Below are 72089 nucleotides of genomic sequence, written 5' to 3'. Positions count from 1 at the left end.
GCTGAGAGACGCGCTGCTATCTCAAGCCGAGAGACCCAGCACCGGCGCTTCTGGGCAGCCCTCGCAGGCAGCCTGGAATATCGAGAGCAGAGAAAGAGATACCATTCCTCATTCATCCTAACTTCCAGGTACAGAACTGAATAACCCCTCACAGAGAATTCTTTAGTTATTCACTTGGCAAAAACAAACTTAACTTAAACTGTAACTTTCTATTCCCGCCCACGCATTAGACTTAGGTCAGGTACACGGGGTAGGCGTATTTAGAAACACCAGTTGAGTACGTTTAGTCAAATGTATATGTGTATGTAAATATATTTTAAATCATTTTAAAACATCATATGGCTCAGAAACCATATCAATGTTTTTACAGTATTATTTTATACTATTGCTTTTAATGTATGCACTTTACTTAACTATAAGTATTGCAATAATATCGATCCATTTCTCATGTATGAGAAAAGAGACTGATCAATAAATAACACCTTTTTATTGAACACGCCCGTCTCTTCCTTTTCTCTACATTCTGATGAGACTAAGAATGCACGTACTGACTGAGTAAAATAATTGCCTTGTGCTCACACGACTCTTGAGATTGACTCTTGATTAGGGGAGAGCAAAGTTGTCATGTTCTATGGTTGTCAGAAACTAAATCCCTTCTTGTCTAATCAGGGAAGTTAATCCTTCCTTGAACATTCGAGAAAGTTTCTAGCGAACTCTGAGCTTAGCTGGCAAACCCAAAAAATGGTGTCTAGTATCGACAGTAGTAGACCTAGTTAACGTCTGGCCTAGGCCTTTACTGCTGTAGGTACTATTCCAATGCGCAGAGCCTATTGGGAAGATAGGAGCTACACTACAAGAGTGTGAGTGTCAGTGTGACTGAGAGTGTCAGTGAGAGTGTCAGTGGAAGTGTCAGTGAGAGTGTCAGTGAGAGTGTCAGCATCAGTGAGAGTGTCAGCATCAGTGAGTGTCAGTGAGTGTCAGTGAGAGTGTCAGTTAGAGTGTCAGTGAGAGTGTCTGTGAGAGTGTCAGTTTCAGTGTGCGTGTCGGTGAGTGTCAGTGAGAGTGTCAGTGAGAGTTTCAGTGAGAGTGACAGTGAGTGTGTGAGTGAGAGTGTGAGTGAGAGTGTGAGTGTGTCAGTGAGTGTGTCAGTGTCAGTGAGAGTGTCAGTGAGTGTCAGTGAGTGTCAGTGAGTGTCAGCGAGAGTGTCAGTGAGAGTTTCAGTGAGAGTGTCAGTGTCAGTGAGAGTGTCAGTGAGTATCCTTGAGTGTCAGTGAGAGTGTCAGTGAGAGTGTCAGTGAGTGTCAGTGAGTGTCAGTGAGAGTGTCAGTGTCAGTGAGAGTGTCAGTGAGAGTGTCGATGAGATTGTCAGTGAGAGTGTCAGTGTCAGTGAGAGTGTCAGTGAGAGTGTCAGTGTCAGTGAGAGTGTCAGTGAAAGTGTCAGTGAGAGTGTCAGTGAGAGTGTCGGTGAGTGTCAGTGAGTATCAGTGAGAGTGTCAGTGAAAGTGTCAGTGAGTGTCAGTGAGTGTCAGTGAGAGTGTCAGTGAGAGTGCCAGTGAGAGTGTCAGTGAGTGTCAGTGAGAGTGTCAGTGAGAGTGTCAGTAAGTGTTAGTGAGAGTGTCAGTGTCTGTGAGAGTGTCAGTGAGAGTGTCAGTGAGAGTGACAGTGAGTGTCAGTGAGAGTGTCAATGAGTGTCAGTGAGAGTTTCAGTGAGAGTGTCAGTGTCAATGAGAGTGTCATTGAGAGTGTCAGTTTCAGTGTGAGTGTAAGTGAGAGTGTCAGTGAGAGTGTCAGTGTCAGTGAGAGTGTCAGTGAGAGTGTCAGTGAGTGTGAGTGAGAGTGTGAGTGAGTGTCAGTGTCAGTAAGAGTGCAGTGAGAGTGTCAGTGAGAGTGTCAGTGAGAGTGTCAGTGAGTGTCAGTGAGTATCAGTGAGAGTGTCAGTGAGAGTGTCAGTGAGTGTCAGTGTCAGTGAGTGTCAGTGAGAGTGTCAGTGAGAGTATCAGTGAGTGTCAGTGAGAGTGTCAGTGAGAGTGTCAGTGAGAGTGTCAGTGTCTGTGAGAGTGTCAGTGAGAGTGTCAGTGAGAGTGTCAGTGAGAGTGTCCGTTTCAGTGTGAGTGTCAGTGAGAGTGTCAGTGAGAGTGTCAGTGTCAGTGAAAGTCTCAGTGAGTGTGAGTGACGGTGTGAGTGAGAGTGTCAGTGAGTGTGTCAGTGAGTGTGTCAGTGAGAGTGCCAGTGTCAGTGAGAGTGTCATTGAAAGAGTCATTGAAAGTGTCAGTGAGTGTCAGTGAGAGTGTCAGTGAGTGTCAGTGAGAGTGTCAGTGAGAGTGCCAGTGAGAGTGTCAGTGAGTTTCAGTGAGTGTCAGTGAGTGTCAGTGAGAGTGTCAGTGAGAGTGTCAGTGAGAGTTTCAGTGAGAGTTTCAGTGAGAGTGTCAGTGTCAGTGAGAGTGTCAGTGAGTGTGAGTGAGATTGTCAGTGTCAGTGACAGTGAGAGTGTCAGTGAGGGTGTCCGTGAGAGTTTCAGTGTCAGTGAGAGTATCAGTGAGAGTGTCAGTGAGTGTCCTTGAGTGTCAGTGAGTGTCAGTGAGAGTGTCAGTGAGAGTCAGTGAGAGTGTCAGTGAGAGTGTCAGTGTCAGCGAGAGTGTCAGTGAGAGTGTCAATGAGTGTCATTGAGAGTGTCAGTGTCAGTGAGTGTCAATGAGATTGTCAGTGAGAGTGTCAGTGTCAGTGAAAGTGGCAGTGAGAGTGTCAGTGAGAGTGTCAGTGTCAGTCAGAGTGTCAGTGATAGTGTCAGTGAGAGTGTCCGTGAGTGTCAGTGAGAGTGTCAGTTTCACTGAGAGTGTCAGTGAGAGTGTCATTGTGTGTGAGTGAGAGTGTGGGTGATAGTGTCAGTGAGAGTGTCAGTGAGTGTCAGTGTCAGTGAGAGTGTGAGTGAGAGTGAGAGTGTCAGTGAGAGTGTCAGTGGAAGTGTCAGTGAGAGTGTCAGCATCAGTGAGAGTGTCAGCATCAGTGAGTGTCAGTGAGTGTCAGTGAGAGTGTCAGTTAGAGTGTCAGTGAGAGTGTCTGTGAGAGTGTCAGTTTCAGTGTGCATGTCAGTGAGTGTCGGTGAGAGTGTCAGTGAGAGTTTCAGTGAGAGTGTCAGTGAGTGTGTGAGTGAGAGTGAGTGAGAGTGTGAGTGTGTCCGTGAGTGTGTCAGTGTCAGTGAGAGTGTCAGTGAGTGTCAGTGAGTGTCAGCGAGAGTGTCAGTGAGAGTTTCAGTGAGAGTGTCAGTGTCAGTGAGAGTGTCAGTGTCAGTGTTGATGAGTGTCAGTAAGAGTGTCAGTGAGAGTGTCAGTGAGAGTGTCAGTGAGAGTGTCGATGAGATTGTCAGTGAGAGTGTCAGCATCAGTGAGAGTGTCATTGAGTGTGAGTGAGAGTGTGAGTGTGGGTGATAGTGTCAGTGAGAGTGTCAGTGAGTGTCAGTGTCAGTGAGAGTGTAAGTGGGAGTGTGAGTGTCAGTGTGAGTGAGAGTGTCAGTGAGAGTGTCAGTGAGAGTGTCAGTGGAAGTGTCAGTGAGAGTGTTAGTGAGAGTGTCAGTGAGAGTGTCAGCATCAGTGAGAGTGTCAGCATCAGTGAGTGTCAGTGAGAGTGTCAGTTAGAGTGTCAGTGAGAGTGTCTGTGAGAGTGTCAGTTTCAGTGTGCGTGTCAGTGAGTGTCAGTGAGAGTGTCAGTGAGAGTTTCAGTGAGAGTGTCAGTGAGTGTGTGAGTGAGAGTGTGAGTGAGAGTGTGAGTGTGTCAGTGAGTGTGTCAGTGTCAGTGAGAGTGTCAGTGAGAGTGTCAGTGAGTGTCAGTGAGTGTCAGTGAGTGTCAGCAAGAGTGTCAGTGAGAGTGTCAGTAAGAGTTTCAGTGAGAGTTTCAGTGGCAGTGAGAGTGTCATTTTCAGTGTGAGTTTCAGTGTGAGTGTCAGTGAGAGTGTCAGTGAGAGTGTCAGTGAGTGTCAGTGAGAGTTTCAGTGAGAGTGTCAGTGTCAGTGAGAGTGTCAGTGAGTGTGAGAGAGAGTGTGAGTGAGATTGTCAGTGTCAGTGACAGTGAGAGTGTCAGTGAGGGTGTCCGTGAGAGTTTCAGTGTCAGTGAGAGTATCAGTGAGAGTGTCAGTGAGTGTCCTTGAGTGGCAGTGAGTGTAAGTGAGAGTGTCAGTGAGTGTCAGTGAGAGTGTCAGTGACAGTGTCAGTGAGAGTGTCAGTGAGAGTGTCAGTGTCAGCAAGAGTGTCAGTGAGAGTGTCAGTGAGTGTCATTGAGAGTGTCAGTGTCAGTGAGAGTGTCGATGAGATTGTCAGTGAGAGTGTCAGTGTCAGTGAAAGTGGCAGTGAGAGTGTCAGTGAGAGTGTCAGTGAGAGTGTCAGTGTCAGTCAGAGTGTCAGTGATAGTGTCAGTGAGAGTGTCAGCATCAGTGAGAGTGTCAGTGAGTGTCAGTGAGAGTGTCAGTTTCACTGAGAGTGTCAGTGAGAGTGTCATTGAGTGTGAGTGAGAGTGTCAGTTTGGGTGATAGTGTCAGTGAGTGTCAGTGTCAGTGAGAGTGTAAGTGGGAGTGTGAGTGTCAGTGTGAGTGAGAGTGTCAGTGAGAGTGTCAGTGAGAGTGTCAGTGAGAGTGTCAGTGGAAGTGTCAGTGAGAGTGTCAGCATCAGTGTCAGTGAGAGTGTCTGTGAGAGTGTCAGTTTCAGTGTGCGTGTCAGTGAGTGTCAGTGAGAGTGTCAGTGAGAGTTTCAGTGAGAGTGTCAGTGAGTGTGTGAGTGAGAGTGTGAGTGAGAGTGTGAGTGTGTAAGTGAGTGTGTCAGTGTCAGTGAGAGTGTCAGTGAGAGTGTCAGTGAGTGTCAGTGAGTGTCAGCGAGAGTGTCAGTGAGAGTTTCAGTGAGAGTGTCAGTGTCAGTGAGAGTGTCAGTGAGTGTGAGAGAGAGTGTGAGTGAGATTGTCAGTGTCAGTGACAGTGAGAGTGTCAGTGAGGGTGTCCGTGAGAGTTTCAGTGTCAGTGAGAGTATCAGTGAGAGTGCCAGTGAGTGTCCTTGAGTGTCAGTGAGTGTCAGTGAGAGTGTCAGTGAGAGTCAGTGAGAGTGTCAGTGAGAGTCAGTGAGAGTGTCAGTGAGTGTCCTTGAGTGTCAGTGAGAGTGTCAGTGAGAGTGTCAGTGAGAGTGTCAGTGAGAGTGTCAGTGAGAGTGTCAGTGTCAGCGAGAGTGTCAGTGAGAGTGTCAGTGAGTGTCATTGAGAGTGTCAGTGTCAGTGAGAGTGTTGATGAGATTGTCAGTGAGAGTGTCAGTGTCAGTGAAAGTGGCAGTGAGAGTGTCAGTGAGAGTGTCAGTGAGAGTGTCAGTGTCAGTCAGAGTGTCAGTGATAGTGTCAGTGAGAGCGTCAGCATCAGTGAGAGTGTCAGTGAGTGTCAGTGAGAGTGTCAGTTTCACTGAGAGTGTCAGTGAGAGTGTCATTGAGTGTGAGTGAGAGTGTGAGTGTGGGTGATAGTGTCAGTGAGAGTGTCAGTGAGTGTCAGTGTCAGTGAGAGTGTGAGTGAGAGTGTCAGTGTGAGTGAGAGTGTCAGTGAGAGTGTCAGTGGAAGTGTCAGTGAGAGTGTCAGTGAGAGTGTCAGTGAGAGTGTCAGCATCAGTGAGAGTGTCAGCATCAGTGAGTGTCAGTGAGAGTGTCAGTTAGAGTGTCAGTGAGAGTGTCTGTGAGAGTGTCAGTTTCAGTGTGCGTGTCAGTGAGTGTCAGTGAGAGTGTCAGGGAGAGTTTCAGTGAGAGTGTCAGTGAGTGTGTGAGTGAGAGTGTGAGTGAGAGTGTGAGTGTGTCAGTGAATGTGTCAGTGAGAGTTTCAGTGAGAGTGTCAGTGTCAGTGAGAGTGTCAGTGTCAGTGTTGATGAGAGTGACAGTAAGAGTGTCAGTGAGAGTGTCAGTGTCAGTGAGAGTGTCAGTGAGAGTGTCAATGAGATTGTCAGTGAGAGTGTCAGTGTCAGTGAGAGTGTCAGTGAGAGTGTCAGTGTCAGTGAGAGTGTGAGTGAGAGTGTGAGTGTCAGTGTGAGTGAGAGTGTAAGTGAGAGTGTCAGTGAGAGTGTCAGTGAGAGTGTCAGTGTGAGTGTCAGTGAGAGTGTCAGTGAGAGTGTCAGTGAGTGTCAGTGAGATTGTCAATGAGTATCAGTGAGAGTGTCAGCGAGAGTGTCAGTGTCAGTGAGAGTTTCAGTGAGAGTGTCAGTGAGAGTGTCAGTGGAAGTGTCAGTGATGAGAGTGTCAGTGAGAGTGTCAGTGAGAGTGTCAGCATCAGTGAGAGTGTCAGCATCAGTGAGTGTCAGTGAGTGTCAGTGAGAGTGTCAGTTAGAGTGTCAGTGAGAGTGTCTGTGAGAGTGTCTGTGAGAGTGTCAGTTTCAGTGTGCGTGTCAGTGAGTGTCAGTGAGAGTGTCAGTGAGAGTTTCAGTGAGAGTGTCAGTGAGTGTGTGAGTGAGAGTGTGAGTGAGAGTGTGAGTGTGTCAGTGAGTGTGTCAGTGTCAGTGAGAGTGTCAACGAGAGTGTGAGTGAGAGTGTGAGTGTCAGTGTGAGTGAGAGTGTAAGTGAGAGTGTCAGTGAGAGTGTCAGTGAGAGTGTCAGTGTGAGTGTCAGTGAGAGTGTCAGTGAGTGTCAGTGAGATTGTCAATGAGTGCCAGTGAGAGTGTCAGCGAGAGTGTCAGTGTCAGTGAGAGTTTCAGTGAGAGTGTCAGTGAGAGTGTCAGTGGAAGTGTCAGTGATGAGAGTGTCAGTGAGAGTGTCAGTGAGAGTGTCAGCATCAGTGAGAGTGTCAGCATCAGTGAGTGTCAGTGAGTGTCAGTGAGAGTGTCAGTTAGAGTGTCAGTGAGAGTGTCTGTGAGAGTGTCTGTGAGAGTGTCAGTTTCAGTGTGCGTGTCAGTGAGTGTCAGTGAGAGTGTCAGTGAGAGTTTCAGTGAGAGTGTCAGTGAGTGTGTGAGTGAGAGTGTGAGTGAGAGTGTGAGTGTGTCAGTGAGTGTGTCAGTGTCAGTGAGAGTGTCAACGAGAGTGTCAGTGAGTGTCAGTGAGTGTCAGTGAGAGTTTCAGTGAGAGTGTCAGTGTCAGTGAGAGTGTCAGTGTCAGTTTTGATGAGAGTGTCAGTGAGAGTGTCAGTGAGAGTGTCAGTGTCAGTGAGAGTGTCAGTGAGAGTGTCGATGAGATTGTCAGTGAGAGTGTCAGTGTCAGTGAGAGTGTCAGTGAGAGTGTCAGTGTCAGTGAGAGTGTGAGTGAGAGTGTGAGTGTCAGTGTGAGTGAGAGTGTAAGTGAGAGTGTCATTGAGAGTGTCAGTGAGAGTGTCAGTGTTAGTGTCAGTGAGAGTGTCAGTGAGAGTGTCAGTGAGTGTCAGTGAGATTGTCATTGAGTGTCAGTGAGAGTGTCAGCGAGAGTGTCAGTGTCAGTGAGAGTTTCAGTGAGAGTGTCAGTGTCAGTGAGAGTGTCAGTGAGAGTGTCAGTGAGTTTCAGTGAGAGTGTCAGTGAGTGTCAGTGAGAGTGTCAGTGAGAGTGTGAGTGAGAGTGTAAGTGTCAGTGAGAGTGTCAGTGAGGGTGTCCGTGAGAGTTTCAGTGTCAGTGAGAGTATCAGTGAGAGTGTCAGTGAGTGTGTCAGTGAGTGTCAGTGAGACTCAGTGAGAGTGTCAGTGAGTGTCCTTGAGTGTCAGTGAGAGTCAGTGAGAGTGTCAGTGAGTGTCCTTGAGTGTCAGTGAGTGTCAGTGAGAGTGTCAGTGAGAGTGTCAGTGTGTGTCATTGAGAGTGTCAGTGTCAGTGAGTGTCGATGAGATTGTCAGTGTCAGTGAAAGTGTCAATGAGAGTGTCAGTGAAAGTGTCAGTGAGAGTGTCAGTGAGAGTGTCAGTGATAGTGTCAGTGAGAGTGTCAGTTTCACTGAGAGTGTCAGTGAGTGTCAGTGAGAGTGTCTGTGACTAGAACACCTGTGACGTGCCAGGCTCTCCCCTGTGATGTCACGAGATCAACACTAGCACCAGCAGGGGAATCCTGTGGATGGAACACCTGTGACGTACCAGGCCCTCCACTGTGACGTCAAGAGATAGAGGCTAGCACCAGCAGGGGAATCCTGTGGATGGAACACCTGTGACGTGCCAGGCCCTGCACTGTGATGTCACGAGGTCCAGGCTAAAAGCAGAGGGGAATCCTGTGATTGGAACACCTATGACGTGCCAGGCCCTCCCCTGTGATGTCACGAGATCCACACTAGCACCAGCAGGGGAATCCTGTGGATGGAACACCTGTGACGTGCCAGGCCCTCCAATGTGACGTCACGAGGTCGAGGCTAGCACCAGCAGGGGAATCCTGTGGATGGAACACCTGTGACGTTCCCGGCCCTCCCTCCCCTGTGATGTCATGAGGTCCAGGCTAAGTGCAGAGGGGGGGGGCCTCCGCCGGAGCAGAGACAAGGAGAGGCCCCTGAGGGGGGAGAAGGTCGGCCAGGATTAGATCGTCTTTGAGGTTCATCGCAGGATCCTTTTGTGACTAACTAGATCTTTGCTTTTTTTTTTAGGTAATTGAATTAAAACCGTGTCTCGGCTGCTCCCCCCCCTCCCCCCCTCCCCTTACACTGCAACACTTGTCATCGCCCATAAGCCTGTGATGCATGATGACGGGTTGAATGTCTATTGTGACGTGTCCGTGGTATACAAGGCTGGTAACCAGGCAGCCGCGCCATTGCACTCATGAGCACCGGACGGAGAGGACCACTGCTGGCGGCCGGAGCCGAGGCCCCCGAGAGGCCGAGGGGGCCGGGGCCTCACAGGCTCCAAAAAAACTGGACGGGGCTGGGTGAAAGGGAGGTGAGTACAGAAACCAAATGAAAACCGAACTTGAAACCAAACTGAAACCGAACTTGAAACCAAACTTTAAACTGGCTTGATACTGGCTTGATACTGGCTTGATACTGGCTTGATACTGGCTTGATACTGACTTGATACTGACTTGATACTGGCTTGATACTGACTTGATACTGGCTTGATACTGACTTGATACTGGCTTGATACTGACTTGATACTGGCTTGAAACTTCCCTTCCCTCTTCTTTTCTCTTTCCCGTTTTTCCTTCTCTGCCTTACATTCCTATCTGTCATCTATCCCCTTCTCCCCCTTTCTTTTAAGTTCCCTTTTTCTCCATCACTCTTTAATCCTCTCCCATTCTGTCACTCCCCTCTCCTCCCCTTGCCATTCAATCCATTCCGGTCCCATCCTGCACTCTCCTATCTCCTTTTCCATTTCCACTCCTCCCCTTCCCTTCTCTTCCCCTCCATTCCCTCCCATTCACAGCCTCTTTCCCTTCCAATCTGTAACCATCACCTCTGTTCCTTTTCTGCTCCCCTTCCACTTACCCATCCTTTTTTCCTTATTCTTCCTTCCTTCACCTCCCTTCCTCTTCACCATTCCCTCCCCTTTCCCCTCACCCATCCCTTCCCCTCATTACCCTTCCCCTCACCCCCCTCTCTCTCATTTGCCCTCTCCCCTCCATTCTTCCTTTCTTCCCCTGCCTTTCGCCTCCTTTCTCTTCTCCGCCTTCTTCCTCTCATTCCTGTCCTCTCCTTTCCATTCCATTCCCCAACCCATCCCTTCTTTCCCTTTACCCCACCCTCCAACTACCCCTCTCCGTCCACGTTCCCCCTTTATTTCCATTACTTTCTTCTTTACCTCTTTAATCCTCTACCCTTCTGTCACTCCCCCTTCCCTTCCATCCCATTCACTGCCTTACCTCCCCTCCCATCCCATTCTGTTACCCCACACACAACCCCACACACAAACCCCCACACACAACCCCACATACAACCCCCCACACACAACCCCTTCCACACACACAACCCCACCACACACACAACCTTACACACACAACCCCATACACAAAACCCCACATACACACAACCCCCCACACACAACCCACCACACACAACCACAACCCCTACACACACAACCACAACCCCCCACACACAACCCCACAAACACAATCCCCCACACACACCCACACATACAACCCCACACACACAACCACAACACACACAACCCCCACACACACAACCCCACAAACAACCTTCCCACACAAACACACACAACCCCCCACACATACACAACACAACACCCCACACAAGACCCCACAACCACACATGACCACACTAACCCCCACACACACAACCCCACACACCGCACACAACCCCACACACCACACACAACCACACACCCACACAACCCCACATACACACAACCCCACACACAAACACACAACCACCCACACACCCAACCCCCACACACACAACCACAACCCCCAGACACATACAACCACAAACCCCCACACACACAACCCCCCACACAAAACCCCACAAACACCCCCCCCACAAACACCCACACACACAACCCCACACAACCAACCCCACACAACCACAAACCCTCCCCCCACACACACACAATCCCACACACACAACCCCACACACTCCACAACCCCATACACACAACACCACAGCCCCACACAACCACACAGAAACCCACACAACCACACACAACCCCACACACATGCTACTCCCCACACACAACCCCACACACACATACAACTCCACCACACCCCACACACCACACACACCCTACACACCACACACAACCCCACACACCACACACAACCACACACACCACACACACCACCCTACACACACAACCCACCACACACACAACCCCCACACACAACCTCCCCCTCACACACAAACACACAACCCCACACACACAACCCCTAACACACAAAGCCCCACACACACAACCTCCCACACATACAACCCCACACACACAATCCCCCCACACACACAAACCCACACACACGCAACCACACACACATAAACCCCCCACACACACAACCTCAAACACACACAACCAACCCCCCCCCCCACACACACACACACACATACACAACCCCACACACAGACAACCTCACACACACAAGACCCCTAACACACACAACCCTCACACACACACAACTCCACACACAACCCTGCACACATGCAACCCCACACCACACACACAACCCCACATGTACAACCCCGCACACACAACCCCATACACATACAACCCCACACATAACCCCACACACACCACCCCCCACAGTGAGAGTGTCAGTGAGAGTGTCAGTGAGAGTGTCGGTGAGTGTGTCAGTGAGAGTGCCAGTGACAGTGAGAGTGTTGGTGAGAGTGTCAGTGAAAGTGTCAGTGAGAGTGTCAGTGTCAGTGAGAGTGTCAGTGAGTGTCAGTGAGAGTGTCAGTGAGTGTCAGTAAAAGTGTTGATGAGATTGTCAGTGAGAGTGTCAGTGAGAGTGTCAGTGTCAGTGAGTGTGTCAGTGAGAGTGTCAGTGAGAGTGTCAATGAGAGTGTCAGTGAGAGTGTCAATGAGTGTGTCAGTGAGAGTGTCAGTGAGTGTGTCAGTGAGAGTGTCAGTGTCAGTGAGAGTGTCAGTGAGAGTGTCAGTGTCGGTGAGAGTGTCAGTGAGAGTGTCAGTGAGAGTGTGAGTGTCAGTGTGGAAGTGTGGCTCAGGGGTTAGAGGCAGCAGACCCGGAAGCTGAGATCGGTCCTGGACCAGGGTTCAATTCCCCACCTCGGCGGGTCTTGGGCTAAAAATTCCACGGACTCGATAATTCTCGCCCCGGTGCCTCCTCGACTCACGGGTTCACACTCTGCGACTCTGGGCAATAGCTTGCTTAATCTCCACAACGGCCCCTCGCGGCGGGATGCCTGACTTTCACCTTGTGGATACCCTGCTATCTCACAGGGGAATACCAGGAAGGGTTCCCTAAGCAAGCGCCGGGAAACCCACTGCGGGTAGCTGTGCGCTATATAAGCTCAACTACATTTACATTTACATTTACAGTGTGAGTGTCAGTGTCAGTGTGAGTGTCAGTGAGAGTGTCAGTAAGAGTATGATTGTCAGTGAGAGTGTCAGTGTCAGTGAGAGTGTCAGTGTCAGTGAGAGTGTCAGTGAGAATGTCAGTGTCAGTGAGAGTCTCAATGAGAGTGTCAGTGTCAGTGAGAGTGTCAGTGAGAGTGCCAGTGAGTGTGTCAGTGAGTGTGTCAGTGAGTGTCAGTGAAAGTGTCAGTGAGAGTGTCAGTGAGAGTGTCAGTGAGTGTCCGTGAGAGTGTCAGTGAGTGTCCATGAGTGTCAGTGAGGGTGTCAGTGTCAGTGAGAGTGTCAGTGAGTGTGTCCGTGAGAGTGTCAGTGAGTGTGTCTGTGAGAGTGTCAGTGAGAGTGTCAGTGTGAGTGTCAGTGAGAGTGTCAGTGAGTGTCAGTGAGTGTCAGTGAGTATCAGTGAGAGTGTCAGTGAGAGTGTCAGTGTCAGTGAGAGTGTCAGTGAGAGTGTCGGTTTCAGTGTGTCAGTGTGAGAGTCAGTGAGAGAGTCAGTGAGAGTGTCAGTGTCAGAGTGTAAGTGAGTGTGAGTGAGAGTATGAGTGAGAGTGTGAGTGAAAATGTCAGTGAGTGTCAGTGAGTGAGTGTGTCTGTGAGAGTGTCAGTGAGTGTCAGTCAGAGTGTCAGTGAGTGTCAGTGAGAGTGTCAGTGAGTGTCAGTGAGTATCAGTGAGAGTGTCAGTGAGAGTGTCAGTGTTAGTGAGAGTGTCAGTGAGAGTGTCAGTGTTAGTGAGAGTGTCAGTGAGAGTGTCAGTTTCAAAGTGAGTGTCAGTGTGAGAGTCAGTGATAGAGTCAGTGAGAGTGTCAGTGTCAGAGTGTAAGTGAGTGTGAGTGAGAGTGTGAGTGAGAGTGTGAGTGAAAATGTCAGTGAGTTTCAGTGAGTGTCAGTGATAGTGTCAGTGAGAGTGTCAGTGAGAATGTCACTGAGTGTCACTGAGTGTCAGTGGGTCAGTGAGAGTGTCAGTGAGAGTGTCCACTTCAGTGTGAGTGTCAGTGAGAGTGTCAGTGTCAGTGAGAGTGTCAGTGGGTGTGAGTGAGAGTGAGTGTGTCAGTGACTGTGTCAGTGAGAGTGTCAGTGTCAGTGAGAGTGTCAGAGTCAGTGTCAGTGAGAGTGTCAGTGAGTGTGTCAGTGAGAGTGTCAGTGTCAGTGAGAGTGTCATTGAAATGTCAGTGAGAGTGTCATTGAAAGTGTCATTGAAAGTGTCAGTGAGAGTGTCAGTGAGTGTCAGTGAGTGTGTCAGTGAGAGTGTCAGTGCGTGTCAGTGAGAGTGTCAGTGAGAGTGTCAGTGTCAGTGAGAGTGTCAGTGAGAGTGTCAGTGTCAGTGAGAGTGTCAGTGAGAGTGTCAGCTTGAGTGTCAGTGACAGTGTCAGTGTCAGTGAGAGTGTCAGTGTCAGTGAAAGTGTCAGTGTCAGTGAGAGTGAGTGTGAGTGAGAGTGAGAGTGTCAGAGTCAGTGTCAGTGAGAGTGTCAGTGAGTGTGTCAGTGAGTGTGTCAATGAGTATGTCAGTGAAAGTGTCAGTCAGAGTGTCAGTGAGAGTGTCAGTGAGTGTCAGAGAGAGTGTCAGTGAGAGTGTCAGTGAGTGTCAGTGAGAGTTTCAGTGAGAGTGTCAGTGTCAGTGAGAGTCATTGAGAGTGTCAGTTTCAGTCTGAGTGTCAGTGAGAGTGTCAGTGAAAGTGTCAGTGAGAGTGTCAGTGAGAGTGTCGGTGAGTGTCAGTGAGTATCAGTGAGAGTGTCAGTGAAAGTGTCAGTGAGTGTCAGTGAGTGTCAGTGAGAGTGTCAGTGAGAGTCTCAGTGAGTGTCAGTGAGTGTCAGTGAGAGTGTCAGTGAGAGTGCCAGTGAGAGTGTCAGTGAGTGTCAGTGAGAGTGTCAGGGAGAGTGTCAGTAAGTGTTAGTGAGAGTGTCAGTGTCTGTGAGAGTGTCAGTGAGATTGTCAGTGAGAATGACAGTGAGTGTCAGTGAGAGTGTCAGTGAGAGTGTCAGTGTCAGTGAGAGTGTCAGTGAGTGTGAGTGAGAGTGTGAGTGTGAAAGTCAGTGTCAGTAAGAGTGTCTACAAGAGTGTCAGTGAGATTGTCAGTGAGAGTGAGAGTGTCAGTGAGAGTGTCAGTGAGAGTCAGAGTGAGTGTCAGTGTGAGTGTCAGTGAGAGTGTCCGTGAGAGTGTCAGTGAGAGTGTCAGTGTCAGTGATAGTGTCAGTGAGAGTGTCAGTGAGAGTGTCAGTGTCAGTGAGCATGTCAGTGAGAGTGTCAGTGAGTGTGTCAGTGAGTGTGTCAGTGAGTGTCAGTGTCAGTGAGAGTGTCAGTGAGTGTGTCAGAGAAAGTGTCAGTTAGAGTGTCAGTGTCAGTGAGAGTGTCAGTGAGAATGTCAGTGAGAGTGTCAGTGAGTGTCAGTGAGTGTCAGTGAGAGTGTCAGTGAGTATCCTTGAGTGTCAGTGAGAGTGTCAGTGAGTGTCAGTGAGAGTGTCAGAGTCAGTAAGAGTGTCAGTGTCAGTGAGAGTGTCAGTGAGAATGTCAGTGAGAGTGTCAGTGAGTGTCAGTGAGAGTGTCAGTGAGAATCCTTGAGTGTCAGTGAGAGTGTTAGTGAGAGTGTCAGTGAGTGTCAGTGAGTGTCAGTGAGAGTGTCTGTGTCAGTGAGAGTGTCAGTGAGAGTGTCGATGAGATTGTCAGTGAGAGTGTCAGTGTCAGTGAGAGTGTCAGTGAGAGTGTCAGTGTAAGTGAGAGTGTCAGTGAGAGTGTCAGTGTCAGTGAGAGTGTCAGTGAAAGTGTCAGTGAAAGTGTCGGTGAGAGTGTCGGTGAGTGTCAGTGAGTATCAGTGAGAGTGTCAGTGAAAGTGTCAGTGAGTGTCAGTGAGTGTCAGTGAGAGTGCCAGTGAGAGTGTCAGTGAGTGTCAGTGAGAGTGTCAGTATTAGTGTCAGTAAGTGTTAGTGAGAGTGTCAGTGTCTGTGAGAGTGTCAGTGAGAGTGTCAGTGAGTGTCAGTGAGAGTGACAGTGAGTGTCAGTGAGAGTGTCAGTGAGAGTGTCAGTGAGAGTTTCAATGAGAGTGTCAGTGTCAATGAGAGTGTCATTGAGAGTGTCAGTTTCAGTGTGAGTGTAAGTGAGAGTGTCAGTGAGAGTGTCAGTGTCAATGAGAGTGTCAGTGAGTTTCAGTGAGTGTGAGTGAGAGTGTGAGTGAGTGTCAGTGTCAGTAAGAGTGCAGTGAGAGTGCAGTGAGAGTGTCAGTGAGAGTGTCAGTGAGAGTGTCAGTGAGAGTGTCAGTGAGTGTCAGTGAGTATCAGTGAGAGTGTCAGTGAGAGTGTCAGTGAGTGTCAGTGTCAGTGAGTGTCAGTGAGAGTGTCAGTGAGAGTGTCAGTGAGAGTATCAGTGAGTGTCAGTGAGAGTGTCAGTGAGAGTGTCAGTGTCTGTGAGAGTTTCAGTGAGAGTGTCAGTGAGAGTGTCAGTGAGAGTGTCCGTTTCAGTGTGAGTGTCAGTGAGAGTGTCAGTGAGAGTGTCAGTGTCAGTGAAAGTCTCAGTGAGTGTGAGTGACGGTGTGAGTGAGCGTGTCAGTGAGTGTGTCAGTGAGAGTGTCAGTGTCAGTGAGAGTGTCATTGAAAGAGTCATTGAAAGTGTCAGTGAGTGTCAGTGAGAGTGTCAGTGAGAGTGTCAGTGAGTGTCAGTGTCAGTGAGTGTCAGTGAGAGTGTCAGTGAGAGTGTCAGTGAGAGTATCAGTGAGTGTCAGTGAGAGTTTCAGTGAGAGTGTCAGTGCCAGTGAGAGTGTCAGTGAGTTTCAGTGAGAGTGTCAGTGAGAGTGTCAGTGAGAGTGTCAGTGAGTGTCAGTGAGAGTTTCAGTGAGAGTGTCAGTGTCAGTGAGAGTGTCAGTGAGTGTGAGTGAGATTATCAGTGACAGTGACAGTGAGAGTGTCAGTGAGGGTGTCCGTGAGAGTTTCAGTGTCAGTGAGAGTGTCAGTGAGAGTGTCAGTGAGTGTCCTTGAGTGTCAGTGAGTGTCAGTGAGAGTGTCAGTGAGAGTCAGTGAGAGTGTCAGTGAGAGTCAGTGAGAGTGTCAGTGAGTGTCCTTGAGTGTCAGTGAGAGTGTCAGTGAGAGTGTCAGTGTCAGCGAGAGTGTCAGTGAGAGTGTCAATGAGTGTCATTGAGAGTGTCAGTATCAGTGAGAGTGTCGATGAGATTGTCAGTGAGAGTGTCAGTGTCAGTGAAAGTGGCAGTGAGAGTGTCAGTGAGAGTGTCAGTGAGAGTGTCAGTCAGAGTGTCAGTGATAGTGTCAGTGAGAGTGTCAGTGAGTGTCAGTGAGAGTGTCAGTTTCACTGAGAGTGTCAGTGAGAGTGTCATTGAGTGTGAGTGAGAGTGTGAGTTTGGGTGATAGTGTCAGTGAGTGTCAGTGTCAGTGAGAGTGTGAGTGAGAGTGTCGTGCATTTCTATAGGTTCTGAATCAGTCCCCCTATTCCTGACCCTATTCTGGTTAAACTAACTATCAAGTTAACTAACAGTCAGCCCATGAGGCATGAAAACCCCCATGATGCAGATACCGCTATCTGACGCAGTCACACTACGGCACAGGAACGTGTTATCTGATTAGGTCATAACGCTTGAGATCTAATTAGACAAGCGACATTCCTCCAGCCCCTGATAAGGCATACGACGTTCTCATAACAAATCAAACCTATGACAACCTGGATAATCCGTGCGGCCATTGTTTTGATTTCACAGAGAACTTTTGCAAAAGAATGTGCTAACGAGCAAGTCGTATGACATCTTTATTGACGTACCTATGTCCATCCTTACGTCAATCTCGGCACCTTTAAGGTATAAATATTGCCGACCTTGCCTTATGCAAACACACGCGTGGTGACAAGACGGAGCAGCCATACTTGCCGAAGCCGAGAGCAGAAGCAGACCCCGCTGGCAGCAGCCCCGCCTTCCTGACGCGCTGAGAGACGCGCTGCTATCTCAAGCCGAGAGACCCAGCACCGGCGCTTCTGGGCAGCCCTCGCAGGCAGCCTGGAATATCGAGAGCAGAGAAAGAGATACCATTCCTCATTCATCCTAACTTCCAGGTACAGAACTGAATAACCCCTCACAGAGAATTCTTTAGTTATTCACTTGGCAAAAACAAACTTAACTTAAACTGTAACTTTCTATTCCCGCCCACGCATTAGACTTAGGTCAGGTACACGGGGTAGGCGTATTTAGAAACACCAGTTGAGTACGTTTAGTCAAATGTATATGTGTATGTAAATATATTTTAAATCATTTTAAAACATCATATGGCTCAGAAACCATATCAATGTTTTTATAGTATTATTTTATACTATTGCTTTTAATGTATGCACTTTACTTAACTATAAGTATTGCAATAATATCGATCCATTTCTCATGTATGAGAAAAGAGACTGATCAATAAATAACACCTTTTTATTGAACACGCCCGTCTCTTCCTTTTCTCTACATTCTGATGAGACTAAGAATGCACGTACTGACTGAGTAAAATAATTGCCTTGTGCTCACACGACTCTTGAGATTGACTCTTGATTAGGGGAGAGCAAAGTTGTCATGTTCTATGGTTGTCAGAAACTAAATCCCTTCTTGTCTAATCAGGGAAGTTAATCCTTCCTTGAACATTCGAGAAAGTTTCTAGCGAACTCTGAGCTTAGCTGGCAAGCCCAAAAATTAAGTCTAGTATCGACAGTAGTAGACCTAGTTAACGTCTGGCCTAGGCCTTTACTGCTGTAGGTACTATTCCAATGCGCAGAGCCTATTGGGAAGATAGGAGCTACACTACATGGCGCCCAACGCGTTTGGAAAGGGCGATAAAACTAACGTAAGACATTTAGAGTAACTCAGTCGTGCTTTCTCACTCAGACCCCTTTTCCCAAATACTCCAAAGACGTCTGGAGTGGGTGAAAGGTTATATCCTCCAAAACCCCGCAGGAGGGAACTCCTATGTATGGTTCTTGGTCAAGTCAACGTTGAAGGATAAAAACAGTTCCAAAATATTGTGCATCTAATCTTTGTTCCATAAAGAAACCTGATCTGCAAATAAACATAATACCATCCTATCTGTAAAATGGCAGAGAGTGATGACGAAAGAGAGGCAGTTAGATTAGCTACTGAACTCGCAGATGCTGATGCTACCATGCAAGCAGCAGACCCGAATATAACACTCATTCCGGTCATTAAAAGGAGATCTATAACCTTAAAACTTATAGAAAATGGACTGAAACCTAGAGGTGGCACAGTCATATTCGTAATTGAGGCACACGAATATCGGCAGACAGAGGTATACTATACATGGATACATTTTCCAGCAGCAAATGCTGTAACAAAGTACTTCCACTATTACAAAGTAGAGGAACCTCCTGAAACATACACTCCTTTCGAGGAGGTGGAAGTACCACTCAAATTCCAAGAGCATTTGCTCTTATTTGATGGCGCCCTAAAACATAACAATCACATTACAAGGCTCGGTCCTTTAGGAAGACCAGGAGCAACGTGGCCGGTCCTAGCCGGATACACACCACATCCAGACATCGATAGGATGCCTGCAGCTGAACTATTAACACAGCTGAAACAATTACTAAAAATTCATAGACAATTAGTTCAGTATGTAATGCGGACTTCAACAATTCAGCCAGCGATTAAACTACCACAGCTGACCCCTCACCAGGGGAACACAAATAAAATTACACCACAGAACATCCAATCCTGCCTAGGTAAAGTTCCAGCTAAACGGGAACAAATACCATTCTGGTTGGCACAGAAAATCACCCAAATAGAGGCGGTGTTTCCTGACACCACCCCATTAGAAAAACACAGGATTCTGACTATATGTCTCCCAATGGGAATCGCACCACACATTGAGGACTGTGACACTTGGGGTACAGTCTTTGCTTCCATCTATACAAAAACGCACGGTGTTCCATCCATTTCGGTAATACCAGATGTGCTAAAACAAATTCAAGATGAATACGGTCCAGAACCTGCTTTAACTCTTGGTATGAAATTACTAAAAGACTTCAAGCAGGTCTCGGCTATATTACTAGCCAACATAAAAGGTGAAGCAGCAAACGTGGCGATCCGCCAGAGGTTAAAAGAGACAGATATAGCAGACCAACCAGCTGAAATTGCCAGAATCATAGAAAAATCCTATGAAGAACTAGGCAGAGATAGTCTAGGTGGAATACCAGTAAAACCGCAACTGACTACAAGTCCAGAAAAAATATTTTTTAATAATAATAATTCACCAAAAAAGAACTGGGATGGAAACAAACAATCCAATCCCAAAGAAAAGAAATTCCAGCCCAGAGGAAGGTCTCCTAGGCGAAGAGAGAAATCTCCAAACCAAAGACAGAGGTCACCGCAGAGTGACCCCTCTGGGAATAGATATAACCTTAGAAATAGGGATAATATTAAAAAACCTGATAGATATCAAGACATTGATACGCGTCCCTCTCAATCTTTTCAGAATTCCTCGCAGAAATCGGAAAGAAGAGGACGATCAGAAGAGCACGCCAAGTCCAAAGACAAGGAACCTGCTCAACTGAAAAAGAAATTACAATTTCCAAAAAAGAAGGTAGCCAGTATCAAGGTAGTTAACAATGCCGAGAATACTGAGGACACAACTGAAAAACGGAGAATGGGCTCAGACAATGCTAGACAGCGCAGCAGAGGTGAGCATAGCTCGCAAAGTCCTTATGAATCATCTGGAGACAGTGGACACGAATGAATATCTTCAAGTGGAAACTGCAGATACCAGAGTTAGCAAGCCCCACAAGATATACGAGATAACATTACGTATAGAGGGAGATAAGGTACCAATTGCATTCAAATCACACATGTACACAGAAGCTGAACAGAAATTCAGTAATACAGAAAAAATCATTTGTGCAGTTCAAACCGCAATAGCTAGAGAAAAAGACATAGCTGACGGTAGACATATCACAGTCAGAACAGCAGAATCAGCCTTTGAGGCACTAACAACACCGTGTAATTTACCAACAACAACATTGAATCCGGAATGGATACAATGGGTGAATTCAATCACAACGGACAAAGTATACTACTACTTTGATCCAGAACTAGAAGAATTAAAAAATCTAAAATATGAAAAGACGTATCCTCTGCCAATCGACATTCTGCCTCTACGACATTACGCCTGTGTAATCTATACAGACGGACATGCTCAACCCTCCGTTTGGGGAGAACAAGCATACAACCCCACATGTGAGATTACAAAAGAAGTGTGGCGCGGAGGTAAATTAAAACCTCTATTAACAAAATCACATTCAGTAGAAACTAATTCAGAAAAACAAACTGAAATAATCGCATTGAAAATGGCGCTAGATAATGCGGATCGCGAATTCCCGACACTTATAGTGTCAGATTCATATTACTGCGTCAAATCATATAACAGCGATTTGCAGACATGGATTCAGAACGGTTACAAAGATGACACAGATGCACCAATAAAGCAGAGACTGCTCTGGGAACAAGTAGCTCTTTTGAAAAAAGAACTACCAAAGACTCACGTGACTCACTCACTGAGTCATCAGCGTGATGGCGTTCACGTTGTAGGGAATTCATTGGCTGAAGCAGCCGCAGCGGCAGCCACTAAACCGGCTCCCGTAGATCGAAAAAAGCGTACATTAAAATACATTGACGGTGAAACATTGCTGGCGGTGAAAACGTCATCAAAAGGCGACTGCTCAGCATTACCGATCAACTATCCACTCAATTATACATACATAATCGATGCAAACTCCGTCCCTTTTGCTCGAATCCCTGGAGTGGGGGATAGAGTGATTCCAAACATGGACAGGAGAAACTTGTTAATCGCAGACGCACACATGGGCGAGGGTCTCAGACACCTTAAATTAAAAGATTCTCTGGAAGAATTACAATCACGGTACTGGTGGCCAGGCATGAGCCTGCACTACACCATGTTTGTAAAAAACTGCCCAAACTGCAACAGAGATCGCAGTGGGGAGAGAAGCAGTTTAATACCTCGTCGTATCAAGGTAGATAATATTACCAGCAAAAAGATTGGCTTGCGATTAACATATACAGGCTAGTTTCCACTTATAATGTAGATCACCAGCACTCGGCTGACGTCCGGACTATTATACAAGATTTGCGAGTCTAAATGGCATATACGCTAAGAGCATGCTACGTTCGACCATTGTTTTCACTCAGGCACACCAGCCTGGGGGGAAACATGGCCAAATGAGCACAGCCCAGCGGGAATCTTCTCACTTCCTTCCTGAGGGTATGGGATGGTGTAAAGAAAAAACCAAGGCAGAAAGCAATCTATAATAGAAAGGATATTAGGTTCGGGAGCTGGGTGGGTCAAACATCTAATAAGTGTCCAACGTAGTCTAAATAACTTGCCAAGAAATTCTCTGAAGGGATTCAGTCCGTACGAATTATTATTCGGAACTAGGATGTTGATCTCTGACCTTGATAGTCAGACTTCAGTGGTAATAGAAAAAACCTTTGATGTCAAAGACCGTTTGGCTATTTTGCAGGACTTAAACAAAACAAGAAAAGACCTGAGCAACATACAGTTGAAACAACAGCCAACAACCACTGAAGAATCACCACCTGTCCCAGCAAGACCTGTCTGGATTCCAAAAGTCGGGGATCTAGTCAGGGAGAAGATCGCGGTAAAGAAGGAATTTGGGCCTTCTTACAGAAAAGCAGTTCCTGTCTTGTCTGTCAACGGGACAAGATCAGTTGTACTACCGCCACTTGCTGGAAAAAAGGAGAACCGAGTTGTATCCATCGACCTGGTAATACCACAACATGTGGCCGATAACAAACAGTAGGCCAAGTGGACTCCCAATAAGTAGCAGAACACCAAGGTTTGCTACGAGTACAGAGGTCCTATCAAAGAGGCTCATCACATTCGAAACGCCTACAGAAGAACAGCAAGGACTATGCAACAATGCAATAGAACTCAGACCTCTGAAAACCCAAATAAAGACATTTAGCAGAGACACACCAATCTATACTGAAGTACCAAGTGAAAATGCAAGAAACAAAAATCCTGAACCAATTGGAACAATTGACAGAACTGCATCTGGTTACTTCATCAACTTCGATGATTCCTCTGAAGGTTTCAGTGAATCAAAGACACAGCCATCATCCAAATCCTTTAAAGACAAAGCTAAGGAACTTTTGAAACAACTGAAAGAAACATATCTGGTTTCTCCATGGATTGAATTTTGGGTGGGTTTTGGTGCATTTATCCTCATACTTTGGCTCATCATGGTTTTTACTTTGGGACGCTTCATTGAGGGAAAATATGCTAAAATGGACACAGCAAGTCAGAACATCAACTTGGTCCTCAAACCACACACATCTTCGCACGTCGAGAAAAGAGAACTTTCTTCAGAACTTTCTTCAGCCAACTTCACAGCAATTCCAATACCTGGTGGGGTAGCCTGGGACAACACTGACTATGAAATTTATGGTCCGGTCGAGATCCTGAAATATCCACACCAAATCAAGATCTCCTTGAGTGACTTTGTAAAACCAAACTCATTTGCTGATGATTGGGACTTTGAAAGTATTAATAACATGATGTCTGACTTAGTAATGTCTGCTAAATTTACAAAACATGATTATTTGCAAGGTTCTACAAATTATGATAGTATGTATTGCTATAACCATTATGGTAACCATTTCTTGCATAAATCTGCACAACCTAGAAATGTTTTAAATTATAATCAATGGGAACATTGTGCAACACCTCCAAAAGGGAGTTCAAGAACCGTTTATGACAAATATTCATACTTTCAAGGTTTTAACACAAGTAATGCTGAAACATTTTATTACAAATTGTCAAACAAGACAGGGATGAAAACCATGATAACCAACACAAAATTGATATATTCAGATTCATTCTTTGAAAAAATGAATACTTTTGGATTTGATTATTGGGACAAAAATGTTGATTTGAAAAGTGTTTGGGGTACAAAAGAATGGCAAGTACAGGGTTTAGAAGCTTTGTTTAGAGCCTGCATGATCCCAGAACAAATGATATTTTTAAATGACACTGTTCAACAAACCACCTGTCTTGGCTTAGCCAAAATCAAAGATTTAAATAACCTGTCTATTCCAAAGCCAACAATGTTTAGCAATAACTCTGATACAGATGAAGAAATAGACGTAAACCATATACTTAACCAAAACAGAACACATCCTGATTGGAAACAATGGTTGATCTGGCCCACAGATACAAATAACTGTCAAGATAGATTCCTGAATAAAACACAGGGTTTCAAAATGAACAGGCCAGACCCTAGATATGCTCAAAGACATCACCCAGGGATAATAACAACCTACAGTGTGGGCAAATTATGCCTTCAATGGCTACAGACTTCCACACTGCCTGAAATTAAGCAACACCTAACTTTACTTACTGATGGTGCCGACTTGCGTGATTTCATAATGGGACCACGCAAACAGCGTCAAAAGCGTTTCATAGCAGCCTCTGTATATGCAGCATATAATGAGGCCTGGAAGGTTACTCAAATTGAAACAGCAGAGAGAATACGTGAAATTGATCGTATTAATTTGGAAAAATCACTTTCTGTAGTGGACAATGGGTTAATGACTCTGTCCTCCAGAATATTTTCATTGGACAGCATTGTGTCTTCAGCAATCGATATAATATCGCAAGACTTACTGTTATTACAACATGGGCAGTCACAATTGCGTTCTATTGTACAGCTTGGCTGGACGTTACAAAATCTGCGTTCAGGCTATGTGCCTTGGCGTTTAATCAACACAACGTCACTATTCCAAATCTTTAACCTTACTGATAGACAAATCGGTATGGCGCAAAAGGGTGCTGATTATACAATCTTGAGCATTGAAAAACTAGAAAGATTACCAATGACAATGTCAGAACGACCTGTCAGTGAATGGATAATCCACGGAATCATAAATATTCCTATCTCAACCTTCAGGTTTCAATACTGCCAAAAATATATACAGGCTGGCATGTACGAGAAATTGGGAAAGGGGTACCTTAAAACAACTTGGAACCTGCCCTATTGGCATGCATGTGTCAGTAATAAAGGACAGAAAGTGTTTCTTAGTGGCAACAATTGTGCTATGTCACTAAGCGGCACGCTTCTGTGTAACGGTATTAGTTTGCACGGAGCCTGTGAAGGGAATTCATACAACCTTTCATGTCACCAGCATGGCGCACCTGCAACTGAAATAGAACCATTCTTTCAAAGACTCTATAATGGGAGTTACATTCTTATTGTAGACCGCAGATGTTGTAGTCTTATGCCCGGGACTCCTTATCTAGTCACTACGACGGCCAAGGTCAAGTGCTGTGGACGTTCTTTGTTCCCCAGCTCCTTTCCAGACAGGGAGGCAAGGGCATGGCCTAGTTTGAAAATTACTTCTATTCGAATAGACACTTTAAGCAGAATGAAAACAGTGCTTCTTCAGACGCCTACAAGGCTCACGTCATCTAAAGAAACGTATGATCTACAAGTCGCAAGGACGACTGCAGAGATACATACATTATTATCAACTAATTCCCCCGTACATTTCGCGGAAATCCTGAGCGAAATCTTAAATATTTCTGATACCACTGGGGTCTCAAAGGTATTTAAGACAGTATTTTCGATGGCATTAACACCATTCAAAGCCATACTGGGTATTTTTCCAGATTTCGTCCATTCGATTTTTGGCGGACTTCACCTGATCCTGGGACTAATTGCAGGAATCCTATTCCTAGTCCTTATTTTTCGTTATGGCAACCCATGTCACAGATCAAACTCTCGCGACAATGGAAGATACGATCCTAGCCATTGGATACCGGGACCGGATATCAAAAATCCTGGGACTCTCCCGGTTTAGAGACCTGAACATGACTTGGTTTCTATCATTTCGACCAATGTGGCAAAGGTGTGTTTTACCTGTACTAAGGTGTCTGCTATGCGGAGAAGAATGCGTGTTAGATACCTGTCTGACGCTACAATCGGATGCGCCGGTGGATGCAGATACACTGTTGGTTCCTACCAAGGTTCACGCTTTGTGCTGCCCTCAAAGGCTGCCAATCCTGATGACGGCATTCCTGGAATCTTCACCACTACGATTGAAGAGTAGTGAAGTTCAAGATGAAAGCAGCATCGAACAGGTACGACCCTCTGTCAGTGATGCAAATCAGAATGTCAATGGAGACAATCATGCGCACGAATGCATGGTTACCCCTATTTCCGACTTAGTGGAACTTTCCCATGAAGCTGTTGACAGTTTTTTCGAAAGCCTGAATGATATGATGTTCTCGCCAGAACAGAAATAGAGACTTTTGAGTAAACTCGCACACGGCGTTCCCTGAATTCGGCCTTCAACTTTAAAAATAAAGTCACATGAACAATTACAATCCAGTTCACGGACAGCAATTTTTTCAGCAAGCCCCTAAAATATTTTTCTACATATTTTTTTCCGGGACACTGATCTTCTGCTTAAAGTAAGAAACTATTCCTAGAGAACTAAGATTTCTATTTTTAGATACTTAATATAGACTTTAGCTGCCCGCTGGTATGTTCACAAATATATTTTATTATGTGATGAAATGGTCTCGAACTTCCTTTCTGTATAGCCATATTAAGAGCCATTTCATGTGTATTTCTCATATACCAAAAAGCAATAATGCATAACAATGCGTGTTTACTTTTGCATTTAATTCATAGCTTAAGTGCATACAATATATATGACTGCAATTTTTCAGTATATTTGAAAATTTCGAAATGCATTTATGTATTTTGGGGTGGTAAGGTATACACTATACTCTATAGTATGTTGTACTATGTTATACTATGCATAGATTAGTAGATATGACCATAGTTAGCGTGGAGTGGGTGTCGTGTATTTCTATAGGTTCTGAATCAGTCCCCCTATTCCTGACCCTATTCTGGTTAAACTAACTATCAAGTTAACTAACAGTCAGCCCATGAGGCATGAAAACCCCCATGATGCAGATACCGCTATCTGACGCAGTCACACTACGGCACAGGAACGTGTTATCTGATTAGGTCATAACGCTTGAGATCTAATTAGACAAGCGACATTCCTCCAGCCCCTGATAAGGCATACGACGTTCTCATAACAAATCAAACCTATGACAACCTGGATAATCCGTGCGGCCATTGTTTTGATTTCACAGAGAACTTTTGCAAAAGAATGTGCTAACGAGCAAGTCGTATGACATCTTTATTGACGTACCTATGTCCATCCTTACGTCAATCTCGGCACCTTTAAGGTATAAATATTGCCGACCTTGCCCTATGCAAACACACGCGTGGTGACAAGACGGAGCAGCCATACTTGCCGAAGCCGGGAGCAGAAGCAGACCCCGCTGGCAGCAGCCCCGCCTTCCTGACGCGCTGAGAGACGCGCTGCTATCTCAAGCCGAGAGACCCAGCACCGGCGCTTCTGGGCAGCCCTCGCAGGCAGCCTGGAATATCGAGAGCAGAGAAAGAGATACCATTCCTCATTCATCCTAACTTCCAGGTACAGAACTGAATAACCCCTCACAGAGAATTCTTTAGTTATTCACTTGGCAAAAACAAACTTAACTTAAACTGTAACTTTCTATTCCCGCCCACGCATTAGACTTAGGTCAGGTACACGGGGTAGGCGTATTTAGAAACACCAGTTGAGTACGTTTAGTCAAATGTATATGTGTATGTAAATATATTTTAAATCATTTTAAAACATCATATGGCTCAGAAACCATATCAATGTTTTTACAGTATTATTTTATACTATTGCTTTTAATGTATGCACTTTACTTAACTATAAGTATTGCAATAATATCGATCCATTTCTCATGTATGAGAAAAGAGACTGATCAATAAATAACACCTTTTTATTGAACACGCCCGTCTCTTCCTTTTCTCTACATTCTGATGAGACTAAGAATGCACGTACTGACTGAGTAAAATAATTGCCTTGTGCTCACACGACTCCTGAGATTGACTCTTGATTAGGGGAGAGCAAAGTTGTCATGTTCTATGGTTGTCAGAAACTAAATCCCTTCTTGTCTAATCAGGGAAGTTAATCCTTCCTTGAACATTCGAGAAAGTTTCTAGCGAACTCTGAGCTTAGCTGGCAAACCCAAAAAATGGTGTCTAGTATCGACAGTAGTAGACCTAGTTAACGTCTGGCCTAGGCCTTTACTGCTGTAGGTACTATTCCAATGCGCAGAGCCTATTGGGAAGATAGGAGCTACACTACAAGAGTGTGAGTGTCAGTGTGACTGAGAGTGTCAGTGAGAGTGTCAGTGGAAGTGTCAGTGAGAGTGTCAGTGAGAGTGTCAGCATCAGTGAGAGTGTCAGCATCAGTGAGTGTCAGTGAGTGTCAGTGAGAGTGTCAGTTAGAGTGTCAGTGAGAGTGTCTGTGAGAGTGTCAGTTTCAGTGTGCGTGTCGGTGAGTGTCAGTGAGAGTGTCAGTGAGAGTTTCAGTGAGAGTGACAGTGAGTGTGTGAGTGAGAGTGTGAGTGAGAGTGTGAGTGTGTCAGTGAGTGTGTCAGTGTCAGTGAGAGTGTCAGTGAGTGTCAGTGAGTGTCAGTGAGTGTCAGCGAGAGTGTCAGTGAGAGTTTCAGTGAGAGTGTCAGTGTCAGTGAGAGTGTCAGTGAGTATCCTTGAGTGTCAGTGAGAGTGTCAGTGAGAGTGTCAGTGAGTGTCAGTGAGTGTCAGTGAGAGTGTCAGTGTCAGTGAGAGTGTCAGTGAGAGTGTCGATGAGATTGTCAGTGAGAGTGTCAGTGTCAGTGAGAGTGTCAGTGAGAGTGTCAGTGTCAGTGAGAGTGTCAGTGAAAGTGTCAGTGAGAGTGTCAGTGAGAGTGTCGGTGAGTGTCAGTGAGTATCAGTGAGAGTGTCAGTGAAAGTGTCAGTGAGTGTCAGTGAGTGTCAGTGAGAGTGTCAGTGAGAGTGCCAGTGAGAGTGTCAGTGAGTGTCAGTGAGAGTGTCAGTGAGAGTGTCAGTAAGTGTTAGTGAGAGTGTCAGTGTCTGTGAGAGTGTCAGTGAGAGTGTCAGTGAGAGTGACAGTGAGTGTCAGTGAGAGTGTCAATGAGTGTCAGTGAGAGTTTCAGTGAGAGTGTCAGTGTCAATGAGAGTGTCATTGAGAGTGTCAGTTTCAGTGTGAGTGTAAGTGAGAGTGTCAGTGAGAGTGTCAGTGTCAGTGAGAGTGTCAGTGAGAGTGTCAGTGAGTGTGAGTGAGAGTGTGAGTGAGTGTCAGTGTCAGTAAGAGTGCAGTGAGAGTGTCAGTGAGAGTGTCAGTGAGAGTGTCAGTGAGAGTGTCAGTGAGAGTGTCAGTGAGTGTCAGTGAGTATCAGTGAGAGTGTCAGTGAGAGTGTCAGTGAGTGTCAGTGTCAGTGAGTGTCAGTGAGAGTGTCAGTGAGAGTATCAGTGAGTGTCAGTGAGAGTGTCAGTGAGAGTGTCAGTGAGAGTGTCAGTGTCTGTGAGAGTGTCAGTGAGAGTGTCAGTGAGAGTGTCAGTGAGAGTGTCCGTTTCAGTGTGAGTGTCAGTGAGAGTGTCAGTGAGAGTGTCAGTGTCAGTGAAAGTCTCAGTGAGTGTGAGTGACGGTGTGAGTGAGAGTGTCAGTGAGTGTGTCAGTGAGTGTGTCAGTGAGAGTGCCAGTGTCAGTGAGAGTGTCATTGAAAGAGTCATTGAAAGTGTCAGTGAGTGTCAGTGAGAGTGTCAGTGAGTGTCAGTGAGAGTGTCAGTGAGAGTGCCAGTGAGAGTGTCAGTGAGTTTCAGTGAGTGTCAGTGAGTGTCAGTGAGAGTGTCAGTGAGAGTGTCAGTGAGAGTTTCAGTGAGAGTTTCAGTGAGAGTGTCAGTGTCAGTGAGAGTGTCAGTGAGTGTGAGTGAGATTGTCAGTGTCAGTGACAGTGAGAGTGTCAGTGAGGGTGTCCGTGAGAGTTTCAGTGTCAGTGAGAGTGTCAGTGAGTGTCCTTGAGTGTCAGTGAGTGTCAGTGAGAGTGTCAGTGAGAGTCAGTGAGAGTGTCAGTGAGAGTCAGTGAGAGTGTCAGTGTCAGCGAGAGTGTCAGTGAGAGTGTCAATGAGTGTCATTGAGAGTGTCAGTGTCAGTGAGTGTCAATGAGATTGTCAGTGAGAGTGTCAGTGTCAGTGAAAGTGGCAGTGAGAGTGTCAGTGAGAGTGTCAGTGTCAGTCAGAGTGTCAGTGATAGTGTCAGTGAGAGTGTCCGTGAGTGTCAGTGAGAGTGTCAGTTTCACTGAGAGTGTCAGTGAGAGTGTCATTGTGTGTGAGTGAGAGTGTGGGTGATAGTGTCAGTGAGAGTGTCAGTGAGTGTCAGTGTCAGTGAGAGTGTGAGTGAGAGTGAGAGTGTCAGTGAGAGTGTCAGTGTCAGCATCAGTGAGAGTGTCAGCATCAGTGAGTGTCAGTGAGTGTCAGTGAGAGTGTCAGTTAGAGTGTCAGTGAGAGTGTCTGTGAGAGTGTCAGTTTCAGTGTGCATGTCAGTGAGTGTCGGTGAGAGTGTCAGTGAGAGTTTCAGTGAGAGTGTCAGTGAGTGTGTGAGTGAGAGTGAGTGAGAGTGTGAGTGTGTCCGTGAGTGTGTCAGTGTCAGTGAGAGTGTCAGTGAGTGTCAGTGAGTGTCAGCGAGAGTGTCAGTGAGAGTTTCAGTGAGAGTGTCAGTGTCAGTGAGAGTGTCAGTGTCAGTGTTGATGAGTGTCAGTAAGAGTGTCAGTGAGAGTGTCAGTGAGAGTGTCAGTGAGAGTGTCGATGAGATTGTCAGTGAGAGTGTCAGTGTCAGTGAGAGTGTCAGTGAGAGTGTCAGTGTCAGTGAGAGTGTGAGTGTGAGTGTCAGTGTGAATGAGAGTGTAAGTGAGAGTGTCAGTGAGAGTGTCAGTGAGAGTATCAGTGTGAGTGTCAGTGAGAGTGTCAGTGAGAGTGTCAGTGAGTGTCAGTGAGATTGTCATTGAGTGTCCGTGAGAGTGTCAGTGAGTGTCATTGAGAGTGTCAGTGTCAGTGAGAATGTCGATGAGATTTTCAGTGTCAGTGAAAGTGTCAATGAGAGTGGCAGTGAAAGTGTCAGTGAGAGTGTCAGTGAGAGTGTCAGTGATAGTGTCAGTGAGAGTGTCAGTTTCACTGAGAGTGTCAGTGAGTGTCAGTGAGAGTGTCAGTGTGTGAGTGAGTGTGTGTGAGTGAGAGTGTCAGAGTCAATGTCAGTGAGAGTGTCAGTGAGAGTGTCAGTGAGTGTGTCAGTGAGAGTGTCAGTGAGTGTGTCAGTGAGTGTCAGTGAGAGTTTCAGTGTCAGTGTGAGTGTCAGTTTCAGTGTGAGTGTCAGTGAGAGTGTCAGTGAGAGTGTCAGTGAGAGTGTCAGTGTCAGTGAGAGTGTGAGTGAGTGTGAGTGAGAGTGTGAGTGAGAGTGTCAATGTCAGTGAGAGTGTCAGTGAGGGTGTCAGTGAGGGTGTCAGTGTGTCAGTGAGTGTGTCAGTGAGAGTGTCAGTGAGAGTGTCAGTGAGTGTCAGTGAGAGTGTCGGTGAGTGTCAGTGAGAGTGTCGGTGAGTGTCAGTGAGTATCAGTGAGAGTGTCAGTGAGAGTGTCAGTGTCAGTGAGAGTGTCAGTGAGAGTCAGTGAGAGTGTCAGTGAGAGTGTCAGTGAGAGTGTCAGTGTCACTGAGAGTGTCAGCGTCAGTGAGTGTCAGTGAGAGTGTCAGTGAGAGTGAGAGTGTCAGTGAGAGTGTCAGTGAGTGTGTCAGTGATTGTGAGTAACAGTGAGTGTGTGAGTGACTGAGTGTGTGTGTGGGGGTTGTGTGTGTGTGGGGTTGTGTGTTTGTGTGTGAGGTTGTGTGTATGTGGGGTTGTGTGTGTTTGTGGGGGTGTGTGTGTGGTTGTGTGTGGTGTGTGGGGTAGTGTGCGGTGTGTGGGGTTATGTGTGGGGGGTAGTGAGGTTGTGTGTGGTTGTGTGTGTGGGGTTGTGTGTGGGGGGTTGTGTGTTTGTGGGGTTGTGTGTGTGGGGGTTGTGTGTTTGTGGGGTTGTGTGTGTGGGGGTTGTGGTTGTGTGTGTGTGTCATGTATGTGTGGGGGGTTTTGTGTGTGTGCGTGGGATGTTGTGTGTGGGGTTGTGTGTGGTGTGGTTGTGTGTGTGGTGTGGTTGTGTGTGGGGTTGTATGTATGGGCGTGTGTGGGGGAATGTGTGTTTGTGGGGTTGTGTGTGGGGAGGTTGTGGTTGTGTGTGTGAGGTTGTGTTTGTGGGGGGGTTGTGTGTGGAGTTGTGTGGGGGGGGGTTGTGTGTGGGGGGGGGTTGTGTGTGTGGGGTTGTGTGTGTGGGGGTGTTTGTGTGAGGTTGTCTGTGTGGGGGGTTGTGTGTGGGGTAACAGAACGGGGTGGGAGGGGAGGTGAGGCAGTGAATGGGATGGAAGGGAAGGGGGAGTGACAGAAGGGGAGAGGATTAAAGAGGTAAATAAGAAGTAATGGAAATAAAGGGGGAGGGTGGACGTGGAGTGAGAGGGGTAGTTGGAGGGTGGGGTAAAGCGAAAGAAGGGATGGGTTGGGGAATGGAAAGGAAAGGAAAGGAAGAATGAGGGGAAGAAGGCGGAGCAGAGAAAGGAGGAGAAAGGCAGGGAAAGGAATTGAGAATGGAGGGGGAGGGAGAGAGGGTAAATGAGAGAGGGAGGTGAGGGGAAGGGTAATGAGGGGTAGGGTAGGGTATGGAAGAAGGGATGGGTGAGGGGAAAGGGGAGCAGAAAAGGAGCAGAGGCGATGGGAACAGATTGGAAGGGAACGAGGCTGTGAATGGGAGGGAATGGAGGGGAAGAGAAGGGAAGGGGTGGGCTGGAGATGGAAAAGGAGATAAGAGAGTGCAGGATGGGACCGGAATGGATTGAATGGGAAGGGGAGGGGAGAGGATTAAAGAGTGATGGAGAAAAAGGGAACTTAAAAGAAAGGGGGAGAAGGGGATAGGAGAGGAGAGATAGGAATGTAAGGCAGAGAAGGAAAAACGGGAAAGAGAAAGGAAGAGGGAAGGGATGTTTCAAGCCAGTATCAAGTCAGCATCAAGTCAGTATCAAGTCAATATTAAGCCAGTATCAAGCCAGTATCAAGCCAGTATCAAGTCAGTATCAAGTCAGTATCAAGACAGTATCAAGCCAGTATCAAGTCAGTTTAAAGTTTGGATTCAAGTTCGTGTTCAGTTTGGTTTCAAGTTCGGTTTTCATTTGGTTTCTATACTCACCTCCCTTTCACCCAGCCCCGTCCAGTTCTTTTTGGAGCCTGTGAGGCCCCGGCCCCCTCGGCCTCTCGGGGGCCTCGGCTCCGGCCGCCGGCAGTGGTCCTCTCCGTCCGGTGCTCATGAGTGCAATGCCGCGGCTGCCTGGTTACCAGCCTTGTATATCACGGACACGTCACAATAGACATTCAACCTGTCATCATGCATCACAGGCTTATGGGCGATGACAAGTGTTGCAGTGTAAGAGGGGGGGGGGGGGAGCAGCCGAGACACGGTTTTAATTCAATGACCTAAAAAAAAAGCAAAGATCTATTTAGTCACAAAAGGATCCTGCGATGAACCTCAAAGACGATCTAATCCTGCCCGACCTTCTGCCCCCTCAGGGGCCTGTCCTTGTCTCTGCTCTGGCGGAGGCCTCCCCTCTGCACTTAGCCTCGACCTCGTGGCATCACAGGGGAGGGAGGGCCTGGAACGTCACAGGTGTTCCATCCACAGGATTCCCCTGCTGCTGCTAGCCTCGACCTCGTGACGTCACAGTGGAGGGCCTGGCGCGTCACAGGTGTTCCATCCACAGGATTCCCCTGCTGGTGCTAGTGTTGATCTTGTGACATCACAGGGGAGAGCCTGGCACGTCACAGGTGTTCCAGTCACAGGATTCCCCTCTGCTTTTAGCCTGGACCTCGTGACATCACAGTGCAGGGCCTGGCACGTCACAGGTGTTCCATCCACAAGATTCCCCTGCTGGTGCTAGCCTCGACCTCTTGACGTCACAGTGGAGGGCCTGGTACGTCACATGTGTTCCATTCACAGGATTCCCCTCTGCTTTTAGCCTGAACCTCGTGACATCACAGTGCAGGGCCTGGCACGTCACAGGTGTTCCATCCACAAGATTCCCCTGCTGGTGCTAGCCTCGACCTCTTGACGTCACAGTGGAGGGCCTGGTACGTCACAGGTGTTCCATTAACAGGATTCCCCTCTGCTTTTAGCCTGAACCTCGTGACATCACAGTGCAGGGCCTGGCACGTCACAGGTGTTACATCCACAGGATTCCCCTGCTGGTGCTAGCCTCGACCTCTTGACGTCACAGTGGAGGGCCTGGCACGTCACAGGTGTTCCATCCACAGGATTCCCCTGCTGGTGCTAGCCTGGACCTCGTGACATCACAGTGGAGGGCCTGGTATGTCACGGGTGTTCCATTCACAGGATTCCCCTCTGGTTTTAGCCTGGACCTCGTGACATCACAGTGCAGGGCCTGGCACGTCACAGGTGTTACATCCACAGGATTCCCCTGCTGGTGCTAGCCTCGACCTCTTGACGTCACAGTGGAGGGCCTGGCACGTCACAGGTGTTCCATTCACAGGATTCCCCTCTGCTTTTAGCCTGAACCTCGTGACATCACAGTGCAGGGCCTGGCACGTCACAGGTGTTACATCCACAGGATTCCCCTGCTGGTGCTAGCCTCGACCTCTTGACGTCACAGTGGAGGGCCTGGCACGTCACAGGTGTTCCATCCACAGGATTCCCCTGCTGGTGCTAGTCTGGACCTCGTGACATCACAGTGGAGGGCCTGGTACGTCACAGGTGTTCCATTCACAGGATTCCCCTCTGGTTTTAGCCTGGACCTCGTGACATCACAGTGCAGGGCCTGGCACGTCACAGGTGTTCCATCCACAGGATTCTGCTGCTGGTGCTAGCCTCGACCTCTTGACGTCACAGTGGAGGGCCTGGTACGTCACAGGTGTTCCATTCACAGGATTCCCCTCTGCTTTTAGCCTGAACCTCGTGATATCACAGTGCAGGGCCTGGCACGTCACAGGTGTTACATCCACAGGATTCCCCTGCTGGTGCTAGCCGCGACCTCTTGACGTCACAGTGGAGGGCCTGGTATGTCACAGGTGTTCCATTCACAGGATTCCCCTCTGCTTTTAGCCTGAACCTCGTGATATCACAGTGCAAGGCCTGGCACGTACAGGTGTTACATCCACAGGATTCCCCTGCTGGTGCTAGCCTCGACCTCTTGACGTCACAGTGGAGGGCCTGGCACGTCACAGGTGTTCCATCCACAGGATTCCCCTGCTGGTGCTAGCCTGGATCTCGTGACATCACAGTGGAGGGCCTGGTACGTCACAGGTGTTCCATTCACAGGATTCCCCTCTGGTTTTAGCCTGGACCTCGTGACATCACAGTGCAGGGCCTGGCACGTCACAGGTGTTCCACCCACAGGATTCTGCTGCTGGTGCTAGCCTCGACCTCTTGACGTCACAGTGGAGGGCCTGGTACGTCACAGGTGTTCCATTCACAGGATTCCCCTCTGCTTTTAGCCTGAACCTCGTGATAGCACAGTGCAAGGCCTGGCACGTCACAGGTGTTACATCCACAGGATTCCCCTGCTGGTGCTAGCCTGGACCTCGTGACATCACAGTGGAGGGCCTGGTACGTCACAGGTGTTCAATTCACAGGATTCCCCTCTGCTTTTAGCCTGGACCTCGTGACATCACAGTGCAGGGCCTGGCACGTCACAGATGTTCCATCCACAGGATTCCCCTGCTGGTGCTAGCCTGAACCTTGTGACATCACAGGGGAGGGAGGGCCTGGCGCGTCTCAGGTGTTCCATCCACAGGATTCCCCTGCTGGTGCTAGCCTGGACCTCGTGACATCACAGTGCAGGGCCTGGCACGTCACAGGTGTTCCACTTCCATCCACAGGATCCTGCTGCTGGGAAGGCGGGGCCTTAAGGCTGTCACAACTTGCACACACACACATCCATACAAGCACGTGCGAAGACACTCACACAGGGGGGTCATACGCTACAATTTATTATGAACTTTAACAAGAGAGCCCAATTAGGGTCACTCTTCATTGGTCACAGTGAGATAACTTCGAACCAATCACACCCGGGAGCAGTTGTTGCGTCCCTGCTGATAGATGGGTCACCCCTCGTGACGGTATATCATTCACAGCAGGAGCTCTCATTCTTCACCAGGCTCGTGACGGGGTCTCACTTGTGTGAATTTCTAGAACAATCTTTACTGTGTGTTGCTCCGGGGTGCTTCTACTTGTGAGTCTTATCATAGCTGCCAAGTTTCTGCGGCCGTTGTGTGAAGTGCGACTCCAGTCCAGGTTTTTCCCTCTGAATTATGGGACATGCAGTCCTGTTTTTTTGTTTTTTTTACATTTTTTATTAACAGCAAGACAGTTGGAAAAAAAATAAACATATACAAAACAAATCATGTCGTATGAGGAAAAAGTTGTCTTAAACATAGTATAGCAGAATACGGATAATAGGAATTCTTTCAGTATCACATTACATTCAAAAGAGAGAAAAGAAAGAGAAAAAAGGGGAATGTTACAGAAGACGCCAAAATAACATATTGATTTATAACTCTGAAGAATTAGCAATGTTTTAACAATCTAAATGAAATTACCCCAAATTTTTTCAAATTTGCATAAAGATCAAACCCCTCTAAGCCTAGCCAAGGCCGCCTCCATGTTATAAATTTCATTGACCAAGGCCCACCATTCCAATATATGTGGAGGTTGAGGGGAGATCCAAGCACGAGCAATGGTCAATTTTGCACAAGATAATAAAATAGTTATTAAGGACTGTTGAGGAAGAAAAACATTGTGTATATCTAATAAGATTAGAGGAGGTGAAAGAAAAGGTGGTCTAACCAATTTAAGTTTCAGAACTTGATCAAAGGCAGACCAAAATTCGTCTAGAACGGAGCAAGAAAACAACATGTGCTCTAAATTAGCCCCTACCAGATCACATTTAGGGCATTTGGTACAATCACTAGTTGGGGTATTTGCTGACCATTTAAGAATCGTTTCAGGGGTATAATATAGCATACATGTTTTTTTAAATTGTTGCAATCTTAGATTTGATGACCGGACCAATTTATTTAGGTTTGAGAGAGTGAGCGATCTGATTGGAGTTAATCGGAAGGCTCAGTTTCAAGCTCCATTTCTCCACCAATTTAGAGCAGTCATCAATCTTATATGAAACAAAACATCTGTACCCTTCTCTGATCAAGGATTTTGTCTTGGATGAGTGTAAGTAATTCCATATATCCGAATCTACAACCTCCAAGATTTTCATCTTGCGTATCAGATAGTCATAAATCTGCATATATTTAAACCTCATTCCCTCAGTTAATTTATATAGGTTTTTAAGTGCTGCGAAATCTAGAAAGCCCTGAGCTCCATAGAGATCCCCTAATGTAGCAATCCCAAAATTGGCCAATAATTTTGCTTGACCATCGTTAAAAATCCCTGGAAGACCCAGGTTTCCCCAGAGCACTAATTTAGGGTAAAAAAGGAGGTTTTACAGAAGGACAAAATGTTAAACCATATTTTAGCGATATCCCTTGCAGTCTTGAATCTAACCCTCTTAAAATAATTAGGGTTGTTCAATCTTAGCAAAAACATTCTGGCGTCTGATTTTAACAAAATAGTGTGATAGAAAAGTTGCATTTCTGGATTAAGCAAAGAACGTAAACGACCAATAAAAGTAGCCCAAAAATATAACTTAAAGTCTGGAAAGTTAAGTCCTCCTGAGTCTAGAGAGCCTTTAAGTAGCAGTAGAGATCTGCGTGCTTTCCTATAGCCCCAAATGAAGCTACTGAACATTCCATCAAGCTTCTTAAAAAAAGAATTATTTAAAGCCAGCGGTATAGATCGAAAAAGATAAAGAAACTTCGGTAATACTTTCATTTTTATCAGATTGATTCTGCTTATAATATTTAAGGGTAATTTGTGCCATTTTTTAAATAACAGAGCTGTAGATTTCACTAGAGCATCGTAGTTTACCGTAATAATATTGATGATCTTAGCAGATATTTTAACCCCTAGGTAATTGGCAGCTTTACAGATTCCAGAAATCGAGGCCGGTAATTTGTAGTTGACAACTATTTGTGTTTTGTTTATGTTAAGCTTATAGCCTGAAACAGCGCTAAATCTGTCAGCCTCAATGGTTAGACCCGCCAGTGCTTCTGTAACATTAGTTGAGTATATGGCTATATCATCCGCGTAAGCAGTAATTTTTAATATATGTGGTCCAGATCTATATGGGATTATTCGAGCCTGAGACTGAAGAGCAGACAAAAAAGGTTCCATTGAGAGGGCGAACAGTGGGGGTGATAACGGATACCCCTGCCTGGTGCCGCGAGAAATAGAGAAAATAGATGAGGACAGACCAGCGTAACTTATACTGGCAGTGGGTCTATCGTATAACGATCTTATCCAACTAATCAATTGACCCTTAAATCCAAAAAAGGACATTACCGACCAGAGATAGTCCCACCCCACTCGGTCAAAGGCTTTTCCAGCGTCTAATAAAATCATGCCGAGTGGGGTGGATTCTATCTCAGCCATGTCAAAAACGGTAATAGCTGTATTAATGTGGGTCGTTGTGTCCCTACCCGATACAAATCCATGCTTTTGTGAATTAATAATCTTTGGGATAAACGGAGCCAGTCTACTTGCCAAGATCTTAGCAAAGACCTTGGCATCGGTGTTAATAAGTGAGATGGGTCTATAGGACCCACACTCATCTGCTGGTTTATCTTTTTTTTTTAAAAAGACAATTTTTGCTATATTCCGTGATTGGGGGGCCTGCCCAGTAGCCCCAATAGATTGGACTACCTGGGAGAAAAGAGGAGTTAGTTCCTCAATGCATATTTTGTACAGTTCGATCGGGAGAGTATCTTCCCCCGCTGCTTTACCTGATGGCAGAGATAATATAGCTTGTCTAATCTTGAGGAGAGTGATCTCTTCTGATAGTTGGTCCAATCCTTGAATGTTGTGTTTATCCTTAATGTTATTATGTAAATAATCTAAAATATCCAGTGAGCAAGGTTTATGCTCAGGAGTGTATACAATTTTATAGAATTCAACAAATTGAGCCAGAATCTGAGCTGGCTGATTATATTTAGTATTGTTAGGACCATTGATGCTCTTTATTAGGGTCTGAGCTCTGTCATCTGCGACTTTATAGGCCAGTATTTTCCCAATTTTATCCCCCCCCCCTTCATATTGAGAGATTTTTAATTTGTGTAATTTGGCACTGCTCTTTTAAAAAAATATTGTTTTTAGGTTTGATCTATAAGTTCAGAGTGTCAATCCCAATTCAACTAGATTAGAGGAGCCAGTTCGTACAGCATCAGCCAGAAGTAATTCTTGAGCTAAAATATTAGAAATCAATTTGGCATTTTCGTCGTACCGAATTCTGTTAAAAAAATATATTGCTGGGTGAATCCCCTAATACTAGCCTTCAGAGCGTCCCACACAATTATATAGGATGCAGAAAGAAGATTGATTTCAATAAATTCCCTAAAATGTGATTTAATCTGTAAAATGTAATCTGGGTCAGAAAATAGATAACGGGGGCAAGAGAAACTTCTTGGAGCCATTTGAGCTTGGGGGTTATTAAATATCAATAGGATTGGATTATGGTCCGAGGAAATCCGGGGGCCAATCTGCATAGAGCTAGATTGTATTATGTTATCCGTGGCCCAGGCCATATCAATGTGAGAGCAACGTTTATGGGGTGCCGAGTAATACGTATAGCCTGGTATGTTTGGATAAATAGTACGCCATATATCTTTAACATTGTGTATCCGACTAATATCGAGAATTGCGGCACAAACTTTATGCATACGCTGAGAGGCGCCCTGTCTCGTAGTGTCTAAATGATGACTCATAATACAATTAAAATCCCCCATAATAATGAGCTCCCCTTCCCACCCTAAAAGCTCTACATTCAGTTGGTCAAAAACAGAGTCATCGTCAAAATTTGATCCGTAAACAACACAAAGCAAATCTTTTCTATTCCCAAAAGATATTTGTGCGAAGGCCCACCGGCCATTTTTATCTGTAGCAGTTTTATGTGTTTCAATTCTGAATCTTTTATCCTTAAGGATAGCAACGCCTCTAGTTAGTGTTTGTTGGGTAGAACAAACTATAGTATAATAACCCAAATGGTTTAGTAGCTTCCTATCTTTATAAGCAATATGAGTCTCTAATAAAAAGACTAGCTGCGGGTCATAAGGTCTAAGTTCTTCAGAAACCAAGCGTCTTTTGTTCTTGCTATTAAGACCCGAAATATTCCAGGCTAAACATTTTAATTTATACATTTATGCACATAAATTAAACCAAATTTACCATTCTGCACAAAAAAGAAGACCCAGAACGACTCTTTCCCTTCATCTCGGTCCATTAACCAGAGAGCCCCACTCGTGCTGTTACTTTTATCATTTAATTCCCCCCCACACCTACCCAGCTTCGGAGAGGATCTTCCCACCCTCCACCTCCCTCTCCCTCGCTCCCAAGCGAAGGAAACCCCCCCGCATCTGCTGCCGTTGTTTATGATTGAAAGATTGGAGTCCTTATTTACCCCTATATTCCTCCCTAGGGTTGAGTTATTGGGGGGCTAGCTACTAAGGCCAAATAGTTCATAGCAGTGTTTGATCCTTTTGCTGCACATACATATTTTGATTTGTGCCATGTTAATTTATTGTTAGAAATGGGGTTCTCTACTTGGCAGAGGTAGGTACCTTTGTCCAAATTGGGACCGTTGCTTCTAGTCAGGGTAAGGGGGATACACACTTAAGATAACCCCTGTTCACCCCCTGGGTAGCTAGGCACGACAAACATCCCAAAGGCAAGCATTTTCAGGGGTGTGAAGGCCTTTTTAGTGTGTTGCGAAGGAACCAAGATGTCTTTAGATACTACCACTTCAGGTATTGCGGATGAAGGAACCTTTCTACTCTGAACTCTTCTAGAGGGGCTGTTGCTTGTGACTTACAGGCCCCTTGTCAGGTTTACAGGCCACTCAGCAGCTCTCTCTATTCAGATTTCCTTTCTTGTGTTCTGGGCTCTTGGCTGCTGTCCACTCTCCAAGAGCAGCTATTACCGCATGTGTGCATGGAAATAATGTATGTTTATACCAGTGACTATACACTGAGCCACACATGTGCACTTGTTTAGTATCCACAAAACATCAAATTTACACCTGCAGAGTGGAAAGACCATAAAGGAAGCCATATTAATTTAGGAAAACATAATATTGCCTGAACATGCTATTGGGATGGGAATATTCCCTGTGAGGTACAAGTCATGATGCCCTATCCTGAAAGCTTGACTGTGAGTAGCTGGTAATCCAGAGATTATTTAATTTTGGCCCTAGCCTTGTGGTAATGTAGTGCATAGAGGCCTATGCTGTCCCTTGAAGTGATGAGGTCATGGACCTATCCTTTCACCTTGAGGGACATGTCAAGTATGCCCTCAATTTCCTGATATTGGACTACCAGCCTGACTCAGGTTTAGCATGTAGATCGATGGCGCAGCATACCATGTTTTGTGTATACATAGTCATGATCAGGCCTTTTTATATGTCACTGGAGTAACCCTTGTGCTAACATTCCAAATATATGCTGTGTGTGTTTATGCTGTGTCTTGTATGGTACATGCAATATGTACACAAGGGTTCCTGTGTAATGGATGCCCCTGGATTCCATTTTGGAAGCCCCAAATCTGCTCCTGTGCACAAGGTGGAGGTCAGATTGTTTGCCCAAACAGTGGAAGTGTTTTGCTGACATTCCTAAAGCTGGAGGGAAGAGACGAAGACAACAAAGTGGGGACAAAGGAGACAAGACACCTTCAGAAAGTCACTGAAGCCCGTTTGCTGAGAGGAGCTGCTGATTAGTCTTCCTGTAGCACTGCCACTTGGAAGGTGGTGGTGGTGAAGGGTGGGGCTGAAGTCTCCTTTTCAGTGTGGAAAGGATCTTTTAGGTGAGCCAGCCTTTTGTATTTCCCCTGATCATTGCATGGTGTGGTTGTTGATACCCCCAGGTATAGAAAGCTCACACCTCTTTGTGCCTCTGATGTGGTTACTCCTGGATGGAGACTACCGTACTACAGGGAGCATCACTCTGCTCTGCAGCATACGCTGATGACTGCTGGGCACCCAGAGCTACAAAAACTGGGGGGGGGATAGGCCCAAAGGACAAGAACCAGGTAGGGGTTTACTAAATTTAATACAAAAAGTGGAACCTGGCTCCGTTTGACATTATGCTCTTATTATTTTTGAGCAACAAACAGACCACTATCTTTTCTGTTTGAATGGAATTTTCATTAAACCATTCCTTTCTTTGCAATTGTTTATATTTACCTCAGAGCTGGCATCTGTCTTACAGTCAACTTCCCAGATGACAGGGGTTATTCCCTGGACTCCTGCCTTGCTGGAAGAGCTGTATCTCTGACCTTAAGTGCCTGGAAACCAGCCGGCCTACTGAGAGAGGGAAATCTCCTGCCAACCCTGCAGGAGGTGAAGGAGTAACAGCCAGACCGAGTGCTGAGGGTCTAGCCAGGAGAATGGAGACGGCAAAGACTGATTGGTGAGCCCAATAGTATGGGCACAGTCTCTCCAGAAGTGAAGTGGCAAATGTAAATTGTGGATTGGCCGCTAACCTCTCAGCAGTGCAATAAGAACGATTGGGGGTGTCCTTGCTGGTAAAGTGAAACAACTGTGACCATGGATATCTTTGCCATCAAAGCTAAGACTTGTGCCTGTGACTGTCACCACTGCTGCGTTTACAAAGTGCTCACTGTGACTGCTAGCATGCCGCTGTGCCCCTGTCTAAATGGCTACCCATCTCGTGCTCAAGTGACCCAGAAGTGGGTCCAGTGCTTGCCCTGTGACCCCCCACCACCAGTATCTGCATTTGTCAAAGAACTCCAGGCTACCAATTGAGCTACCCATCCTGTTAACAGCTTACCAAGATCAACTGCCTCTTCTGCAACCACCACGTCTCATCCCAGAAGTGGGAGAGATTGGAGACACTTGTGTCAAAAGGGCATGGAGGCTGTGTTGTGGTGAGACTGTGTCCAAGGAGACTGGATTGAACTGAGCTCAATCATTACTGAACTAGGGTGTCTGTGTCTGAGCCTTGAATAGTGTTACACAAAACTCTCTAAGCCAAGGGGGACATGTTGGGCGTAGTTTGCAGAGTTTTGAAAAACTCAGTAAGTTCCACGAGTGGTGGAGTGCAGTGCGATCTACAGTTTGTGCTGGTATTTCTGCTACTCGGGTAAAAATTGTTCCTGAGCGGCAGCTCACGCTCGCAAACTTACTGTTCGCGATCGCGAACTTACTGTTCGCAACCGCAAGCGGAGAAAAAACTCCACTGCACATCGAAAGCGGAGTTTTCTGCACTCTGCGAGCTCCGCGGAGTGCAGAAAACCCCGCAAACTCCGCGAACGGAGTGAAGTTCAACGCCCAGGCCTAGTCCAGATACGCAAGAGGAGGGAGCATTGCTGTTCACTTAGGGACCATTTGTGCTTGTTGGGGGTGGTGCAGAGACCTTCCTGGAGCCCTGCTAAGTGGGGGCTTCATAACTGAACCCACACTGTCGACTCATCTGCCTAACGGGGGAGCCGCCGCAGCTGATTGCCACCACCACCGGGGACTCCAAGTCCCACATCCCAATGCGTGACCCTCACCTAATGTCTATTTTCCGCCCAAAATGTACTGTTGTTTGGTATATCTTCAACCCCTTGTTAAATCTAAGCATCTTAAGCTGTATGACTGGGTCAGTTTGCATTGATCTGATAAGTAAGCTTGTTGCCCTGATTGTTCTAGTCTACCTCACTGAAAATGTTGTAATCCACCATTTCATAGCTCTGCTTGCAGCTCTGGTATAGCCTGTGTCATTTACAAATGGGGAAAAGGAATGCCACTAATGGGGATGGGTAAGGGGGTTGGTAAAAAAAAAAATTGCAAAAAACATGCTGGAGGCAATTGTGTGCTTGACCACTCTGACAATCTGTTGGTTGAATGTGGGAGATACTCCCTCCAGCCCCAGCTGCCTTGCTTCCTCACCCCATGCAGCATGAACAAGCAAAAGCAAATCCAGGGGATGTTTAAGGAACATACTCTTCAGGCCCAGGAGCAACATACTGTGGGTAAAGCACACTCACTGTTAACAACCGCACTAGTACACCCCGATTCTGGTCAGCGACTACAATCAACACTTGAGGATGCTTTACCTTGCAGTAAACGCTTTGCCCCATTGGCCAAGATGACAAACGACCAGGATGTTGCTAATAATTTGGTGCGTTCTTCCACGGCACCTGATGTTTCTGTTCCCATCTCCCCTGACCAGACCTCTTACACAGATTCTAGCTTAGATTTGTTTTTTTTGCGTGGCCAATACTTGTTTTAAAAATAAATATATTTTATTAACTTTTCTGATAACAATTTACATCCATATCTGTGAATGATATAATTTTGCTAACGTTTACGTTTGTCACAACATTATATATATCTATTAACAATAAACGTGTTAAAAACTGTTAAAGGTTATTCACCACCCCCCTCCTTGCTTTTATCTTAGATTTGAAAACTGAGGTGGGGGGGTCTAAAATCCATGATTACATTACTGACCAATTCTTTGAAACAGCTTCTAGCTCTTAGCAACAAGCATGCATTTATTGGGTAATTGATCTACCCGGAACCATCTCCAGACCATCGGCTGCTGTAACCAGATGGTGACTCCTGTGAATAAGGGTGCCAATCCCATATTCGATGATGTTCCCACTGCTAATCATGATCAGCAAATTCCCAGTCATGTGCCTTTGTGGCCGCTTAACTACAACGGGGTAACTTCCAATACCTCGAGTACTCAAAGCTTAGGCGCTCATACTGGGCACTTGACTCTGGATAGTTTTCCCTTTTCTTCTTCCTTTGAGGCCTATCTCGGTCATAAACCTAACAACTCCCTGTGCCCCACTAAAAGTAGACCTGCCAGTGCTGATTCCATCATGATGATCGGTGTTCCTAAGCCCAGCTTCTCCAATGAGTAGCTCGTGAGCTACTGGCAGCACTCCAACCACCTGTAAGTAGCTCTCCTGTGTGCAGCCCAACCTTCTAAATTAGACACTTTTGGTTAGTTGAATTAGTCGTGTTGACCAAAATTTTAAAGTGTCTATTCAACACTAAAATACTTGTATTTTTAAACCTCATAATTTCGCAAACATATTTAAAGCTGATATTTCAGTGATAAATCAGGTGGCATTGGGGAGACGTAGTACTAATATTAATACCTTGTTGCCAGCTGCATTGCATCTACGGCTGTTATGTTTCATCCATGTAGAGCAGAGGTCTTCAAACATTTTCACTCTGAGCCCCACGTAAGCAAAATGTTTTGAGGTCCGGCCCCCCTTTAAAACATTATGGCAAGGATTGGGGGAGCGGGAGGGACATGGCTCGTGCAAGGAGCTGGGCTTATGAGACGTTTTAAGAATACTTTTTCTATAGCTTATGAACCGCACTAAATATGAGACTTAAAAGACAGCAAATGCATCATACAAAAACAGACATTATCCCAAACAAACTGCTCCCCATAGTTGGGGAGTTGTGAGCCTCTCATACTCTTTGACCCCAAAGCAACTATACCTGCTGCACTAATGATAACCGCAGTCCTGAGTAGCAGGCCATCTCCTCTGCATCTTGTACCTCTTCCCCACCATGATGGATCATCACCTCGGTCCTAATGATTGAAAGGAAAATAAGCTCCAATTCCCCTTTTCTAAAGGTAGACAGTCATACCCTCAAATTCCTGGCCGCAGTCCTGATGCATCTGCTTCCTTAATGATAACCATCATTGTCTACTTACACACTTGGCAGCAGTACCAGCTTCACTAATGAATGACCCTAAAAAACAAAACTCATATTGTCCCCTTCTTTGGGGTATATCTCTGAAGAAGCTGTCTCTGGCCATTTGTAACATAAAAATAAGTCCCCATACAGTGCTCCCTATTCTGGGCCTTCTCTGTGACAAAATCTATGAATCTCGCTCCTTTCCTCTGTCTCCTAGACCATTACTGTGAGGCCCCAGGGATCGAGAGGATTAGAGCTCTGTATTTGAATGCAACCCTGCTTGCCTTCTACCTGCCACCCAATTGACTCAGCTTTCACAAAAAAAAACTGCCCCTGAATGGTTAATACTGACTTTGAGGTGCCTCTGCCTGAAAGCGAAGGGTGTGGTGGTCGTGCAGATAGTTTAAAAAAAACAGCCTTCTTACCAGCTATTAAATGATTGAGTCACTTAAAGCCAGGGCCACTGGAATTATGTGTTTCTGCATCAGCAATGTTTTCCACATAATTATAGTTTTACTGCATTTGCTCCCTAATCTGCAGATTTGAACTAAAGAAACATGATTCTAGCTCAAACGGAACAAAAGTTATTAAAGCATGACAAAGTGTTCCGGAGAATTGGAAGGCCCTTTGCAAAGATTCACTGGTAGTCTTGTAGTTGCTTACTGCTGTATTTGGGTGTTAAGCTGGTAATAATGAGGTGAAATATTTCCCCTGACAGCGTTACCTTGAGTTAAAATGACAAAATAATGTAGTAATGCTAACCACAAAATGTGGCGCATTGTGCCGCATAATTTACCTTTTCTTGCTGCATAATTTAGTCAAACATGCCGCATAATGAGGTCCTCTTCTGCTGAATAATTCCAGTGGCTCTGCTTAAGGCTTCATGGTGGCAAAGATTTATTCTTTTTGAGATGTAATGTAAGGGTGTTATCAGCCGAGATCTGGAATAGGGGAGACACTTACAAAAATGTCTGTATTGAATACATATGCAGCAACCTAGCTTAGAGTATGTAAATATTGTTTTAAAATAATGACTTACATATTCACAGTGCTTTCTGCCACAGGCTGAGACCTCATAGCACTATAAACAGGGGGCCACTGGAATTATTACGCAGGAGAAGGACAAATTATACAGCAGGGTTGACTAAATTCTGCAGCAAGTAAAGGCGAATTATGCTGCATAATGCTGCATATTTCGTCATTAGCATTACTGCATTATTTTGCAATTTGTACACTTGTTAACACTGCCCTGGGTTTTATTGGCCCTCATAAGTACCACATTAATACCCACATATAGCAATAAGCAACAGAAAGGAGATCAGTCAACCTTTAGAAAGGGCCTTCCACTGTGAGGTAATGTGTTGCTGTATTTTTAGTAACTTTTGAACCATTTGAGCTAGAAACAAGTTTTTTTTTAAATCTGCAATTTATGTAGCAGACAATGGATTATGTGGCAAATGCGAGAAATCCATAACTATGCACAAAATGCCCAAACCGCACAATTGCATAATTCCAGTGGCCCTGACTATAAGTACAAAGGTCACTATTCCTCTGCACCAACTAGGGTTCAATTATGTGTTGCTTAGCTTTAACACACACAGACATCTGCAGTGATGGTAGTCACGAACTGAGGTTTCATATCCTAAAAGAGTGCAGTTATCACCAGTTAGTTTAACTTGCATTTATTATCCAATTAAGTTGTTATTGCATTATTTTATACACACCTGCAAGACTGTGTAAACACATAACGCGTAGCCTTTTCATTTTATTTTTAGCAACCTCTTTGACCCTGCCAGCACACCAGGGTCGCAACTAGACCCGAACTTCGGGGGGCTAACACTCCCAGCCAGGGCTGGCCCTAGCACTGGCTGCACACGGTGTAACAGTCTTTTTTGGCGCACCTCCCCCATTTTCCCCTCCATGAATTCCCTCACTACTACTCGCCAGCAATGCACCTCATCTCTTTATAGCCCCTTTCAGACAAACATTTCATTTTTTAATAGCACTACTCATAGTTTACTCACACTCAGTTTTGTGATCCACATGGCACCCGTTCTTTGTAGCAGGCACATTGACGCTCTGCGCTGTGTGGGTGTTAGGAGTGCCTACGTGAGTGCACGGTGAGCGATGCGACAGTGAGAGAGTAGGGTAAAAGGAGTGACTGCAGGGTTAGTGAGGTGATCATATGATTTTGGGTGTGGATGTAAGTGCAGAGTGGGAAGAATGAATGCATGGTTAGTGATGGGCTTGTCTGAGTGAGATTGCAGATTGAGCAGTGAGGGGGGCAGGCGAGTGAAGTATCACATGAGTGAAAGGTGAGTAGTGTGCTCGTGTGACTGCAGGGGGAAACACAGGGTGAACAGCGCAAGTGCATTGTGAGTGCAGGGTTTTTACTGTGAGTGCAGGGGGAGCGGGTAAATGATGTGAGTGCATGGTGATCACTGTGAGTGCATTATGATCGCTGTGAGTGCAGGGTGAACGTGAAAGTAAAGGGCAAGAATGAGGAGTGAGTTGTCTGAATGCAGGGTGCATTCCCAGACACTTGAAGTAACGCAGCATGTTATTGATCGCGGCATAGGGTTTCAGATATAAGTTAAACTATTGCTTTTATGGCATTATTCAATAATCGAGGGTGGAGTAAACAAATGATGTGCTGATTCTGCAGCAAACTTCCAGTATTATGATTAGGGTTGCCAGCTCATTATTTTGATGTCGCAGACAGTAGAAAAATAAACAGGTGCACACTTCGAACAGCACATATAAATAGAAAGCACTTTTAATTGTGTTCCTGGCGTGGCCTGAATGATTCCCGACTGATAATTAATGGGAATAAAGACAGAAAAGTCACATTACAAATGAATACACACTTTTTATTTATAACACTATTTAGTGTCAAGACGAGATCTTTGCAGGTTCTTTAAACAACATATGGCTGGCATTTATCTTTTGGCAACCCTACTTTATATTCCTTTTCATGAAATGCATGCTCACACTAGTAAATGTAAAATACAAATGTAAGGAATAGGGGGTTCTGGAACCAGAAAATTAACAGAGGCATACAACGGTATGTAAATATACAAATGGTCTTTAAAGATCTGTGAAAAACTCGGGTGTGCCAGAGATAAGACTCCAGACACTGCACAGCCAAGCCGGCAGCACCACACTCACTGACATACGGCCCCACAGCACTCTGATCTCACTTCAAGGGTTTCAGAGTAAATGAAGACAGCCTGGAAATGCAGCAAATAAACATCGCTGCACTTCCAGGCCATCTTCATTTACATGTACTTGCAGAGGCATTTGCGCCCCTCTGGGAGGCACACTCCACAGTTTGAAGACCTCTGATGTAGAGGCATCCCGAACTGATAAAGGCTTATTAACATTATTGCCGGCAATCCTGACTGATGCACTGATGAGATCACTGTTAGTCATCTTGCATATGGAGACCACTAATGTAATCTTGTCTGATATGGTCACTATTATAACTCTCGTACTATTATTAGCTCAGGATGACCTTCATTGAACATAAGTAGCTATTATTACTGAAAAGTTTGGAGGCCCCTGTCCTAAGCTGACCCATTAAATTGGCCATGAAGAGGAAACATATATAAAGAACAATGACACACTGGATATGTTACGTCAGGGGTTGTCATTCACTTATCCGAGATGACATTATCAGTCCCAAAACGATAGTCATCCCTGATTCCAACTTTGGCGCGATATACCTAATTCTCATTTACAAAGCTATGGTTGAGAATTTGGTGGCCCTTGATGTTAGGACAAGCCCCTCTAGTCATTCCAGTATTCAATTTAAGTATCCCAGGACAGTACAGTTCCCTGGCGAGAGATACCAGAGGGTGTCTTTCAATTCCATCTCACATCTTAGTGATAATGACTGACTCTGGGGGTGTCTGTTCCACCTTCTGACCCATCAATATTGCTTATATTCAATTCTGCTCTGCCTGGCTGTCCAATGGATGCTAGGGGGTCTGACCATCCAACTCATTCCTGTTCCTCCGAGGTGTTGATCATGTCTGAAACTAACTTTAATCCATCGCTTGCTTGTGAATATTCCTCTAGTGGTCCTAACAATTACGTCCCTTTTGTGTCCAATAGTGTCATCTCAGTTGAGATGTCTGAGAATGGTGCTCAGTGCCAGACTGGCCGGAGTAGTCACCGGGCATTTACCCAGTGGGCCGCCAGGGTGGTGACCCATTTTGGACCCCAGGGAGGCCGTTTTTGTTACCGGGGGTGGTTTTGCAACATAGCTGCAATATCGGCCCATTGTAAACTGCAGCAGTGAGATGGGAGTGGGGCTCTAAACTAGCACGCCCAGGGGCCGGCCGAGGTGTTTGCCAGGGCCGGTTTCGGTTCCCAGTCCAGCCGTGATGGTGTTATACACAAGGGGCCTCCATCTTCTAAGCCCAGAGAGCAGCTCTTTGTCTCCTGTAATGTGACAGAGCATAGATCCAAAGTAACCCTTCTAGACTGGAACCAATTTATGGACAATTTTGATAAATGTCTAGTACAAGAAACCTGGCCTCTAGATTCAATCCACAGGTAGGATTATCTTAGTCTTTTCATTCTTGCAATTCCTAACCAGAGGGGGTCTAGTCATCTGGGTTAGAGACTCACTAAACTGTTGAATACGTCAACTTAACATGAATTCTCCTGACATCTTGGGTATCTAGTTGAACACTAGAAATAACCACGGAATAACCATCTTTAATGTCTATGTAGGAGGGGTCAGGGACAGTATGGTTTCGTAAATGCTACAGGTTCTTGAAAACTTTCTTGAACAGCGCTCTTACCAACACTGTCTTATTGTAGTGAGTGACTTTAACATAACATTCGAGCCACTCGACAATGATGACGTTTATTTAACCAGGTATGAAGACTATGCTTGGGCTATTCCTTTGTTAGATATTCCACCAATAAACAGATGGACAAAAGCTGCTCTCCAATTAAAGGCACTTACAGTGGAATATGGCCTCAGGACCCTTAATGGTAGAAATAAATCTGATTTAAAAGGTGTCCACACTTACAACAAGTTACATCACACAAGCCGAATTGATTATATATTAGTCGACTTAAGGCTGTAGTCATCTGTAATTGATATGATTGTTTTAGAAAGATCAGAAAGCAATCACAGCCTCCTCTCTTTGACCACCCATGCCTTTTGTGAGAGCATCCCTTCAGATCTTGATCTGCCCTCTTACACCAGGGATATTACCTTGACTGCTGACAAGCGTTACCTGAAATGACATCAGGCAGCTGCTCTTTCTGATATATTATCTGTCATAGATATGGACCTTAAAACAGTCCGGCTCAAATTGAGATTGACCAGTTAGACACACCAGGCCAATTAATGGATATTCATAAGGCCCCCTTTGAGCGCATTTTAGGTAATTTCACCATCCCTGTTTCACGCAACGGGAAACTTACTGATAAGAATCGATCCTGGTTTAATAAAGAATGCCGCAAACTCAATCATTCCCTAGTTACAGCCATCACATCTAAGGATCTGTCCACATTCCCTTGTAGAGGAAGACCTACAAGATGGCCATTGCTAATGCTAAATGGGACTGGGATGAACAGAGGTGGAGGGCCCTTTTGGTTGTATGTTCAGCCACAGATTCTACCAAATTCTAGAAATTAGTCGCATGTGGTGGCTCTTCAGCCATATTAGAGCCATAAAATAAAGTTGCTCCATCTGAATGGGTTTATTACTTTCACACTTTATATTCTCGTGACTCTAACACTCCAACACAGGCTACAACCGAAGTCCTTCCTCCTCCCTCCCGTGTTATGCCCATGTTTGCTATCACTGATATCATCGAGCCCCTAAACGCTGTCTCGCGGGGCCAAGCCGCAGTACCAGATGGTGTTCCAGCTGAAACACTCTTATTTGATATGGAGGGTTGTCCAGCTATATTTTAGCCATTGCTAATGCCGTCAGTCAGAGGGGGCACCCATTCCTGATTCTTGGAAGGGCGCAATGGTTTTACCCATCCATAAAAATGGTTACCGATCTCAACTGAGCAATTACAGACCAATAAGCTCAATAGACTACCTCCAGAAAGTGGTTTTGCCACTTTCTGCTGCCAAAAATCCATGATTGGATTGTTGAACAAGATGTCCTCAGTACAACTTCGCAGGAAGGTCTCAACCAGCGACCAGGTCTTCCATTTAAAAAAAATCTATTAGGAGAACCGTTGTGATTGGCCAGTCCAACCTTTACATTGCCTTTGTCAATCTAAAATTGGCTTTTGACCTGATCCCCCGTCTGCCCTTTGGAAATCCCTTGCTGATCTGGCTATACCTCCTCACATTCTATCATTACTAATCTGTTTACATGAGGACCATTATGCGCATATTTGGTGGGGGGGGGGAAAGTCAATTTACTGAAAGGTTAGCAGTTTGCAAAGGTGTTTGCCAGAGTTGTGTTGTGGCCCCCACATTATTCTTGTTATTTATAATTGATATTGTTCACTTCCTGTCCTACTTTGATACAGATGCTCCCTCCTTGGCACAAATCATATCTCAGATTCTCCTCTTTGCAGACAACACTTTGTTGGGCTCAGGCACTTTTGAATTGCTTCAACTAGTTTGCCTTGCACTTGGCTTGGAGATCAGCACCTCTAAAACCAAAGCGATGTTGTTTGATCCACATAAATCGTACAAGGGGAGCATAGTCCTGGGGGAGTCCCCCTGGAGTGGGTTGATTCTTTTACCTATCTTGGGGTAACAATTTCTGGGGGTATGACTCCCACATCAATAAGTTAGCCTTGAAACTTAAGCAGACCACTGGTGTGTACCTCAAGGAGTATTCAACTTCATACACCCAACCCATTACGCCAGCTTTACAAGGCCAAAGCACTGGGTTCCACCCTATACAGGGTGGAACTATGGGGATTTTCCAACCATGTAGAATTAACCATAACTGAAAATACATTCTTTTGAAATCTTGACTATCTTCCTCCTAGCACTCCACTCTGTTTGCTTTTAATGGACCTGGGAGTAAATAGGGTTCGGGTAAACTCCTTGTAAGCCCCCTATTTTATTGGAGATGCCTATGGACCACCCCTAAACTTGTCCACTATGTGATTTGTCTTACGGATGTCATGAAGGCTGACCACTTCAGTAAGGTCCCCTGGTTCACGAGAATCAAGGAGGCGTTACACTGACTTGGGATGCCTGAGTTGTGGGATCAGCCAGATTCCACTCATTTCCTGTCCAAAGATTTTCTGTAAAAGCATTAGTGGGCAACACTAATGGGCAATAAATCCAGAAAAGCTGCCTCCTCTAAGCTTACTAATGATTAGATTGATTTCAAGCCCATTTGTGGGTTTGAGCTCTTCTGGGATCAGGTGTCTGTTGTGCTGGACAGGAAGCTTTACTTCCAGGTCCGAGTGGGTACCCTCCCACTGAGAGTGTTTACTTCCAATTAGGCAGCTGGGGGAGCTTTGGCGTGCCCCGCTTAGATCTCTACAGTCAAGAGCATTCCGCATGTTTCTTTGTGTGTCCAGTAACCCTGGGCGGAGCTGGCAGAGCGGGACTACGTGGAGGTCCACGGAGTTAGGAACACATTCTGTGGATCGACGCTCCGTCACCCGCCTCCAATCCCCTAATAAGAATTAATTAAAAATTAATTAAAGGTAAAAGAAAAAAGACTTACCTTGACTGTGGTGACCCTGGGCTGCTGTCCTCCTTTTCCTCGCTGTCTCAGGGTGATCTGCGCATGCGTGCGCACCTGTGCATGTGCCTTTCTCGCAAGGACGCCCCTGGGCGCTGCAGTCAAGGTACGCTTTTTTTCTTTCACCTTTAATGTATTTTTAATTAATTCTTAATAGGCGGGGTGGAGGCGGGGCTGGTCATCTCCGCTCCGCTGTGGAGTGTGCGGAGATTTACCTTCTCAACGTTCTCCCTGGAGTAGGCAAATCTCTGCACACTCCGCGGGCGGAGCAGAGCGATCCGCTAGCATTTGTGTCCAGCTTACGCCTCCCCTGCCGCACCTGGCTAGCTACTATATGTATGCTGCTAGACATACGTAATTATTCCGCACCCTTGACATTTTCAGGGTGGATAGCCGCCCGGTTGTTGCCATATCTGTTGCCAAATCCTTGGCTGCTATTAGGGGCCTTAGAAGGAAGGTACCCCTGTATTTGCCTGATATCACTTGGACTATTTATCCTGGAGAAATCCTGTTGTCGTATCTATGTGCACTTCTTATTTCAAATCCGTGATTAAAATTGCACTCAGCTTTTATTTTTTAGGTCTCGCCTGTCCATCCCAAAGGAAAGATAGGCGAGATTTATAGTAAGCAGACCTAAAAGGTCTACCCACTGCGGATCGCGTACAGTTTATGTGAGCCAGGCGCGTGCACAGCAATTCGCTCCCCCTACCCCTCTCACAAAGCAAGACAAGACAAGAACATCAAAGCGACCGCGGCCGCTCTGATTCCATTTGTCAACACTTTATCCCATGGGGTGGCTACACACCCTCACCTCCACTTCCTCATTTCCACCCTCCCAAGTTTCAGAGGCAGCCTGCCAGGCTTGCGACGAGTGATGGCGCTCTTGCGCTTCTCTGGTACCAGCTCTGCACTGACAAGTGGGGTTGCCGTCGGCCGAGCGCTTTACGTCTCACAATGAGTTTGGTAAGCAACCAAGCGCTATATGAATTCAAGCAAAGTACAAAACACGTGCTCGGGCAATCGGATCTCTTTTGCTGCCTCACTAAAAGCTACCTCACAATCCATTATAAAGGTGACAATGAACACACTGAGAGGACTGTACATGTAACCTGCACACTGTGACAAATCTTGTTAGACTTCCGGTGTTTGGTCCTATATTTCAAGTTTGTTTTCCACTTAATGGCACCTTTCTTTTGCTCTCTTGATGAACGGGTGCATGCATGTGCTTGCTTAGGGCAGGTCTCGGGAGTTTGCCCTGGCTCGACATTCACCAGCATCTTTCATCACTGCAGTCATCTGCCTCCTGAGTTACGCCTTTGTAACTTGAACACATGTCACTTTTCCTCCTGTAATGCACCGTTAGCTACCTCTTGTATTTTGTTTGCTCACAATTGTCACTTTTACCTCATGTAACCCGCCCCCGCCACATCAATGCCGAGAGCTTGGTTTTCTTTGGATCCATTTCACGAGGCAGGGCATGTTGCCTTCCTCCTCTCCCGGATAAAACTACTGCCGCAGGCCGCTTTCGTCTCACTCCTGCGGATTCGGCAGAAATTAACCTAACACTACACGGGGGTGACAACGTGCAACTTTTCTGCCGAATAAACAGAATTTACATTTCAGAATGTTATCTCCCTTCTTGTTTTAACGCACTATCATCGTGATGCATTTGTGACCCGCCAGTGCCCCTCCCCCTGTTATTTATCACGTGTAAGAAACAAACTACAGAAACCGCATCTTTTTCCAGTACAAACTGGGCGCAACCACTTTACCCCATGGGGTGGTTACACACCCCCGCCTCCACTTTCTCACTTCCACCCTCCCAAGTTTCAGAAGCAGCCTGCAAGGCTCGGGATGAGTAATGGCACTCTTGCGCTTCTGTCGTAAATAAATTATTTACACTATCATAATTTCTATAAATAAATAAATATCAAAAGGGTCAAGCATAAATGAGGAGCAGAGTCCGTGGTATTAGAGTCAATGGGCTTTATTGCATTAACTCGAGTTAAGGGAGAGCTCCAGCGCCAAGCGGGCACAGGAGAGTTCTGAGCTTCATTCACAGAGTACAATATTTATACATTCTTTGCATACATAGGGAGGAGCCCTCCAAGCAGAAGGAAAGAAAAAGATATGAGCATGTAGGCGTTCACTGTAATGAGTCATAGGTGGGTGGGTGCATAGAGAGGGCAGCAAGGTCAGCTAAAACTCGCAATGCCTGTTTGCGTAACTTTATCAGACTTCTCCATGAGGGCTGTTTCCTTTCTGTTGGCCAGGGAGGGCCCTGGGTGTCAGAGTGACTAGCATGTCTGGTCTTATCTCTAGCTCGGGGCAGCATGCAGATTGCTCTCATCTGTAGAAGTGTTGCTGCTTCATACTAGCAGTTGGTTTGGCCCTTCCTGTCCACCCCTTGTGTAACTGTCTTGGAGGTTTCCCTTGACATGGGCCCCACTAATCTCTGAGAGCCGACAGCAAAACTGGGCCTTATCTCTGCAGAGGGGCTTCTGCTCGCCTCCTGCTCGGGCCGGAAGGCAGCTTTATCAGGTCGACCCTTGTTTGACACTGTTAAGACACCCCGGGCTGGGCCTCTTCTCCGTGAATGCTCAAAAAAATATCTAATGTGCTGCAGAGAAATGTAACGTGTGCCTTTTTCAGGGTCTGGCATGGAGGGGCCTGGTGACAGAGAAATAAGGCCTCTGAATGTGAAGTAATGCTGGGGTTTTTATTCAACATGGCAGATGGTGAGAGGGTAGCGCGTGGGGGCACGAATACATATAAATATGTAACTTTCTTCATTCCCTCCTTGTCCCCAAGCGCACCCCTCTAATACACCTCTATTTTCATCAGGCCGTTAATGTGTTCTTGCAACATGATCTTTTCATTTTTTCTGCTCTGCACATGTGGACGGGGAATGCAGGCAGTGGCGCACAGACCGCAGATGGCCGGGCCGCATTGGATGCAGAGGCAACAACTGAAGATGATAAACAGTATTGATCCTACTACAGTCAACACTTTCCATCCCCATGTTGATACTAATCCCCACAACCAGCTGCTTAAGGACCATTCTCCTTTATCCATGTCTAGCTGACTTGACATCTTGTGTAGCTTGGCAATGGCTTGGTATACCGTAGGTGCGGTATTTGGAATAAACACACAACAACTCATGGAGATCAATCTGCATACACCACCACGGTCAGCCAGAACGATGTCTAAAACAATGCGATTTTGTAGGGTCATGAGTCTATCCGCGACCACCTCGGCTGTGAGATTAGAGAGGGCACCTGCTGTTGCATCTATCGTGTTTTGCACCACTCGTGTGAGGTGGCGGATGTTCCTGCTGTTTACCATGGGACCCCAAAATGGAATGACTCCGGCAAAGAAGTCTCCCGCCTCCTGCCCTGTTGTATCTTCTGTATCTATGACCCCCCTTCGCCGTCTGTTATAGACAGTCAGAGGCTCAATTTCATGATAGTCCGCAGGGGCAGTGTAGGTGGGGGGAAGGAGAAAAGCAATGTAACAAGTGCCGGACCAGCCCTGTGGGAGCCACGTATAACCTTTATCCTCACATATGAAGTAGGTGCCCTGTGCGGCTATAAGCCGTGTATTGTTTGTTCCATTCAAATTGACTGTGTGATTGCAGATGCTATCACCCATACGTATCTTTCCTTTACTTTGGACACAAAAAGGGGCTTTCGTTGATGCCACAAAAACAGGTGAAACGGATCTTTTTCTCCTGTCCATATACTGATAATATAACTTATTAGATCTGTTACCGTGGTCAGCATAGGCTTCCTGCTCTAGTGGGGTACCACATGCCCTGTTCTTTTCACCTCGCCAACATAAAATGTATAGGTGATATCTGAGCTGAGACTGCTCTTTTGTATCCGTATTGGCCATATAGGAAGCTTTGTTTGTTTCCCACCAACCGGTACAAGAGCCTTCATAAGAAAAAGGGAGAGTGATGAAAGGCATGCCTTTGGCAACTGTATGGGGAAGAAGACCGCACACCCAGCAGTTGGATGTGTTTATGGCCAGTTGATGCTGTTGTAAAAGGGTGATGAAAGTATTGTTCTTAAATTCATTTCTTCTGTTCTCTAAGTGTACTGGGAGCTCAACATGTGAGTGTACTATGGTGGCGTTCTGTGAGACAGCAGGTGGATAGAGAACATGTAAGAGCCAGCCAATACTTATTACCACAATGCTCATAAAAAGTACAATAATCAGAGACACTATACATCTGCTGTGTAATAGCTTGCAGTATTTCTTTCTCATATTAGTCCTTTTTTCTTTACTGTTCACTAGTTTATTCAAGTCAGACATCATGTTCAACCGCTTCACCACCGGGTGGACTTAGACAATCAAACGTCGACTGACCTTCTAGATCTCAGTTTGGAAGTGTACTCTTGCTGGGGAGTCTTTTCCAGAAAGGGGGGCTCAAAGTCTGTACTGTCTTTGTTTTTAGCAAATGTTCCGGTAGTCCCAAAGTATTTTTTACAGTGACTGGCATGCAGCCACCCCTTTCTTCCCTCGACTTTGATGGCCGTCCTCGTCGTCAGCAGGACTAATTTTGGTGCCTTCCACCTGGGGTCCAGAGGGCTCGTCCGGTCGAAATTCCTTATCAGCACCCAGTCCCCAGGGGCTATGGCATGGTCCTCGACCTGGGTGTTGTCAGGGAAGGCAGCGGCAACCTGCAAACGGCAAGAGAGTAGTGCAGACATCAAGGAAGCCAGGTAATCTGTGAGCATAGTACTGTCAACATCAGTTATTCTTTTAGGTATTGGTGTACCCCACATATTCGGTGGTCTTCCAAAGACCACCTCATATGGGGATAGGCCGGTTCTAGAATGAGCTACCATGCACATGTAAAAGAGGGCAACCGGTAAGGCTACCATCCAATCCACGCCCTTTTCTGCACAGACTTTAGCTAATTTTGTTTTGAGGGTCTGGTTATGTCTCTCTACTAGACCTGCTGCTTGGGGATGCCTTACACAATGGAACTTCCAGGTATATCCCAACAGAAGGGACACCTGTTTCATGAGCTCAGAGGAGAGGGGCTGGCCATTGTCTGAGTAAATGACACGTGGCAACCCGTATCTAGGGAAGAACTCCCTCACTAACTGTTTGGCTGTTGTAACTGCAGTATAATCTGGGACTGGGTAAGCTTCTGTCCATCTGGTTAGGGCACACACCACTACCAGGACGTACTTGTGACCTCTACTTCTGTCCATTTGAATATAATCCATTTGGAGAACCTCAAAAGGGTGATCAGGGGGATGAAATCCACCCTGTTCCACTGAGATGCCTTTTCCAGGGTTGAATTGGCAACAAATCATGCAAGTCTTCACTTTCGGCTTTGCTGCCGCTCGCAAGTGTTTGTTAAACCAGATATTCTGCAGGCCATCCAACATTCCCTTCTCTCCCAAGTGTGCCGGGCTATGTGCTGTCTCTATTATCATTATAACAACTACTCGTAGGGGAGGGTCAGAGGGAAATTATTTAACGACAAAACAGGTAAATACCCCCAGTATGAATACACAAACAACAAGAAACCTGTAAGTCGAAAAGTACAGAGAAAGATACGCTGGCATTGGAAGAATTGCACAGAGAGAGTGAATTAAACTAACTATCAACAAAAGCTGTTAAAGTCCTATCAGACCACCCAAATGGCGGAGCCTCATCACGTAGGACTCCTAGACCTTGGTCTGTGTGCAAGTGCCCGAACGTATTTTGGCATTGCATCACTCAGCCATGGTCTAGTCACCAAAGTTGTTCATGTGGATGGTGTGTCTGACATGTGCAGTGCAAAGAATCAAGTGGTGTGTATAAAATGGCTGAACAAGCAAACAAATAAACTTTATTAGCGTTTGCCTGAACGTCAGGTTAAAAATTAGTGAGGTGACAGTGTGACAAAATCACTGTCTAACTTGCTTGGTAAAAGATCAAAAATCACCATCCACATGAACAACTTTGGTGACTAGACCATGGCTGAGTGATGCAATGCCAAAATACGTTCGGGCACTTGCACACAGACCAAGGTCTAGGAGTCCTACGTGATGAGGCTCCGCCATTTGGGTGGTCTGATAGGACTTTAACAGCTTTTGTTGATAGTTAGTTTAATTCACTCTCTCTGTGCAATTCTTCCAATGCCAGCGTATCTTTCTCTGTACTTTTCGACTTACAGGTTTCTTGTTGTTTCTGTCTCTATTATCACCTGTACCATAGAGTCTGGGAGGAACCATGTCTTTTTGTTTTTAGTAATCCAACCCTGGTCAGTCTGGACCCCTCCTTGTTCAATCCATTTCTTTATTTCATCTGGAGTGGCATGGGTCTGTATATCTTGTACATCTTTGGAGGGATCCCTGACTGTCATAGTCCTTGTCAGTGGTAATACCTGTGAGTTTGTTTGTTATGTCAATTGGAGTCTGAGCTGTCTGTTTAGCAGTTTGGTCTGCCAGGTCATTACCTTGGGAAATGACATCTGTGGCCTTGGTGTGTGCTTTGCATTTCAGGATCGCTATGGCTGTAGGTAGGTGTATTGCTTCTAACAAGGCATGTATGAGAGAGGGCCATGCTGTATCTTGGCCCCGTGTGAGGTCAGAAAACCTCTCTCCCTCCATAGTACCCCAAAGTCATGAACTACCCCAAACGCATATTGTGAATCAGTGTAGATGTTAACCCTTAACTGTTTTGCTCGTTTACAGGCTTGCGTCAAAGCAATGAGCTCTGCTGCTTGTGCTGACAGGATATCTATTCTTTGTGTCTCTATGATCTCATGGTCAGTAGTTACGGCGTATGCTGCCACTAATTCTCCTGCCCCTGTTCTCATGCATGATCCATCTACATAAAACGTTATGTCAGGGTCTGGGAGTGCAACATCTGTCAAGTCTTGTCTTGGCTTCGTCACTACATGTATTACTTCCACACAGTCATGGGGTGTGGTGTCATCTGTGCTTGAGGGTAAAAGAGTGGCAGGGTTGAGTATGTTACATCTTCTAATCTCTATGTGGGGTTGAAATAGTGTCAGCTCGTATCCTGTCAATCTTGCTACAGTCAGGTGTTGTGTCTGTGTCCTATTCAGGAGAACTTCCACTGCGTGTGGTACTTGTACTGTCAGGGAGTGTCCCAGCACTATCGAGTCACTTTGTCTTATGGCCAAAGCTGTGGCCGCAACAGATTTCAAGCATGCTGGCAGAGCCTGTGCTACAGGGTCCAGTGTACTAGAAAAATAAGCACATGGCTTGTGTTTCCCTGCTTGGTCTTGTGTGAGGACAGATAGTGCTGTTCCATCCCGCTCTGTCATGAACAGGGTGAAGTGTTTCTTGTAATCAGGAGTGGCTAAAACTGGCGCTTGACATAATGCCCGTTTTAGTTCCTCAAATGCTAAGGTGTGCTCTGATGTCCAAGGGAGGACGTTAGAGGTGGCTGCCTCCAATGTAGTCAATTGTATGAGTGGCTTGACTATGTGGGCATACTGGGGAATCCATTGTCTGCAATAGGAAGTAAGGCCAATGAATGCACGTACTTCTTTCTGTGTTTTGGGTTGTGAAATGTTGGAAATCAATTTAATTCGTTCTTGTGTCAGCTGCCTACCCTCCTTGGACAGCAAGTGCCCTAAGTAAGCCACTTGCTGTTCACAGAACTGTAACTTCGAAGGGGACACCTTGTGCCCCTTGTCCGCCAGAAAATGAAGGACCGTGAGGGAAGCCTCTTCACAGTCAGTTTCTGTTCTTGCTGTGATGAGAATGTCATCCACGTACTGTATTAATGCTGTGTTAGTAGGCATACTAATACTGTCAAGTTGTCTCTTTAATGCCTGACTGTAAACACTTGGGCTTTCTGTAAAGCCTTGGGGAGCTCTTGTAAATTTAAAGCTGCGTCCTTTTAAACTGAATCCAAAAAGATATTGACTGTCAGGATGTATTGGAATGCTGAAGAATGCATTCTTCAGGTCAATGACCGTGAAAAATGTTGCCTCAGAATCAATGGCAGTAAATAATGAGGAAATGTCTGGGACCACTGGGTATTGTGGGACCACACATTTGTCCAGTTCTCGAAGGTCAACTACTAGTCTGTAAACTGGGGGTGCTTGAGGGTCTGTGCGTTTAAGAACAGGGAGGACGGGGGAGTTACACACATTCGAGTCTGTCTCCACCACCACCCCCTGTTCAATGAGTTCTTGAATTATTTTTAATAAGGCTGTTTCAGCCTCAGGTGGAATCCTGTACTGTCGTATTCGGGGTAGGACTACTCCTTCCTTAAGAGTGACCTCGTGTGGTGTTATATCCATGTAACCTACGTCAGTCGAACCTTGTGCCCATAGATACTGTGGGACATCCTGAAGTCTGGGATCAAAATCTCTAACCGTGAAATGCCCTTTGAAATCACGCAAAAACAGTCTTACTCCTTCTGGTGAGCAACAGATAACTGCTCCCAGTTCTTTTAGGGTCTTTATACCTAGTACATTTTCTGGACATGTCTTAGTGAGTAGTAGGTCTGTGGTGCGTGTCAGTGGACCCACCCCTAAAGAGACTGGTTCTGCTACTTTGTTGACAATTGGCTTTCCAGAAAATCCCAGGGATATATTCTGTGAGCCCGAGAGAGGTGCCCCTGGGACCTCGTCATGACTGATGGTAGTCCTGCTTGCCCCTGTGTCAATCAGAAACTTTCTATCTTGCCCCAGCAAACGAGCATGTACATAAGGACCCTCTTGGTCCACAGGAACTGGGATAAGGGGCAAGCAATCTTCCCTCTCGAGGCTGTTTCATGAAAAAGATTGGTATTCTGGGTAGTCTGACTGCGTGTACTGATACATTTGAGGTGCAGCGGCAGCGGGCGTCTGGACCTGCGGCGGGGTGGGGACTTGTGTCTGTTGAGTGTTGTACTGTCTGGGTGTATAGGGCCGTTCCTTTGTTTTACCTGTGGCTATATTGTGCTTTAGGACGGGGCATTCCCGTACAAAGTGACCCTGTTGTTTACAATAATTGCAGGTCCCTTTAGTGGGTGCGGTACCATTCTTGTTCGTGTTTGCAGGTACTGTTTGGGCAACTAGCACCTTCATTTTTGTATCCTTCATGCGCTTCTTTTCTTGTTCTTGCTCTTCCCTTATTCTATTTTGGTGGTATTGCAACATCTGTAACATTTGTGAGGGGCTATTTGCTTGCCAAGTGCTCTCAACCTTCAGCACTCTATTCCTAATCTGAGGAAGGGCGTTATCTACCAGTTTGGTCACAAAAAGGTGGGGATAGGCCTCACTACTGTGTTTTAAATCACTGTTGACAGCGAAGCATTTTTCTAACCTAGTGTAGTAATCGCTCGTGTCTTCCTCTGGTTTCTGTTTACAGGCTGAAATTGCATCCCAGTCTTCCTTTTTAGTCGTCAATAGTCTTGGTAAAATTTGTATAAGGAGTCCGGGGAGCCCCTTAATTTTTTCACCAAGGCCATCCCCCGGGGCCCTACCTGCATCTTCAGCTTGCAACTCTGCCCACTTCAACATTTTATCTCCCACATCCCAGTCTTTCTCTTTAAGTTTCTCGTAAATGCCTGCTGGTAACAAGACCTTTAGTAACCTTAGGATATCAGGGTAAGTATAGTCTCCTATGCGGAGTATATCTTTTATTTCTCTGTGAAACCCCCCCGGGTCTTTATCATGGGAAGGTAACAACCTCTTCATTTCCAGTATTTCTAGCTTGGTGAGAGGGGTATAGACATATACCCGCTGGACAGTGCCATCTATTTTTCTTATGGGGTGGACCTCTCGCAGTGGGTACTGTCCTCTGGGGCGAGGGTCTGGTGTCATTGAGGCGGACAGGAATTGCTCATATTGGAGACGCAAGTCTAAAATGGTGTTAATCAGTTCTGGGCCCTGTTCCATCCATCTATCTAGTATTACCTTTTCCAGTATTTTATATAATTTGCCAGGGTGGTGATATTGGCTCTCATACAACGTGATCAAGTGTTGGACCATATAGATGCTGGCCAGGCGTTGTTCGAGTGGTGGGAGGCTCAGGAACATCTGGGCCACTATGTCGGGATTATATACATGATGTTGGGACACCCACTGGGTGGCCGACCGAGCCAACTCCCTCTCATGTGGCGTGAGGGGTGGCTCGTCGTCCATCCAATGGTCTAGGGCTTTTTCAGTTGTTTGGAACAAATCCTCAGGGGAGATGTTTGTTTCCTTGTTAACCCTTGTTTTCTGAGGTCGATGGTGTTTGGCGCCATTACAGTGCTGTGCTATGCCCAGAAAATTCATTTTGTCTGGCGTCTCGTTATTATCCCCTTCCTCTGACACACTATCCCTGCCTTCCTTCTCGGCGTTACATATTGCTAGTATTTTCTTTTTAATCTTATTCGTCAGTGCTTCTGTCTGCGCTACCGTATCATGTTTACCGTCATTGATGCTGTCGCTCCACTCTATTAAACTAACCTCCACGTCCCCATCACCCTCATCACGTTCCCTGATCAGACAGTTGACAATAAAACGGAGGATGTTGTTCTTAGCTTTTACTTTTCTATTTTCCATAGCTTGAGCTACGCATTCATGGTTCCGTCCTGTTCTGATGAACTCAAACAAGGCATCTAAATGTGTATTCATATCAGGCAGTCCATCTAGCTCTGCGATGGCTTGCCTTACTCGTATTGATATGGCGCGCATTGGACCAATAATACCTGGCTGTAAATCATATATACATCTAGGGAGTTCAACGTCATCCTTTATTTCCTTATCCCCCCCCTTCCGCACCCCCGGAAACCTGTTGTTGGTCCTGGACTGGCTGGGGCGCGGCCTCTGGTAGGAGCGGGGGAAATGGTGCGTCTATGTAGGCTGGGGGTGGCTCTGCTAGGTAGGCGGAAAGGAACGCCTCTGGTGCCGTTGGTTTAATTTTAAGGGGTACATTTTGGGGAACTTCCTCTGCAATCTCCTCTGAGAGTACAGGGTAGATACCAGCAACAAGAACATTTCTTTCCCTATCCATTTGTTCCACTCGAACCTGTTCACCCTCTTCTAGTAACTCTTTTTCTTTTGCCTGTTCTGACATTTGCCTGCTTTTCTCGGCTTTGTTAAGTTCTTTCAGGGCCCTCCTATTAGCCTCTTTGCGCCATAATTCAATGGCCTCTTTCTGCGAGGGCCTCGACTTCCTTTTCCATAGTTGTTCCTCTACTCTCATAATACATTCTGAATCCCATGTGCCGGTCGCAGGCCATCTATGCACCGTCTCTAGATCCTTTGTGTAATCTACCCAGAGGTCTAAATAGAGAATAGCGCTGATGCCATGTTTGTTATACATAAAATGGCCGGGAGCATCTCTTGGCGGGACATTAACTGCCTCTTCTAATATTCCCTTTTTAGTGCCTATTTTACGCAATTTTGAAAACAACGGCATGCTGGAACCTAACTAAAACAATTTCAAACTCAAAACATATACAACATATACTTATGTACTGGAATACAGTACAACCATACCGGTCTCGTGAAAGAGACACGTCTTTACCGTGTTCATTGAATGAACCGTCTTTATGCGTTCTCAGTGGTACTCACCGGGAAGCAGAACTTGAAGACCTGGTCATCAGACGCTTGACGCTTGCGCAGGAATGGCGGACCTCTGAAGACCTCGGACTCGGCTCTCTCACGGGTTGGGCTCTGGGTCAGGACGCTCCGCAATCTTCCTCACCGCCTCGTGTGGATGTCTGGTCGCAGTCCGCCTCCTCCGTGGGCCTGAGGGAGTTGGCGGGAAGTCCCGCTGGCGTGTACACTTGAAGTCCGTCTAGGCTGTAGAAGGGGGCAGGGGCCGGACCTACATCGCCGGCGCGTGGGGAAGGAGATGTGTCCCTGTTCGGGCGCCAGATTATGTCATAATTTCTATAAATAAATAAATATCAAAAGGGTCAAGCATAAATGAGGAGCAGAGTCCGTGGTATTAGAGTCAATGGGCTTTATTGCATTAACTCGAGTTAAGGGAGAGCTCCAGCGCCAAGCGGGCACAGGAGAGTTCTGAGCTTTATTCACAGAGTACAATATTTATACATTCTTTGCATACATAGGGAGGAGCCCTCCAAGCAGAAGGAAAGAAAAAGATATGAGCATGTAGGCGTTCACTGTAATGAGTCATAGGTGGGTGGGTGCATAGAGGGGGCAGCAAGGTCAGCTAAAACTCGCAATGCCTGTTTGAGTAACTTTATCAGACTTCTCCATGAGGGCTGTTTCCTTTCTGTTGGCCAGGGAGGGCCCTGGGTGTCAGAGTGACTAGCATGTCTGGTCTTATCTCTAGCTCGGGGCAGCATGCAGATTGCTATCATCTGTAGAAGTGTTGCTGCTTCATACTAGCAGTTGGTTTGGCCCTTCCTGTCCATCCCTTGTGTAACTGTCTTGGAGGTTTCCCTTGACATGGGCCCCACTTATCTCTGAGAGCCGACAGCAAAACTGGGCCTTATCTCTGCAGAGGGGCTTCTGCTCGCCTCCTGCTCGGGCCGGAATGCAGCTTTATCAGGTCGACCCTTGTTTGACACTGTTAAGACACCCCGGGCTGGGCCTCTTCTCCGTGACTGCTCAAAAAAATATCTAATGTGCTGCAGAGAAATGTAACGTGTGCCTTTTTCAGGGTCTGGCATGGAGGGGCCTGGTGACAGAGAAATAAGGCCTCTGAATGTGAAGTAATGCTGGGGGTTTTATTCAACATGGCAGATGGTGAGAGGGTAGCATGTGGGGGCACGAATACATATAAATATGTAATTTTCTTCACTTCTCTGGTACCAGCTCGGCACTGACAAGCGGGGTTGTCGTTGGCCGGTCGCATTACGTCTCACAATGAGTTTGGTAAGCAACCAAGCGCTATATGAATTCCAGCAAAGTACAAAACACGTGCTCGGGCAATCGGATCTGTGTTGCTGCCTCACTGAAAGCTATCTCACAATCCATTATAAAGGTGACAATGAACACACTGAGAGGACTATGCATGCAACCTGCACGCTGTGACAAATCTTGTTACACTGCGGTGTTTGATCCTATATTTCAGGTTCATTTTCCACTTAATTGCACCTTTCTTTGGCTCTCTTGATGAATGGGTGCGCGTATGTTGCTTGCTTAGGGCAGGTCACAGGAACACAGGACAGCGCTCCAACAAATGTCTGTCCAGGCCCAGCACCACTCACGGTGAATCCGCAAATGACATGCCTCTGCCCTGGAGGAGTGGACTTGGTTCTTATAAAAACATAACTTTTTGTGTTTTATATCTTGAAACACCAGAACATTTGTCTATTCCGATGTACTTTCAAGCAAAATATGGGCAGCTGAGCAGTCACAGTTCACAGCTGTACTATTTGAAACTAACTGTAGACGTGCTCTCCGTCACTCCCTCTTCTAATATTTCGCTTCTCTCTCCCTATTCGACCTTTTTTACTGTTTATTCTGCATTTCTCATCTCTTTTATTACCTCCTTTTCTCCTCCACTATCTTCATTTCTGTCTTTTTCTGCTCTCAACTCTCGTTTCTTCCTTTCAGTTTATTCTCTCCTGTTTTCCATCCTCCATCTATGTATAGGCCAGTCGCCTGCTTCACCTCTCTGCTATTTTCTTTTCTCTCTCACGCTTTTTCCTCCACCTCTGTTTCGTTACCTCCAAAATGTGCCCACTTTATTTTCTTTCTCTAATCTTATTTTTTATTTAATTGCTCATAACATTTCCACCTGCCTTTCTCCCTGTTTAAACCCTGCCTTTGCTTCACTGTCTGCCTTTAACAATTTATTTTTCCTTTGAATATCTACATTTAATGGTATCTATCTTTGTAACTCTCTCCAGACTGCCAGCCGCTAGTTCTTTCTGGCTCACTCCCCACTCAACCACACACACAACCACACACACAACCACAACCACACACACAAACACATACACACAACCACACACACACACACACAACCACACACAAGAACCGCACACACAACCACATACACAACCACATATACAACCATACATACAACCATACATACAACCATACACACAACCACACACACAACCACACACACAACCGCACACACAGAACCACACACACAACCACACACTCAACCACACACTCAACCACACCATCAGTGCACACTTTCACCAGGCACAGACACCATCAGTCATCAGTGCAGACTTTCAACGGGCACAAACACCACCAGCCGTCAGTGCACGCTTTCACTGGGCATAAACACCACCAGCCGTCAGTGCACGCTTTCAGGCACACACCCAACTCCAGCCGTCCGTGCACGCTTTTACCAGGCTCACACACACCACCAGACATCCGTGCACGCTTTCAGGCACACACCCAACTCCAGCCGTCCGTGCACGCTTTTACCAGGCTCACACACACCACCAGACATCAGTGCACACTTTCACCAGGGACACACACACCACCAGCTGTAAGTGCACGCTTTCACCAGGCACACACCACCAGCCAGCAGTGCACACTTCCAACAGGCACAGACACCACTAGCCATCAGTGCACAATTTCTACAGGCACACACACCACCAGCCATCAGTGCACACATCCATTGTTTACGCATCCACAATTAACTATTGTAGCAATCACAGTATGTCACACTTTACTAAACATATTCATCTAAAGCGCAGCATGCCACCATTGCTAAAAAAATAGATACACACTTTTTTTGGATTACAATTTATAGACTTTTTTTGCAATTGGTGTTGCAATATTTAGCAATGCCAATAGCTCACACTTAATTAATGCGAGACCTATTGCATTGCAAATGCTTGTTTAATGTAGCTCTGGTCTGTAACTATGTTTTTATGAATTATTTTATCTATTTATTGTTGCTTTAACTTGTTTGTACTTTTATGGCCATGGTGGCCAAAAAATAAAGTGATTTGTGTGGCTGACTGACACAAGAGGAGTGACTTTGGGGAAACTGGGAAAAAAGGGGATTATCCCAAAGCCCAGTAGTTCATGCTGCAATGTATATTATTGCACCTGCTACTAATACCTATGTAACATCCCATTTATAGTGAGTTCTCAATGTATCCAATTTAAGCCCTGTACTGGGCAAACAAATTGTTCTGCTGGGTGGTTAAGGTCTGAGTTTGTACACCCCACACTACCTCCCTGAGAAGCCTGTGACTGTTTCCCAAGGATACCACTGAAGTACGCAGAGGATGTATTTGACCCAGTTTTTACAGCCTTAATAGGATGGCTTTCTGGACATCAGAGTCAAACAACTCCAGCCCTAAAAGTGAGGTCTAAGTAGCCCATGCTTACACCACACCCCCTGAAAGGGTCTGACACATGTCCTCTAATAGAAAGAGTATGTACTCAAACTGACCAACTATGCACTGTGTGACTCCTAACTCTATATAGTCACTACGATTCACTCAATACTACATTGCCAATAGTAGTCAAGGGCACAATAGATGCAGAAAGAAATGGTGTAAATTTCTTGGCACTAAAGACTTAAATCAAAGGAGTGAGAACAGGGGGATTTTAAATTAAACTAATACTGTTATTTGAAATACTTTACTGATGTTCACCAGTACTCCCTGCCACATGATATAACTCCATGCTTAATTGTCGAAGAGTTAATGCACTTGAATAGTGCTTTAGATTGTTTTTCAGCACCTTAATGGGTGTATTTCAGTACTACAGAGACTTACTTTTTTAGATTTGGCTTGATAGTGCAGCTGCCGCCAGTACTTGTGTGATCAACAGAAAAGGACCTAGGATGGGCACAACTAAGAGAAGGTGTTAGCTCAACCCATGTTGGTTACCTTGAGTAAAGCACGTGATTGGGCAAGTATTACATGCTGCTGCAGAGAAAGAGGCCCCAATTCACAATGGTAAAGAAGTCTAAGTTTAGACCTGAAGTTTAAAAGCCCAATTTACAAAGGTAAAGTTAGACCTGAATTCTAAGTTTAGACCTGAAGTCTAAGGGCCCAGTTCACAAAGGGAAAGGTAGACCTGAAGTATGAGGGCCCAGTTCACAAAGGTAAAGTTAGACAGAAAGTCTAAGGGGTGAGTTCACAAAGGTAATGTTAGACCTGGAGTCTAAGTTTAGACCTGAAGTCTAAGACCGATTTCACAAAGGTAAAGTTAGACCTGAAGTCTAACTTTAGACCTGAAGTCTAAGGGCTGAGTTCACAAAGGTAAAGTTAGACCTGAAGTCTAAGTTTAGACCTGAAGTCTAAGGGCTGAGTTCACAAAGGTAAAGTTAGACCTGAAGTCTAACTTTAGACCTGAAGTCTAAGGGCTGAGTTCACAAAGGTAAAGTTAGACCTGAAGTCTAAGTTTAGACCTGAAGTCTAAGGGCTGAGTTCACAAAGGTAAAGTTAGACCTGAAGTCTAAGTTTAGACCTGAAGTCTTAGGGCCAAGATCACAAAGGTAAAGTTAGACCTGAAGTCTAAGTTTAGACCTGAAGTCTAAATTTAGACCTGAAGTCTAAGGGCTGCGTTCACAAAGGTAAAGTTAGATCTGAAGTCTAAGTTTAGACCTGAAGTCTTAGGGCCAAGATCACAAAGATAAAGTTAGACCTGAAGTCTAACTTTAGACCTGAAGTCTAACTTTAGCCCTGAAGTCTAAGGGTCCAGTTCACAAAGGTAAAGTTAGACCTGAAGTCTAAGGGTTAAGTTCACAAAGGAAAGTTAGACCTTAAGTCTAAGTTTAGTCCTGAAGTCTAAAGGCCCAGTTCACAAAGGTAAAGTTAGACCTGAAGTCCAAGTTTAGACCTGAAGTCTAAGGGCCAAGTTCACAAAGGTAAAGTTAGACCTCAAGTCTAAGTCAACGTTTGTGAATTTGGCCCTTACACTTCAGGTCTGAATTTACCTTTGAGAATTGGGCCCTTACACTTCAGGTCTAAATGTACCCTTGCGAATTGGGCCTTTAGACCTCAAGTCTAAACTTAGACTCCAGGACTACGTTTACCTTTGTGAATTAGCTGCAGAGTGTTTTCTGCACTCCTATTGCTCCTTACCTAACATGACTGCCCCATAAAAATGTAATGACATGGTAGTGTGCAAGAGGAACACCACAAAATTATGGTGTGATAGTACTGGCTAACAGTATTGCTCTGTGAGCCGTTAGCAGTATGAATGGTAGAAGTATTGGTGAATAGAGCTTTCCGATAAGGTTTTGTCCCACATTAAAATGGTTGCTGCACAAATTGTGATGAAGTCTGAGCTTATTTATGTTTTTTCTTCCCCATCTGCATTTATGAAGTCCAGAAAATACACCTACCCACCCTTTCCGGCAATCCAATTAATGTGCTGTTTGCTGCAGCCATAGCCTATGGGTGGCCATCCCAAAAAGCCTCCTACCAACACTCACTCCTCCCACACCAACTCACAGCCTCAGTTCACTCTCTCCAAATACACCAGCTCCTCAGTGCTTAATTTGAGCCAGTGGTTTCTGGTCCTCAGCACTGAAATGTAATCATCAACACCGGCTCAGTAGTTTCATGAGCGCCAGTAAAGGACACACTCATTTTTGGTAGGCACAGGAAGATTACGTGATTTGCCCTGAATTACAGGATGTTGAGCTAATGTCGAAACCCGAACCTGGTTCCCCAGCTCTGAGGTCTGCAGCTCTGGTCACTATGGCACACCCTTTCCCCACTGCCTAGTTAGTAGTTGGCTCTGTTTCAGGCAGTGTTACAGAAGAAATGGGCTGGTGCAGGCTGCCACCTGACGAGAGCCCCTGCACGTATTTTATTTTACAAATTAACCACTGCGGCTCCTCCATAACCATCTCCCCTGTCTCACGCTAATCCCTACAGCCTCAGCTCAATCTTCCCTCCAGTAGCAGCCCTGCAGTGCACTACCCCTATGCAGGGCAATGGGTACAGATGCTGGTCTACATTGGGGCTTCAGAAGCAGTGAAAACAAGTCTGGCCACTGGTACCCCTAACTCTTTCCTTCACAGCAGAAAGCATGAAGGGGGAGAGAATGTGGCCTAACGGCTAGGGCGGTCGACCTCGGAGCTGGGAACCCGGGTTCGAGTCTCAGCAGGGACGCTCAACATTCTGTGATTCTGGGCAAATCGCTTAATCTCCCCGTGCCTAACAAAAATGTATGTGTCCTTCTGTAACCTAACTAGTGCTCAGGTAAAGCGCTCTGATACCTTCGGGTCTAGTTTGCGCTATATAAAACTTCCCAAAAATATATATATATATATACTGTTGGACTTGGCCCTTCTGGCAGGTTCACCCCTAAACTTTTTGCTTGTGATGGTGATTTTTGGGTTCTGCGCACTTTCACTGTGTCCCAGTGGAAAATGCGTGCGCACTCTGAGTGCGTGGAGTAAGGTTGGCCTGCCCTCCCATAGGAATGCATGGGGAATGTCTGTGTCCCTGGTAGTTCCTGATGCGTGGGGTGTACAGGCTCGAGTCTGATATGTGCGGACTCGTGTGGTTGAATGCTGCGAAATGATGTATGCGGCGTGTATGTGTCTAGTGTGGAAGTGCCACTTCTAGACATGGCTGTGCGTGTGCTGTAAAGGTGCTGGCGTGTGATTGGCTGGGGCTGGCTGGTGAGCCTGGGGATGGGTCTGCCCGGTGGTGAGTGTGGAGATTAGCATGCTGATGGCTGGGGAGGAGTGCACCTGGGTCCTGAATAGGGCTGGGCTTTCCCCACACAATGCTGGCTCCGCCACCTGTGGTGCGTCTAATGACCCTAACCCTGCCAGTGAAGAGAGTGAGGGGCTGAGCACATCAAGGGTGCTCCCAGACCAGCTGCAACTGGTTCTTCCCCCACCCTACCCACAGACAAAGGAATTTACAGTATAAGAAGGGGCTGTGTCCCCTTACAATTTGTTCTCTTCCAGGATCCTTTTGCTGAGGGGGGCTGTTGCTGTTGGGCGCCAAGAGGACCGCCACTTGGACTGCCTCCCTGCCTGGAGGCCCAGCCTTGCCCCCCTGCCTGCCTCCAAAACTTTGCTGGACTTGTGGGCCTCTAAGCGCCTGTGAGCGCTTTATTTGTACCCTAGCGCTGGGGAGCACTTTATCCTTGCTGCTAGCGCTTGGGAGCGCTTTAATTGCCTTCTGAGCGCCTGGTGGCGCTTTATTCACTTTGGCCGGTGCCCACCTGGCATTGGAAAGCCCCAAAGACATTGGAAACTCACACATTTTCAGTTGTCTCACAGCCGTTGATCAGTGGATGACATGGATTCATCTCAAATTAAATGCTTCCAAAACAGAAATACTCACATGGGTTGATTAGAAAAATGATGTCCCACTCACCGCCTGGCCTGATGATCTGGGAATGCCACCTGAAGTATCTAAGGAAGTAAGAAACCTCGGAATTACCATGGACTCCAAGCTATCTATAAATGCCCAAGTGGACAAATTAGCAAGCTTCATTACTATAAAAACTTATGTGACGCATCTTCCCCCACCTGGGATATCCACACAAGGTCCAGGCAACTATCTCTCTTATTCTATCTAAACTCGATTTCGCCAATAGCCTCTACCATGGATCATCTTTAACAACTATGAAAAGACTACAACCGATTCAGAACTCTGCTGCCAGACTACTCTTACATTTAAAGCCACATGCCCACATGTCCCCTGCCTTGAAGGCCCTACATTGGTTACCAGTTGCCAGAAGATCCACATGCAAGCTGCTTTGCATTACCCATAAAGTGATACATGGAACAGTCCCGTAC

This window comes from Lissotriton helveticus, chromosome 7, assembly GCF_964261635.1.
Source record: "Lissotriton helveticus chromosome 7, aLisHel1.1, whole genome shotgun sequence".
NCBI classification, from domain to species: Eukaryota; Metazoa; Chordata; class Amphibia; order Caudata; family Salamandridae; genus Lissotriton; species Lissotriton helveticus.
This window is presented reverse-complemented; position numbering follows the sequence as displayed.